Source organism: Microtus oregoni, unplaced genomic scaffold (assembly GCF_018167655.1).
Source record: "Microtus oregoni isolate MIOR12 unplaced genomic scaffold, Mior012 000067F_000, whole genome shotgun sequence".
Taxonomy (NCBI): Eukaryota; Metazoa; Chordata; class Mammalia; order Rodentia; family Cricetidae; genus Microtus; species Microtus oregoni.
Genome location: NW_024543953.1, coordinates 4,857,513 through 4,918,460, shown reverse-complemented (window position 1 = coordinate 4,918,460; position 60,948 = coordinate 4,857,513). Strand labels below are relative to the sequence as shown.

The following is a 60,948-nucleotide window of genomic DNA, read 5'->3' as shown; positions in this document are numbered from 1 at the left end:
TGGTAATACACAGATTAATAGAAATGGGTTAATTTGAGATATAAGAGCTAGCTAGGAATATGACTAAGCCATTAGCCAGGAAGTGTTGTAATTAATATAGTTTCTGTGTCTGGGCAGCCAGGAAAGGAATGCACAGTCTCTAGTTACAAGACTCTAGCAGGGCACAGTCCATAATTGGCTTTCTTTCTGGGGTCTATGACCTTAGGTACCTGTTGCTGTGTCCCTTACTGAGAGTCCAGGCAGACAGACCTGATGTAGGACATGTGCCTGTGTTTCCTGCCAACTGCTTCCACTGGGGCAGGCAGCACTCTGAACAGCTGGGGTATGGTCGACAGGAGGATACTGAGGCTCAGAGTAGTGAGAGCATACAGCCATACAGCTTTGAAGTGGCCGAGTCCAGATAGCAATCCAAGGCATTTGGAGCCCTTGAGAAAAGTGATTGTGCTGGGTTTAATAACTTGCCCCAAGGACACAATTCACTTTTGTAGCAACTGCTCCCGTACACTCAGGCTTCTCCATGCATTTGGGCAGTGTGGGTGAGTGATGCAGGGCTACAGTGTAACTACGGAGCCTCTTCTGCCTGGTATCTTAACTTTGGGCCCTGTGCATGAAACATGTCAAGGGGTAATAAGGCTATAACATCGTCAAAGCTTCTTGTCAAGTGTGTTTCCAAAAGTTTTATTGTTGACCGGCCAATTTTTGAACTGAATTCTATCCTGCCATGTATTAATGTGAGTTAACTAAGCAACTGTACCCTGGCATCAACACCAACTTACTTATGACACAAGACTATGCCCGTATACCTTCATTACTCAGGACTTTGCTGAGGTGGTGGAGTTTTGTTTTTGGTATCTATGTTTATGTTTTGGATTGTTATTTTCTTGTTTTCTGTACCTTTCAGGGAATGTTTCTTCTTTTCCTAGGTTTTGATAAGCGGTTGAGAGAAATCAATACCCAAATCACCTAAGCCTGAAGATTTTGTGAAGAGGCTGAGCTGGTGTCAGTTCCAGCAGGGAAGAACCAACAGCAGATCCATCCTAATAGATCTATTGACAGGAACTGGCTTGTGTGATGGCAGCAGCTACCCAGGGAGGTCTAAATTTCAGAGCACAGCCATCAGGAAGAGCAGGCTGCAAACCTGACCATGACCATTTTTTTCTTCCTCAGAAAAGCCTCCTTTCTGCTTTTAAACCTTTTAGCTGATATGTTGAGGCCAAGGGAGATGCTTGCTCTAGAATCATCTTCCTACTTAGAGCCAAATAATGGTGCATTTGAATCACTACTGCAGAATATTTCAAAGTAGCACCCAGATTAATGTTTGAATAACTGGGCTCTCAACCACTTTGACTCATTCTGACCCACCTAGCCCAAATGTGCAGGTGTTTTCCTCAGTCCAACAACTGATTCTCTGACTCTCCAGATACCAACCACATGTTCTGTAATGAGATTACCTCTGACATGAGCTACCTAGAGATAGCCCACCTAACACGTCAAATGCCAGTTCATGTCCTAGGTTGCCGCCTGCCCTTCCAGACAACTGGCTACAAAATTCAGAGCTCTTATCATCCCCTTCTGAAGTTTAACAGTTTACTTGAGTGACTCACAGAACTCTGGGAATCACTTTACTTGCTATCACTGTTTATTATAAAGAATGTAACTCAGGAACAGCCCAAAGAAAGAGCTGCATGGGAGAAAAAGTTGATGAATTTCCATGCTCTCTTGGGCAAACAACGGTTGGTTTTGATGCTGAGTGCTCCCCAGAGGCCCATGTGTTAAAGGCTTGCCCCCTGGGGTGGTACTGCTGGGAGGGAATGACAGTCTGGGTTCTCACGACAGGTTCTCTGTTATAGTGGGGAGGACCCCTGGCAAGGATGATTTATCAGCTTCTTTCCCTTTTTCTTTTGTATTCTAGTGATGAAATGAATGGTTTTGCTTTGCTTTATCACACACTCCCATCATGATGGCTGCTTCACCATAGACCCAAAGCAATAGAGTCAAACATTCATAGTCTGAAATCCCTGAAAATACAATGAAAAAGCAAAGCGTTTCCATGTCTGGGTGCTTTTCCATGGCCATGTTTGTGCGCACTCATCAAGATGAAAACTCATGCATTGCTGAGCTCTCCTTTCCTGTGCTGTGCTTTAATACAGAGCAAAAAACAAGAGAGTACACGGTTTTGAGGTTTGAGTTGTAAAAATTTTTCTTTCCCTTCATAATATGGAGGACTGGAAGAGAATCCAGCAAGGATGGACTTCCTTTTTTTTTTTGCTTATGAACAAAGATAGTCTTTGCATCATCACCAATGATGTTCAGGTCTATCTGTTGGGACACACAAGTGAAGCTTCAGTAGTTGGGGCCAAGAGTGATTCTGCCTGGTACAAAGTGATCCAGGTTGATGCATGGGGCATAAAGGGGAAATGGCCTGGAGTCTGGACATCCTGGGATTGGGCTGTTGCTGCCATCAGGTTAATTAGTGGCAGAGTTAAAGGCAGTACTCTAACCCCAGTTTTCTGTCCATGGCATGCCCACTGTCTGATCGCCAAGGATTATGGCACAGTGGGGAAAGCCCTAGCCCTGGCACACTCCTCAACAGGACCTGTGGGCTTTAATCTAAATATCCCCTAATTGTGAATTTTGGCCCAGACTGCCTCTGGCTTCCAGCAGACTCCTGCTTCCAGGCTTTGCAAGCAGCTACTTACCCACTTCAAGTAATTCTTGCCTGCTGGGATTCTGAACAGAAACACTAAGATTCTTCTCCTTTCGGTTCTATTAGGCAGGAGCCACACAGGTCCTTGGGGTCCCAGTGCTTGGGCTCACCGTATAGAATAAATTAAAGGACATGTGTTTTTGTAGATGTTTAAACCACTAGTAAAAGCATTTTGATGATGTATGGACAAGTGTAGTACATGTGGTTAACATCCCTGCACTCCCTCCCTATCATCCTCAGTCCTAGAAACCACTTGTGTGCCCATAGCTTGCCATTTTTAAGTCTGTGGAACTGAGCTGAGTGGAGGGCCCTCCCCAGCCATGTTTTGTGGGACAGCTGGGAAGGGCTCAACATGTTACCACAAGACAAGACTCAGAGCCTAGCAGTCACCAGGCTGTGCTTGTGGCTAGATCTGGGCACAGAATGAAGATGATGTCAGTAGAGCTTCACATTATTTCACCCAATTAACTGAGAGTTAATTAGTATTTCCAGGGTGCTGTTTCTTCACTGCCGGAGTGGCAACGAGAGGATCACTCACTTAGAAGATATGTAACACTTAGACCCCTTAAGACATGTGGGAAAGCTTAGTTTGCCAGGGCTGCTGGAACAAAAAAAAACATAGAACTGGGGGCTTAAAACAAGAGAAGTGGATTCTCTTTCAGTTCTGAAGGCCAGAAGTCTCAAATCAAAGCGTTGGGAGCGCTATCCTCCTTAGGGAACCTCTAAGGACTGTCCTTCTTTGTCTTCCAGCCTAAGTAGCCCTAGGTGTTGTTCCGTGGCTTCTGACTGCATGGCTCCCATCGGTTTCTTTCTCCAAATGGCCATCTTCAGTCCTGTATGTGTCTCTAGTCTCTTCTGAGGACACCATCATATTTGAATTCAGGCTCCTATAATCTTATCTTAGCTTGATTTTATCTACAAAGACTCTTTACTAAAACGGTAACAATGAAGGGGTTTGGACTTGGACAGGGAACTGAGGTCATAAAATCAGCTTGACAGTGTCTATCTGTCTATTTTCCTGCCTCACCTCCTTCCTTCATTTGAACATCCTCCGGTGACATTTGGCATCTTGGGCCCTTCTGCTATCACTGGTGCTGGGCCTAGCCTTTGTAGCCTTGCCCTTGTGGGTCACATCTATGTTGGAAGCCCCTTCAGTTAAAATATGCAGATGGCTGCCAGCTGAAATCCTTTTTAGCTCAGCCTCTCAGCTTCCTTTCCCTACATGCTAATCACAATCCCAAATAAGGTACAAAGGGGTATTCCCAAGTCTCCTGAGTCCCATCCTTGCTGGAGGAAGATCCAGACCTAGTAGCAGATGTTCCAGCTCAGAGCCTGAAGCAGTGCTGAACAAACACTTGCAGCCTGGGCCCCAGGATTCTCAGAGAGGAGGATCCACCCACATTTCTCAACACCATCTTCTTGGTGACCTCTATACAGGTTTCCACTAACCAGCTGGTGCCAAATGAACCCAGGGAATAATCTGAATAGTTCTGGTAGACAGGGCTGAACATATCTAACAGTTTCCTTAAGGTCCTAGGCCCTAGAGGAAGCCAAGCAGAGGCCCTTGTGGGGCAAAAAGAAGGTAGGCAGTCCTTAGCACTTTCCTCTCTGAGCCAACTTGCCTGGCTGCCCCACCCCAGATTTGGAGCAACTGAACCTGTTAGGACTTGCCTGCACTTTGACCTCTCTTCCAGGTAGAACTTAGCTTCAAAACTGAGCTCCACTGTATTTCATGCTTCAGCAGGTGGCTTTGTACCCTCTTCTGCTGCTGCTTCTCCATGGTTTTGGGGTTTTAGACTCAAGGCTGCCTGGCCCCACCCACTTGAGCTACTTGTCTCTACCTTTGGAGAATCAAATGCTTGCCTGGTTTTGTTATGCAATGTTTGGAGGACCAGAATACTTCTGCCCTGCAGTCCCACCAGCCAGAGGAACCCTTTCTAGGTCCCAGTCGTTTTGGTACCTTGAATAATATTCCCCGCAATGATGTCCATCTTCTAAGCCTCACAGCCTCCTGTTTCTGTTATTTTTTTTCTTTTTCTTTTTTTTTTTTTTGGTTTTTCGAGTCAGGGTTTCTCTGTGGTTTTGGAGCCTGTCCTGGAACTAGCTCTTGTAGACCAGGCTGGTCTCGAACTCACAGAGATCCGCCTGCCTCTGCCTCCCGAGTGCTGGGATTAAAGGCGTGCGCCACCACCGCCTGGCCTTCCTGTTTCTGTTATATGAGCAACAAAGACTGTATTTGTGATCAAGCATGATAATCCTGGACCACCATGCTGGGCTTAAGAAGGATCATTAAGTGTCTTCATGAGACTAAGTGAGAAAGGAATAGCATAGTATAAACAGATTGGAGTAATATGCTTTGAAGACAGAGGAAGGGGCCACGAGTCAACAAAACAGGTGATCACTAGATGCTGAAAACAAAATTGCAAAATGGATTGATACCCGAGTCTCCAGAAGTAACCAGCCCTGACAGCAACTTGACTTGAGCCCTCCGAAATAAAATGAGTATCTTACCTATATCCCCAGAACAAGAAAGTCTTTTTTTTTTCCTGAGACAGGGCTTCTCTGTAGCTTTGGAGCCTGTCCTGGAACTAGCTCTTGTAAACCAGGCTAGCCTCGAATTCACAGAGATCTGCCTGCCTCTGCCTCCCGAGTGCTGGGAATAAAGGCATGGGCCAATACTGTCCGGCTAAGAAAGTCTTTTTTTAAAAATATTGTTTTAAACCACTGAAATGGTGGTAATCTGGTAGAGCAACCACAGGAAATAAATTCAACCAGGGCTCTCATCCCATGCTGATGTGGGATTCCCCTCTGTATGCTGTGAATATGTTTTATTACCATTGATTAATAAAGAAGCTGCTTTGGCCAATGGCAGGGCAGAATAGAGCTAGGTGGGAAAACTAAACTGAATACTGGGAGAAAGAAGGCAGAATCAGGGTGATGCCATGTAGCTTCTGAAGGAGAAAGAACCTTACCAGTAAGTCACAACCTCGTGGTAATACATAGATTAATAGAAATGGGATAATTTAAGATGTAAGAGTTAGTTAATAAGAAGCCTGAACTAATAGGCCAGTGTTGCAATTAATATAGTTTCTGTGTGATTATTTGGGTCTGGGTGGCCAAGAAATGAAACGCCATCTCTGATTACACCATGTTGTGTGTCCCAGCATACAGACCCGAATATCAGTGGTGATTCAGAGACTGTCTTTGCTTCATTTGAGAGAACAGGAATTCACTGGGCAAGAGATTATGGTCATTTGCTCATATATATATATATATATATATATATATATATATATGACAAATCACTTATAACTTTACTTATATTATATTGTAACTCAGCAGTGTACAAAGATTCCACAAGCTCACTAACATCTTGTGCTTCTGCACATGTGTGTGTGCACATGTATGTGTGTGTACACACACATGCAAGTACACATGTATGTGGGAGTACACATGTATGACCTCTGGCTTGTACAAGCATGATATGATGTACATTGTATGATTACTCTATTGCTGTCCACCTGTTTTTTGAGAAGGGGGTCTCTTATTGGCCTGATAGTTAGGATCCTTCTGTCTTTACCTCACCAGATCTAGAATATTAAGAGTATGTATCCTGACATTCGAATTCACATCTTCATGCTTGTAACACTGTAGGTGGGTCTTCTATCTATCTGTTGCTTTCATTGGTTAATTAATAAAGAAAACTGCTTGGCCTGATAGAGTCAGAACATAGGTAGGTGGGAAAGAGAACAGAATTGTGGGAGAAAGAAAGCAGAGTCAGGCAGACGCCATGGCTCTCCTCTCCGAGATGGACACTGGTTAAACTCATGCTGGTAAGCCACAGTCAAGTGGCGATACAGATTATTAGAAATGGGTTAAAAGAATATGTAAGAGTTAGCCATTAAGAGGTTAGAACTAATGGGCCAGGCAGTGTTTAAATGAATACAGTGTCCGTTTAATTATTCTGGGGCTAAGCTAGCCGTAAGGAAGCCGGGCGGGACGAAAAGCAGGCCTGCTTACCTTATCACTACAGTAACACAAATGCTGAGCTATCACTCTTGTCCACTTAAAAAATACCAGCAGTCCTGATATGTGTAATCTGATGTTGATTAAAACAACGAAGTATTTTTTTTGGTTAAATTCTTTCATATAATATATTTTCATCATGTTTTCACCTTTCCCCCATTCCTCCCAGATTTTTCCAAAGTTCCCTCCCTCACTGACTATATTTTTGAGTGTCTTTTGTCCTATCAGTCTTAATTAAGCAGCAGTTCATACATCTTTATTGTGAAAGGCAGACCATAAATATTTTAGGTTTTGGGGGCCAGAATTAATTCTTTCATTGTAGCAAAAGATGCCTATATAAGTGAATAACTATGGCTGTGTACCAATAAAATGCTATAAAAGCAGTGTCAAGCAATATTTGAGCCCAGGTTCATAGTTGGCCTATCCTTGCCCTTAAGAGGAGGAATACTTAGGCTAACTTTGGCATTTCGTCTCTTTGATGGGAATGTAAATTCCTTGAGGGCAAGGGCTGTATTGTTACTTCCAGTTTCCTTTGACTATAGCTAATGATTTCTCTCCTCCTCTAATGAAGAACAAAGCTGGTGGTGTGTTTCTTAGTACCTGCTACAGAAAGCATCTCAACAGAGTCACTGACATACAGATTGCCTTCACCTTTTTCTTTCCTTTCTATCCCTACAGAAATTTTCAGAACCCAGTGAGCTGATGTGAACCATCTTTCTGAGCATGAGCACGTGAGAGGCAAACTTGGCAAAGAGAAATCTCTACTTTGGCCATTATCATGAGAAACCTTCCATAGTCAATGGCTAAAAAATGTTGAAGAGAGGAGCATACAGGAATGGAAGTCTAGTCTCCCATAGTGCTTTTCTTTCTCACAATTTCCATCTGTGCTAATGTGTGTTACAGACATGTGCATGCAGGTGCACACTCCTCTGAGTACATGTGTGGAGGCCATGAGGATATCAGGTATCTTCCTTTATTGTGTATCTTCCTCAATAGATTTCTACCTTATTCTCTTGAGAACCTGAAGCTCATTGTTTTTTGCCAGGCTAGCAGCCAGCAAGCGCCAGCAATCCTTCTACCTGTTCTCCACCCCAGGCACTAGGATAACAGGTATGTACAGCCCTGCTCAGCTTTGTATGTGGGTGCTGGAGATTTGAATACAGGTCCTGATGCTTGTACAAGCAATTACTTTTATTCACTGAGCCGTGTCCCCAGGCCCTATTTGTTCTTTTTGAACCCTTCAGGTTAGAACATTTCCAACTGAAGCCTGCTATCCTGTGGGTTTAGGAACTCTTAGCTAGATTAGACCGCCTAAATGCTAATGTGAAAGGTGGGGTTTACTGGCCTTGAGAGATCCAAAGCAAGGGTCTCCTCCTGGTTCTGAGAAGGATCTTTGGGGGCTCCCTCAGGTGGCTAATGCGGGAACTGCTGGCTTTCTTTTTGAAGGTCCTCAAGTCTTAGCACACTTTGTGGCTACTTTCCCTGGAATAAATAAGGAATAGAAAGCCCCTGGGCTCTGAGGAGTAAGGAAGTCTATATGGGATGGGGGGCAGTTGGGTCAATGGCTATTATACGATTGAGGACATAATTAGATGGACACGCAGGAAGAAATTATGTTGGAGATGGAGTTTGAAAGAATCGGCTGCTGCTTCTCCCACCCCACCGAGAGCAGTACGATGGGCGCAGGAGAATGCTGTTGAAGAACTGCATGCAAGTTGGCATAAGCTGCGCTCCTGGGGATGGAAGAGAGGAGTTGGGAGGGAAAGAGCATCAGTATATGCCATCACACAGCAAACCTGGAACCTCTGAAGGGCAGGAGGTCGCTGCTGTCCTTTGCATGGGTTCCGTGACTTCTGTTTTGGAGTCATGGATCCCATAGTGGAATAGTTAGTTCAGAGACTTGCAGATATGGGTGCCCACTGCTCCTTAGTTTCTGTCTACTGGATCCCTCTCCAAAGCAGGTTTCCCACAGCTGCTGAACCCCAGTTCCCTGGCCTGTAATTTATTTGGTCCCTGTCTTGTCTGACATGCTGCTGAAAGACACAGTTGAAGGGCTAAATATGGTGCTCTGAGGCTGTAGACCCCACGCACATACACTGGGACTGTGGCTCTGCATTGCCCTAGCCTGGCTGGCCATTCCCTTTTGTGGTTGCTGTTGTTCCTCTAGGACAGATGACCACCTGTGCTTACTGGACACCCACTCTGTGCTGGCAGGGAAAACTGGTTGGCTCTGCCCCTCAAAGAACTTCTGGCCTGGGGGAAGTAGGAAAAAGTAAAGGTAGGAAATACATGAAATGAGGTAAAGGTCAAGAGCCATGGGCTAGGGAAACAGAGAGGAGACAGAGAAAGCTAGGATTCTGGGAAGGAAAGAACTGGTCACTCTAGACCTGCACACAGGGCCTGCAAATACACCGAGAGCAAGAAGGACAAGCTGAGGAAGTGTGTGGATGGCAGACCGTGAGTCAGTCAAGGCGCAGCTCTGCTGGAATACAGCACATGCTAGCCTGGTGGGAGATGTGGGAAGAGAGGCTGTGAGAACACAGAACCCCGCTAAAGTACGGCTGGTAGTGAAGCGGAAGCTAGAACTGTTTTAGGTCTGACATAACAGGTGTAGAGAGTGGGCTGGGAGAGGGAGAGATCACTCTGCTGTCACAGCACACCTGACTTGGGTGTAGATGGTCCAGGAAGAACTAGGTCAACAACCACAGAGGGAAGAAGTTCTGAAATGGGAGCTCACCCCAACAGACATACCGGGAGCAAACTGCCTTCCTCTGGCCCCGTTTCTCCAGAGAGAAAGTATCACACAGACAGGCAAAGGCTAAGCTCCATGCTTTAGGCAGCCACTGGAGGCCATCAGTCATCAGGAGTGGAACAGGCGGGGTAGCCCCTAGGCCTTGGGCCTGTGATGAGAGCAAGTTGTGTCTTGTAGTGGCTGCGGAGAGGCTCTAGCTGCACTCAATGATCTGGGACAGGCTACTTTAGTGGTTGAAACCATCAGCAGGGCTTGTGGGGACAGTGCCAGGCCCACCCCCAGGCTCAGTTCAGCATGGTCGGGGTGTGGCCTCGGAATGAAATTTCTTGGCAGTCGTACTTCCTCCAATTGGAAAAGAGGTGAATGGGTCTGAGTGAGGAATGTAGGGAGAGTGGTCAGCTGGGAAGTTAGGGTCTGTCTGGAGGACATGCATGCAGATATGCTTGTGCATCAGATGCATACTTGGTACCTATGGAAGTCAGAGCAGGCACTGGACCCCAGGAACTAGAGCTACAGACAGCTTGTGAGTCTCCCTATGGGTACTGGAAACTCAACTGGGTCCTATATAAGAGCAACACGTGCTCTTTACCATTGGGCCATATTCTTACCCCAATTTTTCCTTCTTGGAATTTGCAAGTTTTCTGTTATATACTAGTTAGGTGGCCCTACTACAATATCCATGCCAGACAGGCAGATGTATGCCTGCTGTACTTACTGCAGGAACTCAGAGCAGCACCCAGTCAAAGTGTGTGGATGGCACAAGTGAACAAAAGCCACAGCTGAGTCTTGACTATCTCCTACAGGATGATGTGTTGAAGGCTTGGACTCCATCTTCTGCTGCAACTGGGAAGTGGTGGATCCATTAACAGGTGTGGCCTACTGGGAGGAAGTTAGGTTTTGAGGCATGAGCTTGAATGGGATAGGGCACTGCAGTCCCAAAAGCAACAGAGCCAACCAACCAGAGAGTAAGTTCTTTAAAACAGTTCCTGTTTTTCAAGTAGTTTTTGTCAGTATTTGGTCACAGGGACAGAAGGAAGAATGCACTGGACAACTGAGTTTGACAAGGGACATCTTTGGTCCAACAGCTGTTAACATTTTGAGGGAGTTTGAAGGCATTTGGTTTTGTCTGTTAGCTAGGCCTATTAGCTTCTCATCTAGCAGTTCTGATCAATTACTAAGCTTTGTTCCCATCTAAGGTGCATCTTTCCTTTCTGTGCTGAATTCTGATTTCTTTCAAAGTACATCCATTAAACGTTCAGTTCTAACTCATGTGGAGCAGTCAGGAGGATTTTCTTGATCCTTGCCCTCTACTGAGTAAATTGTATGAACCACTACAGGCTGTCCAGACCTACAGAATAAAGGTTATCCCCTGCCTTCCTCTTTAGCCTGACCAATGTCCTACTGCTTCCCAAAGTAGCCTTCCACTTGTGTCCTCTACCGAACTGAAGTTACACCAGTAAGTGCAACTTACACTATTATTTCATATATGGTTAAGAAACACAGCACTCTGCTCAAAGTGGTTGGCTATGAGACTGATCTCTTTAGTTTGAAATGCCAATTGGTGGGTCTGCATCAGCGATTATTTCTTCTTCATGTCCAAACTCAGTGCATCACCTGCTCTGCAGAAACCATGTCACTTCACGTTGTCTTACATAAGTACATAAAATGCATCAAATTTTATCATACTTCAGGGTATTATGAATGGAACTCCATTACTGTAAGCCTCATGAGCAAACCTGGCATCTTATTCACATTTATATCTGAATGCCTTGGCAGCTCAGCATGGTCTCTTCCCAGGCAGAGCTAATAAGCCAGCAACACAAACTGTATGGCCTTTATACCTTTATTATAGTTTCTCCCAATTGCCTTCCTACCCTTAGACAGTGATGAAGAAGAACGTAGAATTCTTCAAGAGCCAGGTGGTGGTAGCGCACGCCTTTAATTCCAGCACTCAGGAGGCAGAGGCAGGTGAGTTCGAGGCCAACCTCGTCTATAGAGTTGAGTTCTAGGACAGGCTCCAAAGCTACACAGAGAACCTGTCTTGAAAAAACAAAAACCAAACAAACAAAAGTTCTTCAGGAACACACTTTAATGAGTTCAGAGAACAAAACCACACTGTATTAGATGGGCTGTACTCTTTGGAAGATGAACGGCCTGGTATGTTCTGTGAGGTGAGCTACAACCGTGTCTGCAGGCCATTCTGCAAAATCTCATGAAGGAGTTTCTTGTAGTGATATTTCATTTGTATTTTAATAAATAAAGCTTGTCAAAGAAAGGCCAGAAAAACAAAACAGCCAGCTACTGGCTCTTACCTCTACCTCAGTCTGAAATGGCGATCCTGCCTCCAGGAATCTCAGAATGAGACTGTGTCTGAGAGCTGCCTCCTCCCCTCTTATAATCCTCTCTAGGGCTGGGATTAAGGGCATGCACCACTAGTGCCCGGTTTCTATGGCAAACTAGTGTGACTACTGGGATTAAAGGTGTGTGTCACCACTGCCTGGTCTGTAAGGCTGACCAGTGCGGCTGTTTCACTCTTCAGGCAAGCTTTATTTATTAAAATACAAATGAACTATCAGTACAGTTTCTACTCAAACATCCTGGAGATGAAGAAGGCCACTCTCTCCAGCTTATTACCAACCATGTTTTTAGGAGCTGACCAACTAACATAGCACACAATGTACACATCGCACTGACAACTAAAGACTGCCAACAGTTTCTGTGGATAGAGAGATGTTTTATGGTAAAACAAGGCAGGCAGACACTGCACTCATTTTTGAAAGAAACCCTGACATCATGCAAGACAGCAGGGAACCAGGAATGTATTTATTCTTAGGGATTGGTAGCTGGGGTTACAGTCATCAACACTTCTAACTATTCTACTAGGAACATATGAAATGTATGTCTAAGTCTTACTCTGTGTCAACAATTCTGGTTTTGCTTCAGTTTTTAAGACCTCGATCAAAGTCTTGTGGTTTTCACTTTATGTTGGTATACTCAGGGGGAGGGAGAGAGAAAGACCAAAACAGTAGATTATGCATCTGCCTGCTTTAGGAAGTCCAATGCTACCCTGGAAGAGACATCTGCTCTTGTCACCAGCAAGGGGCACATAGCTCAGAAGAAACTCAATTAAGGATATTGGCTCATCAGAACAGAGAGGAAAAAATTATTGGGGAGGGCTCTGGGGCACATCATTTGTTCTTCCGCAGGTGGTGGAAACTCTGCACAGTCCTTTCCACGGCGTCATCCATGGTGACCAGTGGCCGGTATCCAATGAGCTTTTTGGCTTTCTCACAACTGTAGTAGTGGAATGTGCCAGCCAATGCCACCCGCATTGGTGTAAAAGTCGGCTTGATTTGGATGAGAGGACTGACCACCAGCACCAGCAGAGATAGCAGGAAAGCAAGGTAGTAGGCCACCCAGTAGGGGATGTGGTACTTGGGGGCCTCATAATTGAGGCCTGTCAGAATGCGGGACAGGAACGTCCAGAAAGGAATTGGTTCATCGTTGGTAATGTGAAATGCCTGGTAAAGGAACACGAAATTAGAGAACCCTGCACAGCTGTTGGGGTGAGCAGGCCACACATGGGTCTCTAAGCTCAACTAGCTGCTGGCTCCACTTGCAACTGTTACTGTGGGAAAGCAGAGGCACACTGTCCTGCCTGTCCTGTCTCTCTGGCAAGGCACCATGTGCGTTATCAGGTCTTACATGCCTAGCTGCAATGTATCACAGTCTGTCTCAGACTCTCAGAATGGGCCGTGTAGAAGGGCAGAGATTGAAGGTGTTAACAAAATCCACAAAGTGGATCCTAAAAGTGAAGTTTAGCTTGCACTCAGGAAGTTACAATTGGTAATTATTGCCATGGTAAAACTCAGTTTTACATCTGCATGTAACAAATGGCCAATATTCAATCTTTCAGACATATTGTTTGTTCTAAACCATGTTATAAGTGGGAAAATAGAAAATGTTCACAGGGGAGAAAAGAGCACTCAGAGATAAGAGTGAAAAACAAGGAAGATAGTGAGCCTGAGAAATAACAGGCAAGGTGGGGTAACAGAGTAGGTCCTCTCAACTCTGATGACTTCTGAATGACTATATGCAGATCACTTGCTAGGAGTGCAGGAGTGTCAGGTCTGAACAAAATTAGTCATGTGTGGGTGGTGAGGGAGGATAGAAATCTGAAATCTGAAATCTGAGAAGAAAAGTGACAAGTATCTGCCTAACACAGATGTGACCAGGCTTCGAGTGAACATGGGACTCTAGAGAACAAAGCCTTTAAGTTCTGGATTTTGGCTGTCCAAAGTAATGATGCTTCACTGATGTAGAACTTCCCAGTGGGTCCTAAGGTGCTGGGAGAAGCAAGTCCTTACCTTCCCACCCAGAGCTACATCTTGGGAGAGGTGCTCGGCTGCCAAGATATGTCCATGAACCACATTCTCCACGAAGGTGAAGTCCACCAGGTTCTCCCCATTTCTGGAGGTAGATAAAAAATATTTCAGCTGTGCCCCACAAAGACATTTGAGAGACTAACCCACTTCTTTCTTATCAGTGCCTGTCTCTGGCACACTTGTGTGATTGCAACAGGTAATGAAATATGACTATGCAGAATGACCAGGACCTTTGGGGCAGTGAGATATTGAAGGATCAACCAATGAATGGGAGACTGTGGTGTCTTGCATGCCCCGGCATGACCAGTACTAGTGTGTCTTCTTGACCTTTGATTTGAGGTACAGACCTTGAATACTTTCCAAGGATACACCAGGCCAATGGTCTTCCAGTTTTCTCTCACTGCCTCTGTAATCCCTCAAAGCCTTAGATCAGAACATCAGTGAGATTTAATAAGTACAGGAAAACAACACACGGGGATAAAGAAGAAAAAAGAAATGTAAAAGGCACCAGGTGCAGTGAGGGGTTCATGCCTTGAATCCCAGTACTTTGGAGAAATCGCCCTTCACAATAGCCACAAATAACAAAATATCTTGGGGTAACACTAACCAAAGAAGTCAAAGACCTATTCAACAAGAACTTTAAGTCTTTGAAGAAAGAAATTGAAGAAGATACCAGAAAATGGAAAGATCTCCCATGTTCTTGGATAGGTAGGATCAACATAATAAAAATGGCAATCCTACCAAAAGCAATCCCCATCAAAATCCCAACACAATTCTTCACAGACCTTGAGAGGACAATAATCAACTTCATATGGAAAAACAAAAAACCCAGGCTATCCAAAACAATCCTGTAAATAAAGGAACTTCCAGAGTCATCACCATCCCTGACTTCAAACTCTACTACAGAGCTACAGTAAAGAAAACAGCTTGGTCTTGGAATAAAAACAGAGTGGTTGACCAATGGAATCTAATTGAAGACCCAGATATTAATCCACACACCTATGAACACCTGATTTTTGACAAAGGAGCTAAAATAATGGAAAAAAGAAAGCATCTTCAGCAAATGGTGCTGGCATAACTGGATGTCAACACGTGAATAAAATTAGATCCATATCTATCACCATGCACAAAACTATAGTCCAAATGGATTAAAGACCTCAATATGATTCCGACCACACTGAACCTGATAGAAGAGAAAGTGGGAAGTAGCCTTCAGTGCATGGGCACAGGAGACCACTTCCTAAATATAACCCCAGTAGCACAGACACTGAGAGCAAAAATAAATAAATGGAACCTCCTGAAACCGAGAAGCTTCTGTAAAGCAAAGACACATTCAATAAAACAAAAGGCAGCCTACTGAATGGGAAAAGATCTTCACCAACCCCACATCAGACAAAGGACTGATCTCCAAAATATATAAAGAACTTAAGAAATTAGATATCAAACTACCAAATAATCCAATTAAAAAATAGGGTATAGAACTAAACAGAGAATTATCAACAGAAGAATCTTAAATGGCTAAAAGATACTTCAGGAAATGTTCACCATCCTTAGGCATCAGGGAAATGCAAATCAAAACAATGCTGAGATTCCTTTTTGCACCTGTCAGAATGGCTAAGATCAAAACCACCAATGATAGCCTATACTGGAGAGGATGTGGAGCAAGGGGAACACTCCTCCACTGCTGGTGGGAATGCAAACTTGTATAACCACTTTGGAAATCAGTGTGGCGGTTTCTCAGGAAATTGGGAATCAACCTACCACTCTTGAGCATATACTCAGAAGATGTTCAATTATTCTACAAAGACATTTGTTTAACTATGTTCATAGCAGCATTATTTGTAATAGCCAGAACCTGGAAACAACCTAGATGCCCCTCAACCAAATAATAGATAAAGAAAATGTAGCACATTTACACATTAGAGTACTACTCAGCGGTAAAAAAAAATATAAAAAAAAAAAAACAAACCAATGACATCTTGAATTTTGCATGCAAATGGATTGAACTAGAAAACACTATCCTGAGTGAGGTAATCCAGACCCAAAAAGATGAATATGGTATGTACTCACTCATAAGTGGATACTAGCTATAAATAAAGGATATAGAGCCTATAGTTCATGATCCTAGTGAAGCTATGTAACAAGGTGAACCCCAAGAAAAACATATAGATCCACCTGCAAAGTCGAAATAGACAAGATCGCCTAACAAAATTGGGAGTATGGAAACAAGGGGAGAAGAGAGGAAGGAAGGGGAAGAGGAGGAGAGAAAGGAATGGAGGAGGAGAACTTGAGGGAACAGGATGGTTGAGATGGAGGAAGGACAGAGAAGAGAGCAAGGAAAGAGATAGCTTGATTTAGGCATCCAGTATGTGGTTAGCAAGACACTTGGTTCTAGAGAAATTCCCAGGAATCCACAAGGGTGACCCCAGCTAAGACCCTAAATAATAGAGGAAAGGGTGCCTGATCTTGACTTGTCCTGTAGTCAAACTGATGAATATCTTAAATATCACCATAGAATCTTCATCCAGCAACTGACGGAGACAGAGGCAGAGACCCACACTGGAGCACTAGACTGAGCTCCCAAAGTCCAGTTGAAGAGTGGAAGGAATGAGAATATGAGCAAGGAAGTCAAGACCATGATGGGTTCACCCACTGAAACAGTCTAGCTGAGCTAATGGGAGCTCATCAACTCCAGCTGGATTGGGAAGGAACCAGCATAGGACCAAACTCGTCCCTCTGAATGCGGTTGACAGTTGCATGGCTGCGGCAGACTGAGGGCCACTGGCAGTGGCACCAGGATTTGTCCTTACTGCTTGTACTGGCCTTTTGGGAACCCATTCTTTTTGGATGGATACCTTGCTCAGTCTAGATATAGTAGGGAGGGCCTTGGACCTTTCCCAAAGCAATATGCCTTACTCTCTCTGAGGAGTGGATGGGGGTGGCTTGGGAAGGAGGTAAGTGGAGGGAATGGGAGGAGGGAAGGGAGTGGGAACTTGGATTGGTATATAATGTAAAAAGTTTGTTTTCTTTTTATAAATAAATAAATAAATATTTCAATCTAGGAAAAAAAAGAACTGTTTCTGAATGTTTGTGTTCCTCAATATTCTTGTTAGAGCCCTGCTCTCATGAATGGAATCAATGCCCTTATAAAAGAGGCTTGAGAGAGCCTATTTGTCCCTTGGGTCACATAAAGATACACAGCAGGTAAGAGGATTAGATGCTTAGCAGACACCAATTTTGCTGATAGCTGATCTTGGACTCCTCTGTTGTGGAACATTTGTTTATGCTATGGAACATTTGTTTAATGATGCAAAGATGTGTTGCATTCTTTTATGCTGCATTTGTTTAACTCTGTGAAGCTATGATTATTTGCCTGTCTAAAACACAGGAACTGAACGGCCAAGAACAAGACAGCATGAAGGATAAGTGGGGCTGGTAGATAGAGAGAATAAACAGAAGGAGAAAAAGGGAGATCTAGGAGCCAGAGAAGGAGAGGAGGACACCACGGACCAACCATCCAGCTACACAGTCAGCCATGGAGTAAGAGTGAAAGTAGGATATTGAGAAGAAAAAGAAAAAGCCCACTGGGCGATGGTGGCGCACGCCTTTAATCCCAGCACTCGGGAGGCAGAGGCAGGTGGATCTCTGTGAGTTTGAGGCCAGCCTGGTCTACAGAGTGAGTTCTAGGACAGGCACCAAAAAAAGCTACAGAGAAATCCTGTCTCGGAAAAAAAAGAAAGAAAGAAAGAAAGAAAGAAAGAAAGAAAGAAAGAAAGAAAGAAAGAAAAAGAAAAAGCCCAGAGGCAAAGGTAGATGGGATACTTAGTTAAGAAAAGCTAGCTAGAAACAAGTTAAGCTAAGGCCGGGCATTCATAGTCTCTGGCGTGATTTTTTGGGAGATGGGTGATGGGCCCATCAAAGAACAAAGAACAAAGAGTAAAAATCAACCAACAATACTTTTCAGTCTCCAGATCTGTGAGCTGTGAGTTACTTGTTTGTGAAGTTATTTAAACTATAGCTTTTTGTTACTGAAGCCTGAACAGACTCCGACTATTACACGATGCTTCTTGGCACTCTCAATTATTATCTGCGTGTGCTGCACGTGTGCTCACAATCTGAAGGGAACAGAATGACCAATAGAAGCTGCCTTACCCAATCATGAACTTCATTTTGCCCTTTCTAGCCGCATCAATTAGGATGGGGACTAATTGGGGGTCCCTTGGGCCAAAAATGCCGTGAGGACGAATGGCTGTGGTTAAGAAATTCTTCTCAGGGTCGTTGGCATCCAGTACTGCCTGAAAGAAATCAAGAGAGAAAGGGGCACTGTAAGACTTCTCCTGGCTAAGATGGTACCTTACTGTATGTGGAGACAGATGAATGACATACTCAGTGTATGTGCAGGCCATTGGGTAGTTGTCTGTCTTGGCACAACATCTCACATTATAATTCTGAGAAATCAACAGTGAAGGAGAAAACTGGCTAATACCTGCTAGGATGAAATCAGAAAGCTCAGGTCAGGGTTCAATGGCCAAACACACATGTAGCCAGAAGGTGTATCTTGGCTTCAATTTATGGAAAAGGCCTGAGAGTTTTAGTTAATGAGGTAGACTTGAGCCTCCAGCAAGGCTACTACCAAACCAAAAGAGCTCCTGAATTCAGTGGCGTGTACAAGGCTTCAAACATACTCTTCACCATGCAATGAACAGTCCGCTCAACAACAGACAGATAGCTCGGGAGTTAGCTTGGCCAACAGAGCACAAGGACACATACATATAAAGATTATAGTCCTAGCCACTTTAAGCTAGTTTTCAATCGAGTATATGGCAATCACAGCTTCCTGACCCCACTCCCCTCAAATGCTGCTAAGTGTCTGTGATGCTGAGGGGAATGGCCAAGCCTTCAAACGGCCTCTGACATGGTTATCTCTATGTTTGAAAAGTTGCTAGACAAATCCCAAAGAAGACTTATTATGAAGAGTGTTTCGGGTGATGTTGATCTTGAAAACAAGGTAAGTTACTGCTGGAGTCTCCTTCAGTTTTTCTGACTTCTAGTTGAGTTCACGCCAGTGACATATTAATGGCTTGAGCCCAGGCTTCCATCTGGAGATCATGAGCCAACTGAGCTGTGGGCTGGAAGCCTAGCACCTTAGGTGACAGTGTACAGGGCCTCTGAGCTAACTAGTATTGTCTGGAAGCCCATGGTAGGCTTTGGTCTCCCGTAAGCCTAGCTCCATAGAACAGGAGGGCATAGCCTGGGCATAGGACTTCTTAACTAGGTGAGAACAGGCTCTGTTGTGGCCTCCATGTGACTGTGTCCTGTTCTGAGATGGAAGTGAGCTTCAGTTTCCAAGTACTGGCCTGGAGAGCAAGCTTCAGTGTGTAATGTGCTGGAAAGGCCTAGGAAACAAGTCCATAGCTGCCCAAGTAACTGTAAGGGCCCAGGGCTGTCCCAGCCTGTAGTACAGGGTTTCCAGTGTTCAGGTGACCTCAGTGCTCAGCCCACAATTACACCCTCTTTAATCAGTGTATTTTCCTGTCATCTGGTAAAAGTGCCTGTCGTATTAGATATTTTTGGAGGTTAAAGGAAGTAGTCCCCAGAAAATATTGAGAATAGTATTTGGCCACAGTATATCATTCTGTCCTTTTGAATTTAATTCTGCAAATGAATTTACATTTCATGTTGGGTACTTGGGTCTCAAAATACTAACTTTTCCATATTCACAGACATTTTTTTCTTATGAATGGAGACACTTGAGGTATCTGTTCATTTAATTGGCTTTGAAGTACATACTTTCTCCTGCAAGATCTTGGTCTCTGTGTAGTAGTCAATGGGCTTCATGGCATAAGGGAGGTCCTCAGTTCCATTTTTTATGTCCGTACCCTCAAAGACGACACTAGCACTGCTGGTTAAAATCAATTTCTGGCAGAGAAACATTTAAAGGAAAACAAAAGTCAGGAAGTTTTGCTATTCCAATTGCCTAAGTGTCATATATGAGCGAGCCCCATCCACAAGGCACTTCAAAGTTACTTGCTGGAGTATATTTTCTTTTTAAGTCTTCTAAGAAAACCTTTGTAGCCATAGGGACTTTAGACACATTATGGTATTACAATTTAAAATAATGGATCTCATTTTTTCCCATCCTATCATATCTAAGGGAGAAAACAAAACTAACACTATTCATGATAGATCTCTATGGGAGGGCGCCTCCATGGAGGGAAGGATGGACTACCAACCAGTAGGGAAATTTCTGCCTGCAAAATTCCACTGGATACTCTGATACCAATCTTGCCATATAAATAAAAGCATATGCATATGCACATAACTTAAGGCATGCTTTGCTAGTAGAGACAAGCACCTAGCATGTGTAAGGTTCAATTCACAGCAGCAGTATAAAAGGCAGGCAGGCAGGCAGGCAGGCAGGCAGGCTGGCTATATCTTTTGCAGGTCCCCAGATTGCATCATTCTGGTTAAGAGCAGTTCATCTGATACTGACATCATTGGTTCTGTTAGTTATATTTTTTACTGCTTTTATTCTATATCATTCTATAAATCCTAGCTACAGTGGTAAACAAACACCAATTTATGTTTTAAAAAAACAAGACAACAAACTAATCTCATTGGTCCAGTGTTTCTCAACCTTCCTAATGCTGTAACCCTTTAATATACAGTTCCTCATGTGGTGACCACAACCATAAAATTATTTCATTGCTACTTCATAACTTTAATTTTGCTACTATTACTAATTGTAACGTAAACATGATATACAGGATATCTAATATGTTATATATGTCCTATATTAGATATCCTGTATATCGCATTTCTACATCTTTCAGTTATTTGATTCCCAAAGGGGTTGTGGCTCACGTGTTGAGAACTACTGCCATAGTAGATGATAGAAATAAAAAGATATAATACATATCAAGTTGAGACAGGACCAAACCTCTCCCCGCTGTATTGAGGCTGAGCAAGGTATCCCTCCATAGTTGACTCCCTATGGGAAGCCTTACCCTTTCTGAGGAGTGGATGGGTGATTGGGTGGGGAGGGATGGTGAGGGAGGGAGAACTGTTGTTGGATGTAAAACGAAGAAAAAAACTTTTAAATAAAGAATATACAATGCCTACATGGAGTGGGTAAGCCTACAGAAAATATTAAGGGTTCAGCAAACTAGCTGAATTCAAAATCAATATAAGGAAATTAGAAGCTGGAGAGATGGCTTAGTGGTTAAGAGTGTTTAGTGCTCTTGAAGAAAACCCGAGGTGGGTTCTCAGCACCTATATTATATGACTCACAACCACCTGTAACTACAGTTCCAAGGGGATTTGATGCCTTTGGTGTGGCCTCTGAAAGTTCTGTACACACACACACACACACACACACTCACATTCTCTCTCTCTCTCTCTCTCACACACACACACACAAATAAATACCAAACAAAACCCCCTAAAACCACTATAAATCTATCTATTTCTATACCTATCTATGAAAATTTGCTGTATTCCTAAACATTAACAGTAACTGAAAATGTAGTATAAGTTGGTGATTAACAAATGATGGGGTTCACAGGAGTAAGTATAATAAAAGATATATAAAACCTCTGTGAAGTACAGTACAATTATCACTGAGTGGCATTACAGATGGGGGATGTTTCATCATAAATAGGAACAGTCAATGTTAGAAAGACATCAGATCTTTTTTAAATTACCCAGAACATAAATGCAACTGCAGTAACAATCCCAGGCAGCTTCATCAAGTAACTTGACAAGCTGATTCTACAGTGGAGGGGAAAACTTGAACAAAAGGCTCAGAGTAGCTAAGGGATCTTCGAAGAAGCTGGTCAGATACTGATATGTATGCTAAGGTAGAGCTTATACCCATGAGATCAGAGAGGTCAGTGCAGTAGACAGAAAACCTGGGAACAAATTCAGGCAAAACAGGATGCTCAAAGGATGATGCAGGCAGGATATATGTGCACAAAGTTTGGATTAAGCCATCAGCATGCTGAATTATTTGAAAAAAAAAATTGATCTTGATCCTGTTGCATATATCATAGATTCCTGGTTAATTAGATTTAAATATGCAAAGTAACACTTTAAATATTTGAGATAAAATGCATTAAAGACTTTGGTTTTGGTGTTGGAAAATCAGTTTCTCTTCGGCCTTACACACTAAGCTATCTACCCTCTTAGAGGACAAACAAGATATATATATATATTTCTCAAAATGCATAAAGTTTCAGAAAGACATGTTCAGCATGACATGATATTAGTGCTCCAAAGTTCTACAACATGCTGTTAGTGCATGGAACTAATAGGAATAACAAGTGCAGGTTTAGAACCACTGTCCCACATGGGTGAAGAAGGGGCAGTGGCAATGAGGAAGGGGCATAGGTGGCTTCAGTCATGCTAGTAGTAAGCACTACATCCACTGTATTGTTCTGTGCCTTCCATTTCACAGCAGCGGGGGCTTCACAGAACTCCAGCTACATACACATCCTGGAGTGGAGAGTCTGGAACGTGGCAGCAGAGGGCCTGCTTTGAATCCCACCTCTTTTATTTACTACCGGAGACTTTGCTTAGCCCCTGGCTACCTAAGGAAAAGAAAAGTAGGTGACAAACACAGTAGGGCAAAGTTCCTGTCAAGTACAAAGCATACCTGAGTATGACAGTTGGTTCTGATGGGTTTGGAATCACCCAGAAAGTACACAGCTGGGCATGCCTGAGGGGTTTAGCTTATGGAAGGAAATCCACCCTGAATGGGATCATGGGCTGAGGTCCTGAACAGGAAGTTAATTGAATACTGTCATTCATTTCTCTCTACTTCCTGCTTACAGATGTAATATGATTACCCAATGGGAATTTTAACTGATGGGAATACAGAAGAGCTCCCTCCTCACCTACTCATATTGGACCCATTGATTACTGGGAACTGGCCAAAGGTCCCGAGGAAGATAACTGGAAGAAGAGCCCCTACTCTCTGTACCCTTTTCTCAGTTTCACAGATCTCTAAGTGTTGTAAGCTGATACACGGCTAAAATTTGTATGCTTTTCGGCCTAAGTCAGCATAGGTTGCTATCATGTAAAAGCAGTAGTGCCCCCCCTTTTAAATGAAAGCAGTTTGATAAACAATGTGAGGAATTGTTTAAAGGATTCAGCACAAAATTAACTTCTGATCCAGGAATCCCACCTCTGGGTAGCTACCCAAAAGAATCAAAAGTGAGGACTGAGGCAGGCATTTGTAGTCTCTGTTCACGGAAGTATAATTCATAGCAGCCCAAAGGCAAAAGCAACACAAACGTCTACTGATGGCTATTTATTCTCTTTCATGTGCATGGAAGTGTGTGTATGTACGGAGGTCAGAGGTCTATGGTGGAGGTCTTCCTCAGTCTCTCCATCCATAAATGGGGAGTATTAGTCTTGAAAAATGAAGGAAATTCTGACGAACTACAATGTAGATAAACCTTATAGACATTGTGGTAAGTACAAGAAGCATACCACGAAAGGATAAAACCTGTTTGAATGCACTTGATAGTAAGAGACAGAAGTGGAGAATAGTGGCTGCCAGGAGCCAGGGAGGGGCAGAAGACTGCAGAACTTCTGTCTACTGCATGGATAGAGAAGACAGTGATAACAGATAATGAAGTGAATATAGCTAACATCACCGAATGCATACTTGCAAAAGGGTTACAGTGGTTACAAAGTATATTGAAAACATTATGTACACGTTGTTTCAACAGAGAAAACAAGCAACATCAAAATTTCATATCTCTTGAAGCAAAAATGAATAAGCCTTAGCCTATCTGAACACTCAGATGGTCTATCTGTATTGGAAGAGTATAACCTCAACTGGTTGGCCCTCTGTGACATCAACTGGTGCCCAGGGCTTAATTTTTAGTATCTTCTTAACATGAAAGAGGCAACCCTGGATAAGCCCAGGAAGAGGGTTAAAGGGAACAACTCCACCTCCCCTCCCTCTGAGAAAGCAAGCCCATGCTCCAGATACTAGTTACCGCAGCATTTCCCTTACCTGAACCCCAGCCTCTTTGCAGGTTTCAATGACATTCTTGGTGCCAATGAAATTCACTCTATAAAAGAGTTCCTTGTTGTTACCGGATGGTGGGGGTGACGCACAGTGGAAAACTGTGCTTACACCTTTCAGAGCTGGGTACAGGTCCTGGAAAAGCACACAAGACAAAAGAATCATTCCAGCTTAGGGCAGGTCAACAGCCTTCTCACGTTCTCGGTCATCTGTGGCCTGTAGGCCTTTTGGATTTTTATAATTCTGTAAGCAACACAGAAACATATGCTTTGTAAAAGACTCAAACTACACAGGAGTATGTGGGATAAAACCATGTTTTCTTTGAATTGCCCCTTTAATTACCTTGTCCAGAATAAAAAGGGAGTATGAGAAGTCAGACACCGCAGTGACTGGAAGAGGCATACAGTGACTCAGTTTCACTTACTAGAAGGAACCTTGTAAGACAAACAGGCGGCTGCAGATCTGGGCGTAAACACACTAAATAAACCAGGAAGGCCTTTTCATATTGTGAAGTAAAGAGGCTCTCCAAGCCTGCTGGAGGCTTCAAAGACTTAAGAACCAGCACACAGAGACTCCTACTGGCCAATGAGGAGGCTATTTGCTCAGCAGTTAGAATAAGAGTGGTTAGTGAAAGTGGAGAATAGAGAATAATTGATTAATTCGAGCAAAAAAGATCTGAGGGGCTAAATGAACAGAATGACAAAATGCCACCATTGTGCCAAATCTCCAAATTCATGGTTATCACCAGAAGAAAGAAAAATCACTAGATGCCATAAAATCCTTTGTCACTATACACAAACATAACAGTTCTGGGAAACCATTTGAGAGTAAGGAGTCACCTTCTAGGCCCAAATAACTATCAAATGATGAACAGTAGGCACACTCCAACACATAGGATATTCTTTTCAAAATTAAATTTTATATTGTTGTGTGTGTGCGCGCGCATACATGTGTGGATACCAGAAGACAATGTAGGATATCTCCCCCCTCCCTTTTTGAGACAGGGTCTCACTATGTAATCAGTCTGGCTGGCCTGGAACTTACTATGTAGATCAGGCTGCCCTCAAACTCACGAGATTCGTCTGTCTCCAGTTCTCACATTTTAAAAGACACCTTGTAGTTTCAGTAGGCTGACAAGCCAACAAGCTCCTGAAATTTACCCATCTCCACTTCTCTAATACTTGGCTCATAGGCTTGCATGACCATGCATAGCTTGGGATTGTTTGTGTGCTCGGGAGATTTGAACTCTTGCTTTAATAGCAAGTGCTTTTACTCACTAAGCTATCTCCTTATCTCCTAGCTACTCTTAAGTTTGTTACTCCATATTTAAGCCTTCCTAACCATTATGACAATATCCTTTATACGTGTTTTTATTTGGGGGTTTAGAGTCCAAATGTGGACCACTCATATGTGAACCTTGAGTTCTTTTCATTTCTGTTAATCTGGAGCAATCCCCTGAGTTTTGCTTTCCTGTAATATTTCACAGGACCAGGGAGGTTAATTTATTGACTTTTGCTCTATTTGCATTTGTTTGTTCATTCACGATTATATTCACTTAATAGTTTTGGCCATTTCCAGATTCCCTTTATGGTTTTGTCTAACTTGTGCAAGTGGCTAACAGAATTCAGGTAAGCACATTTACTGACTTGCTATACAGGAAGTACAAAGGGTACCGGTAAAGAGATGCACAGGATGAGGTGTAAATGAGTGGTATGGGGCTTCCCCACCCACCTGTGCACTAGCCTCCAGTCTCACGACATAAGCAAAACTGAAGCATAGAAATAAGGAAAGTGAAACGGAAGCCTGGCAAGGTCTGGCAGGTCAGATTCTTCTTGGCTGCTCTGTGTAGCATTCCTTCCTCCTAGATATGGAGATGGATCCCTTCTGACACTGGGTGGGGAAAAGCACATAAGACTCATCTTTAGGAAGATGAATTGTAGTTCCTATAGCCTGCATTAGAGAAGGAACTGTGAACTAGGAAATGTGGATGAATATTTATATCTCTGCTATATCTATTCTTTCTCTCTTCTCTCTCATGTGTGTGTATACATGCATAGGGGTTTGTAGCCATGATGCACCAGGATGGGGGGACCTGAACCACACCAAGTCTTTAGTTCTATAGAAATAAATGAAATTGGATGTGGTGCCTCATATGTGCAATCCCAGCATTTGGGAGCTGGAAGCAGAAGGATTGTTGTGAATAGGAAGCCAGTATGCTCAACATAGTAATAAGTTCCAAGCCAGCCTAAACTACAAAGCAAGACCCTGTCTCAAAATACACATCCTATCAAAGTCTAAATTTTATAGCAATAGACATAATCAATGTAAAACTATTAAGGTATTTATTGGTTTTGTACTCAGTCTTTGAAATTCAACTTGTATTTTAAAGTGTCTTTCAGTGCAGACTTGTCTTAACTGAAGTGCTAGATGGGCATATGTGCCCAGTGCCTGCCTCACTGGACAGTGTACCAGTTCACAGGAAACAGCAGGTGGCAGAGACATGCTGATGCCCTGAAGATGCAATTAGCAACATCCAGACTCTAGGAAATGCTGTTCGATGATGAACAAGCTAAGCACCACTAAGTCAACACACATACTACAGCATCTTGGGAACTTAGAAATCAAATAGTCTCAACTGTGTTTAACTCTCTATTTGAAAAAACAAATATGGATGCCTTATGAAGTAGTTAATGAATGACTGACATTAAGGAGCATTATTATTATTATTAATGGTGTCTCTGAGATTGACAATTATGTAATGCTTTCCATAAAAATGAGTTTTATGTTTTAGAGATAAAAACTGAAATGTTTACACATGGACTGATAGATATGTTGGAGATTGGCTTCAAAGTAACTGTGGATAGGGAGATGGACACACCGAGAAGATGGCAGCAAACTGCTTGATGTGCAAGTATAAGGGTCTGAGTTGGAGCCCTAGGATCCATGTTAAAAAAAAAACAATAACACAACAACAAACCAAACCAACTAAAACCAAAACCAAACATCTGGTTGCTTGGAAGGCAGAACCAGGACCTAAATAGAGTGCATTGAAAGGGGGTCCTGCGGCTGGCAGCACTGGGAGGCTGAGGCAAAAGGATTATTTTTAAATGTTCCCCTGTCATGTTCTTACCTGCATCATGTCCACCTTTCTTTCCTTAGCTCAGAATTCAGAACCCACTGTTGGAGCTTTGCCTTACTCCTCTGACCCTTTATCCCATTTGTCTGACAAATGCCTGCTCTGGTCCAGTGCACCTTGTCCCCAGTCCCTGCCTGCACCGGAGATGCTGAGTGTGACTAGAGAATCAGATACAGGTGTGGGCAGACTTTTAGAGTGCTGGGGCTACAACCTGAAGGAGAATTTGCTCAGACAAAAGGACAATATCCTTCAAACTCTTGGTGAAGAAACCCTAAGAACAAAGCAGGTTTCTCTAAGAGGCTGGGGTTCTAATCAGGACACTGTGTCCGTTCTCCCCAAGGTTCCTGCCTGTCCCACTAACTTCACACTTCCCCCCACAACCACATAAACTTCTTCTTTGAATTCAATCTCAGTTGTTTTCGCCTTCTTGCCCTGTGCACAGCCCCTCTCTCGCCCACTGGGGACTGTCTCTTTGGAGAACCCTGGATGACATGTGACTTGAAGAGAATGGTGCAGGACAACAAAGGGGCTATGGAGCCAAAGCTGGTGAGGAAACAGTAAAGACAGTGACAGTAGAAATGGCCACAGTTGCTCCTGCTGCAGTGGTAGAGAGCAGGACCAGGAAGAGGTAAAACAGTGCCCAACATGCCGTGTCTGCCATGGAGAGAATGTACTTATTGGGGAGGACAGGTCTGGGCTAGGGAATTACAATGGGAGTAGAGGAGTAGAGCATTAACTGCAAAGGAGAAGAGACAAAACCAGCAAGGCTATCTTCTTAAGCATCCAATTCAACAAGAGTACCAGAAATGCTGATGCGGCCATCATCAGCAAGGAGCTGAAACCATTGTGGAAGTCACTTGTGAAGGAGAAGAAATGATTATGGATGGTTGCCATAAACAGACCCAACAGCTTTGCTGAGCAACTTTGCTGATGTAGGAGGGTCATCTGTCTATATGTTACTTTCATTGGTTAATAAAGAGACTTGGCCTTTTAATAGGGCAGAAAATTAGGTGGGTGGAGTAGACAGAACAGAATGCTGGGAAGAAGGCAATGAGGCAGACGCCTCAGGCAGATGCTATAGCTCTCCTCTCTAAGATGGACACAGGTTAAGATCCTTCCCGGTAAGCCACCACCTCGTGGTACTACACAGATTATTAGAAATGGGTTAATCAAGATGTGAGAATTAGCCAGTAAGAGGTTAGAGCTAATGGGCCAAGCAGTGTTTAAAAGAATACAGTTTCCGTGTAATTATTTGGGTAAAGCTAGCCAGTGGCCAAGAACTGGGAGGCAGGAAGCAGCCTGCAGCTCTTACTACACTGCAAAACCTACAAATATTCAAAAAATCTTGCTACCTATGAACTTTGCAGAACAGAGAAAATGGAACAACTGAAGTGAATGAGCAGGGCTGGGATGAGAGTGGGAAGTGAACAGGTACAAGATTTCCTTTGGAAGTGAACATGTTCTGGAAGTCAATAATGGCGAATGACTGCTGAAAAAAAAATATATATATATATATATATATATGTGTGTGTGTGTGTGTGTGTGTGTGTGTGTGTGTGTGTGTGTGTGTGTATGTATGTATATATTCAAACTATAGTTTTCTTGGCCTTTGAGCACCTGGTTTTGCCTTTGGGGGGTCCTACAGGAGATTAGTGAAGCAGAGTAGGTCCCTTACCTGTTGGCTGCAGAGATCACCTATAAAGAACTGCACCTGGGGGTTATCAAACCCTTGGCGGATATCGAATACATTGACAGCATAGCCTCGTGCCAGCAACTGCTCCACCATGTGCTGCCCCAGGAACCCAGAGCCTCCAATCACCGTGCACTTCTTGGCCTGGGGAAAGAGGGAATGGCAAGAGGACCAGAAGTGTGAAGACTAACATGATAAAGGTCAGACTTACGTACCAGGAGCCATTGCAATGGCATATACATCTGTCTGTCTGAAACTGCCTGAGCTCAGGGAAAAGCTTAGTATAGCTGTGTTTGATCAACAGTGTCACCTGTTCTCTTGGGTTTAACAAGAAGGAGAGAGAAAACAAATGACTCTAGGCTAGACTGGTAGATTTGATGACATAATCCCCACCTTATATTTAGTGGAAGGGAATTAAAAGTCCTATGATCACACCAGACAATCTAAACAAGCAAAAAGCCAAAGGCTGTGCCTTCTTGTTCCTGATTGGTAATCCCTTGCCAGAAAAAAAAAAATCTAGCTATTTCAGAGTTTCTAATGAAAGCATCCGTTTCCAAACTCAAAGGACAGTGATTTTCTCTGCCTCCATGCCCATAAGGAGGGTGGATCTTGTGGCTCTGGGATGACCACTTAACCCCTTCTGGCCTCAGCCCATGTATTAAGTGCTACGCTACTAGGATCTCCATGTAGAACCAGGGAGCCATTTATCACTCAGACCCAGGGCTTTGCTGTGCCTTCTCGGAACTCAGAGGAATGGATGACTCAGCATTGGGATGTGGTATTTAGATTCCAGCTTCCCCAGTGCATCCAATTTCTTAGCTAAATTCAGACTCTGGGAAGTGGGGTAATGGAAGGATAGTATACTACCTGTAGGTGTATAAGTATTAGAACTTTAGGATGTCAATGCAAATGTTCGCTGGCATCTGCTCAATAATCTGGAGACCTTATCAGTAACCTTTTCTCACTGCTGTAAGAAAATATCTATCAGATGCAGCTTAAGGAAAGAAGGATTTATTTTGGCTCATGGTTTAAAGGATACAGGCCATCATGGTGATAAGACATGATAGCAGGAGAGGCAGGTGGCCATACTGCATTTCTGGTCAGAAGAGAGGAAGGTACAGACACACACACACACACACACACACACACACACACACACACACACACTGGCGCTTGGCTGACTTTTTCCTATCACCTTTTCACTGAGTCTGGGATTCTAGCACATGGGATGCTTCAGCAACATTTAGGGCAGGTCTTCCCTCATCAGTTACACATATCTGGAAACAACCTCACAGACATCCTCAGAGGCTTGTCTTCTAGGCATCTACAAATTTAGTTCTCTTAACAATGAAGATTACCCACCACACTACCACTGTCCCTAAGCTGTACCTGGGCTTCCCTAAGATGACAGACCCAATTTTCTTAGCTTGTATGGAATCAGTCAGTGTTGGCTATGTGAATAGTCAAGATCAAAAAGAACTCTGTTACTTATTATAAAATAAAGCAACCAACCTCCCCTCTTTTAAATAATCTTAAAATGATTTATCTTTATTTTACATGTATAGGTATGTATTTATCTTTATTTTACATGTATACTTGCATGTATGCTTGTGCATCGTATGCAAGCAGTGCCTGTGAAGGCCACAAGAGGGCGTCAAATCCTCTGAACTGGAGTTACAGGTGGTTGTCAGCCAATATATGGATGCTGGGAAATGAACCTGGATCTGGAAGAACATCAGTTGCTCTTAACCTTCCCTCTTGTACCTTAAACATTGACATAAAAAAGCTATGTGACATACTCAGGACTTGTCAGGGCCAGGTACCATCTGCAGATTTCTCTCTCTTACTGTGGATGTCCATTCTAACATGGCTCTCATATCTGTAGACATGCTCAGCCTCCTCACTGCCCATCAACTGCCTCTCTGGCAATCTTTCCCTTCCATCTCTTTCTACCTCAGTTTCACAGGCATATTATATGCACTTAGAACCACTCTGATTTTTATGGCCAGTCCTCAGAGCTCCTGCTGATGCTCTCTAGCACCTCTAGGTTCAGAGATCACATAAGGCTCAGAGTCCAACTGTTTTACAAAAAGTCAAGGGACTGGTGAGATGGCTTAGTGGTTAAGAGGGCTTGCTATGCAAAGATACGGTAAGTTCACATCCCCAGCACCAATGTGAAGTCAGGCATGGCTGTACATGCCTGCAACCCCAGATTTAAGGGACAGGTGGATTCGGAGAACTTGCTGACCAGTCATATTAGGCAAAACAACAACCTTCTAGTTTACAGAGTACAGTAGTTTGAGTAAGAATTAAGAATGTCCCGCATAATCTTGGCATTTGAATATCTTGTTCCCAGTTGGTGATGCTGTATGGATAGACTTATGAAATATGGCCTTTCTGAAAATATGTCATGAGGGGTGGGCTTTAAAGTTTCAGTCTCCTGTCATTCCCAGAACTCTCTCTTGGCTTCATGCTTACAGTTCAAAATGTGAGTGTTCAGTTTGCTGCTCCAGCCACCACGTCTGCCTACTGCCATGGTGGTGATAGACCCTTCTCTCTCTGGAATCATACACCCAAATAAACCCTTTATTCGATGAGTTGCCTATGTCATGGCATTTTATCTCAGCAATAGAAAAATAATTATTATGGCAATAGACTGTCTAAAAGAAATAGGCGGAGAGCAATAAAGATACCCCGTGTCAGCAGGGCAGTGGTGGTGCATGCCTTTAATCCCAGCACTAGGGAGGCAGAGGCAGGCGGATCTCTGTGTGATGTGTGATTCCCCTCTGTATGCTGTGAATACCATTGGTTAATAAAGAAACTGGCTTGGCCTGATAGGGTAGAACAGAGTTAGGCAGGGAAAATTAAACTGAGTGCTAGGAGAGGGAAGGCAGAGTCAAGGGAGAAGCCATGGAGCCGCCACTAGAGACAGACACTCTGGAACTTTGCTGGAAGGCCACGACCTTGTGTGATGCACAGATTAATGGAAATGAGTTAAATTAAGATGTAAAAGCTAGCCAATAAGAAGTTAAAGCTAGCTGGGCAGTGGTGGTGCACTTTAATCCTAGTACTCGGGAAGCAGAGGCAGGTGGATCTCTGTGAGTTCGAGGCCAACCTAGTCTACAGAGTGAGTTCCAGGACAGGCTCTAAAGCTAAAGAGAAACCCTGTCTCGGAAAAAAAAAAAAGAAGTTAAAGCTAATAGGCCAAGCAGTGATTTAATACAGTTTCTGTGTGATTTTTTTCAGGAGTCTGGGTGGCCAGGAAACAAACAAGCTACTTCCTTACAACATCTGTGCATGAACCACACAAGTATAGGCATATATATATATATATATATATATATATATATATAATATACACACACACACTCTCTCTTTTAACAAACCCTTATAATTTTGTATTTGTTTACATATTTAAGCATTTATTTATTTGTTGAAACAGGGTCTCTCTAAGTATCCCTGGCTGTCCTGGAATTCCTTATGTAGACCAGGCTGGCCTTGAACCTATAGAGATTTATCTGCTTCTGCCTCCCAATCCTGGGATTAAAGGTATATGTCATCATACCTAGCTCTCATTTCTGATTTTAAATGTGATTAATCAGTAAATCTATTCATGAACAGGATGACATGGATTCCCTCCTTATACTGATATATTACACTGATATTATTCCTGGGACAACTGAGCCAACAGCTAGTCAATAGATTTTTATAGTGATGGAAATCAAACTTGCCTCTGTTCAGAGATGTCAAACATGCAAAGGTAAATGTCTTTAATCCTATGTCTAAGGCTATGTGAGGAGGCCATGTGAAATAATCAATAACTTTTTGTGACCATAGCAGACGAAAAAAAGAGAATAAATACTGATAAAAATGAACTTTCAGATGGGATACAAGTACTGAGAATGGACCAAATGGATAAATAAGCCTCTTGGAGATGATAGTGTTAGGAATAGGAGAGGAATGGACTTGGGTGGGTGTATAGCTCAGTGATGGAGCATATCTGTTAGGCTATGTTTCATTTCTAGCACCACAAAATAATTTAATTCAACTGTAATATAATCTCAAGAGCATGGCTGGGACCCCTGGGTTTTCTCCAATATTTTTGGTTTTACTTTTTCTTCAACAGGATAATGTATGTTTTTTTCATAGCAGTCCTACCTAGAATAAACATATAAGACAAAAGTATTCTTCCTTAGTAGCTTATATTTAGACATTTATTTCTTTGAAAGTCACTCCATGGAAAAAAAGAGCTCATTCCAAAGCATTAAAGAAGGTTCAAGAACCAGGTGGTGGTTGCACACACCTTTAGTCCCAGCACTTGGGAGGCAGAGGCAGATGGATCTCTGGGAGTTCAAGGTCAGTCTGGTCTAAATGAAGGAAAGAAAAAAAAAGAAAAGAAAAGAAGGAAAGAAGTGTGATGTATCAGGAGTGAAGTACATCACTATAAGCTTGAAGACCTGGCCTATGTAAAGAATCACCACCACAGCCTGGCCTCCCCTACTTTTTTAAAGTACTTACTTTGGAAATGTCTTTTGTTGAATGTGTCTCTTTTGATTCACCAACTGCTTGTTCCATTATGGCTCAAACTATAGTCTTGTTTGCAAAAATCAACTCTTCTTCCTAAAGACATAATTAGAGAAAGACATTAATAGTAAGTGAAGCAAAGCATCTCCAGCTATTATCACGAGTGTTCATAAATAGCTGAGCCATAGCTATACCCACTGGCCAAAGTACCCTGTGCTAGAGTCTGCTCTCTCGGGGTATGGTAGGCCCTGAAATTTACAGAGCACTGAATTAAAGGCAGGACAGGAAAGCAGATAAATATGACTCCTTCACTACTCAAACCAAAAATCTTTGGGCTGTGGTTGGAGAATGGTGGTGACCAAGCATTTTACAATGGTAGACAAGAGTAACCAAATACGATCGATGCTACCAAACAGAAAAGTGCGGCCCAGGTGAAGGCCTCATCATATACTCCCCTCTTCTTTCACCCACAATATCAACTTGCAAACACAAGGTATTTGCTGATGCAATATGTGTAAATGGCAAAATGTACCAGAAATAATAGTCTATCTATGAAAGAAGATGCAGAGAATGCCAATGGGGAAAGAAATGTCAGGCAGTCAGCACTGACTGGGTCTTGAGATGGCTCCAATCCAATTTCCACACTTTCAAATGGTGGGTGCCATCATATTTCCCTAGAGGACTTGATTTTAGGACTGTACTGATTTTGTGGGCATATCAAAGACCCAAATATCCTTGAAATGGCTTATTACAACCCTCAATGTTTGATGGGTCATTTACAGAGAGGTTTTACAAACTCATAATGGAAGTTATTAGTTGTCATTATTAATTTTGTCAAACTGACAGGATTTAGAACCCTCTCTAGGAAGACTCTTGGCCTGCCTGTGAGGACATTTCCAGAGAAGCTGAGCTGAGGTGCAAAGACCTACACTTGAGTGTGGGTGGCACTATCCGTGGACTGGGATCCTGGACTAAATAAAAATGTGAAAGCAACGGAGATGTGGCTCAGTGGTCAAGAGTACCAGCTGCTCTTGTGGAAGAACTGTGCTTGGTACCCAGCAACCACATGGTGGCTTACAACTGTCCTAGAGCGTTGGGATCTGACACCCTATTCTGTCCTCTGTTAGCACTAGGTATACATGTGGTGCACACATACACACAGTGCTTATACACGTAAAATAAAATTTAAAAATCTTAATTCTTTTTAATTTAAAAAAGTAAGAAAGAGAGTTGAGCATCAGCATCTGTTCTCTGCTTCCTGACCGCAGATGCAACATGACCTGCTACCTTACACTCCTGACATCATGACTGCCTCACCATGAGGGACTGTATTCTCATACCATACTAAACCTCTGCCTTCCATAGGTTGCTTTTCCCCAGGTATTTCCTCACAGCAACAAGAAAAGTAACTAATGCATCAGTTCAGTATATTTCAGAACTTGCCTTCTCCTGGGTCTCTGTGCATACATCTAATGACGATGGATAGCCAACCTGTAGCTCTGTGCTTACCCCATCCCTCTCTTTATTGCACACTTATCGGGACCTGACATCTACGCACCTCAAACAGACATGGCTCACATGGCTCTACATAAGTAAGACAGAAGCTGCTTGAGTTGCAAGACCAGGGCACAAATCGATCAGTGGAGTTAGTGGGCACCCAAGCCTCATCATCACTCCCGTCAGGCTTAGCACCCTGTACAGGACCAGGTCTGATGATGCAATGGGAAGACAAGGACTCCCGCAATGCTAACACTTACTCACCCAATGGATACGTTATCTCGAGAAAATACTGCAAAGCAGAGGTCCTGTAAAAAAAAAAAATTAGAAGAAGAAGTAAGGCCTCTTCCTACAGAATTCAAAGACATGGCACAGGGTGAAAGTGCTTAGGAGGGCATTTGTTTCCAGAGGTCTCAGGTGAGCCATCCAGCTGGACTCTGTCTTTTCACAGGCCACATGTCCCTCACTTCCTCATGTTGCTTGATTACTTTTCGGTCACAGAAAGCACCCAGCTTTAAATTTGCAACAGGCCACCCAGCAGTCCCTCACCACATCCAAGCCGAGCTTCTATTGTTCCTTTCCTATCTCCTTTCTGGGTCAAGGTGAGTTCTCCCTTATTCTTCAAGGCCAGTCTCAACTGCTCCCTGTGAGCCCTGCTTCTACTTCCTCACCATCTGTTCTCAATGCTCTCCTCCTGGGTTCAAGCACCATCTGGTAAATTACCTGTTGCTGTTGTTTTCGGGGCTGCATCTGGGAAAGAGTCATCTTTCCTGCCTACCTCAGATTGCTATGGGGCTCAAAGGAGCCCATAAGACCGAGTGTCACAAATTTTCAAACACCAGCCACTGTTAGGTAGAAACCAGTGAAAACACAGTTCATGCCTTCAAAGAAATCATCAACTTGTGTGGAAAACAAAAAGCTTCAAAGAATGACAAAGCTGTGTTTGGGTCCTAAGGAGGACAAGCGGACAGAACCAACGTAGGCTGCTTGGTCACATGAAGTAACCTGACAGAAGAAACAAGAGACTGTTCACCTTTTAGCAGTCAGGAAGCAAGAGACTTCCAGGCCATGACCCTAATGCCCTAACAGTTTCCCAGCATATCCCATTTTGTATAGGTTCCACTACCTTCCAATAGCACCATGGGTGGGGACCAAGTCCTCAATACAGGGACTTCTAAGGAATATTTAAGAATCACTTTTTGCAAAGAGGGGCATGAAGTCAAGAAGGTCAGCAGGGGTAAAACTGCAGGAGGCTTCGGTGGGCTTTATTCTTTAAACTGAAGTTTATAAGCAGGGGACTGATCTGACCAGAGCTGGTCACAGCAAATTAACCTGGTGGAGCATGTGTGTATGTTGGTAGAGGGGTATATAGGTAAATTATGGGAAATTAAGAAACTACTTACCAACTTGCTGATAGACTAAGTTTCACTGAATACCTAACACATATTCCTCCCTGCTCCAGATACTAGAGTGTCAGCAGTGAACAAAAATGTTCAATTTACAGTGGCTTATGAGGTGACAAGTGCTACCATAAAAATAGAGCAAGATGGGGGGCTCGTATACAAAATGAGTAAGTCGCTTACTTTAATGAGAAGGCGATAAGGGCTGAAGAACTGGAGTGGGGAGGAGAGATGCAGGGCCAGGTGAAGCGAAAGTTCAGGGTGGGAGGTGCATGGCTCTGGAAGGAGTAGACAGTGATATGATCGAAATATATTGCCAAGCTGGGCACAAAGGAGCACACCTTTAATCCCAGCACTCAGGAGGCAGAGGCAGGTGGATCTCCGTGAGTTTGGCCAGCCTGGTCCACAGAGCGAGTTCCACGACAGCCTGAGCTACATATACACATATGTGACAAAAATTCTCAAAGAATTACTTAAATATCCTATGTTTTAAAAAGTTCATGACACTGCGTATGGTCAATGCAGGAGAGTGTATCGGCCACAAAACCAGCACTGGGTATGACGGGAGGAGTTGCATGCCAGGCTTCGCATGCTTTGGTGAGAACTCCAGTTCGTACTGCTCAGGAAGGGCTAAGGTTACGGGAAGGACAGACCTGAGAGAACCCAGGGGCTGGACATGGGGGATTGCTGCTGGAGGGAACAGAGGAGGCAAATATGACACGAAATTTCTGAATCTGGATCATGGCACCAAGGATACAGGGCAAAGGGCCTACATTACTACTACAGAGAAAGTCTCTGACCTTTCTCAGTTTGAGAGACCAATGTCATGTTCTCAATGTCCCTAAACATTCTATGCCTTGAGGGGAAGCAGCTGTGCCAGCTGAGGCACACTGCTGTAGCCAACACTGGATCTCCATTAGTCCTGGCATAGTTCCAGGGAACTCCACCCCCTTGCACACATTCCTCTTTATTCCCTACGCACGCCAACATTTCCAAAATTCCTGTAACTTTGCTTTCAAGAGAGTCGCATTCAGCAATGCTCCTTCCCATGTGGCTTGAATGTCTGCACAGCTATCGGGGCACATTTTGATAACTTTTCTAGAGCCACAAAGTCCCCAGATCATCATCCTGAGAGCTAAAGTGGTTTTTGTAGAGGTAAATTCACAGAGCCTCGCCCAGATTCAGTTTCTGAGCCCCAGCCCCGTGCACCGCTGACACAACGCTCGGCATGCCCACTCCCCTTTCTAGGCCTCAGCTGTCCCATTCAGTCACCCCTCCAACGCGTTATTCCAAATCTTTCCTGGCCCCTCTGATGCTGAATCCCCAACTCAGGTTTTAGAACGTCCCACCCATCCTCCCGCAGCACTCCCGCCCAGCTCTGTCGCCCACACGCAGTGGCCTCCAAGGACAAGGCCACAACTCTTACCCGGTTTAAACACTCTTGCGGTCGACTTCAGCTTGCTAGCAATCTGCAACCAGCGGACTTCAACCCAATACCAGTCACCCTTTTCTAGGGAGAGGTATGAGCCCAGGATCAGCCGAGCTTCCCTCACCATGTCGATTGGCTGCGTCCGGCTCTGGCGCAGCCAATTGACGCTCGCAGCGTGATTTTGCCCAATGAGACCAGTCCTTGTCGCCGCTGCACTGCCCTTTAACCTTGGGGCGGGCTTTGCCAGGTTAGCGCCACCCGCTTTGTCCGCAAACCAATGGACGTGGGGCCGCGCGCGCGCGCGCGGAGCAGTGGGAAAGGCGCGGAGGCCGCTAGTACGCCGTTGCCTTAACAACCGGTTGCGGAGGCGTCCATTCGGTGATGGTAAGTGCTGGACGTTCGATGGTCCCTGCGCGGCGCCCCCGAGCCCTTCCTAGGCCTCTTTGCGGCCCTGAGCCTTTCCTGCAGGGTTGACGCACTAGTCCTTTCTTGGAGCTCTGTGCCGGAAGGGTAGGAGAGAAAGTAAAGCCGCCTGCAGCTAGCCTGCCTGCGCTTAGCCATTGCTGCCTCCCCACCTCCAGTCACCTTCAGCTTTCCCTTACCTGCCTCCCGGCCTCCGCTGATTTTCCTGGAACCGCGGGTGACCATTCTGTTGCAAGGAACACTCAGGCTTCCCGCAGACTCTGGCCTCAGTCAGACTCAGGCCTCCTGGCCGCTGCTAACTGGCTAAAGTTTCTGCACGGTGGTAAGACGTTTACTATGTTCTGATGGTTGCAAACGTATTTGAGCTTCGCAGACAAAGCACGCAAGTGCCAAATGGATTGGTTCGTATCACTTTGTACTGGCATAATATTTATCTCAGTAACTTTACCTTTGGCCAGATTTAGGCATAATTAATCGGAGGAGCACTGTTCGTGGGAACTAGCCCCACAAGTAGATGTTTAACTACATTTCTAGAATTGAGATCCCCGGATTCAGGGATAGTTGATATCTGTTAGATATCCAAATTGGTTTCTCAGCTAGTTCTCTTTCACGAAGAAGAATAAGGGATTTCCTGGCTTCTAAAATCAATAGTTTAAAAAAGAGTCAGAGGTTCATGGAAAGATTAATTGTTCTTTCCTGCAAACTTTGTTCTCTCTCGATTTATTAGGCAGATCTTTAGAATAGGTTGGTACAAACTGTTTTTCCATTCATTACTGCTATCTGAGTTAGCAGTGGAATTAAAACATGGAGGGACCGTTTTCATCTTTGGTAATGAAAACTGAAGCCACACCGTGTTGTGACAGTGTATTCATAATAAAATGATACGCGTGTTCCTGACGAACAGGTATGGTCTCACGTTTGCTGTTTATTAGCTTTGGAAAAGAAGGAGAAAATTCAAGCATGTTAAACCTTTAGGTAAAACACTACATTCATTCAAAGAGTTTTTTAATGTTGCTTCTTTATATTTGAAAAATTTTGATTTAAGAAATGTTGTGGTAGAAGACAATCATATTTAATTAGAGTATTGCTGATTTTCTATTTTTACAATGTGGTGGCAAAAAATAAAATATATTTATTAAAACAATTTTAAATTGAGAGAGTTTTTTCACAGAGGATTATTTTTTTAGAGTTGGAGTTAATTTTAGTTTAGGTTTTACACTTGTTTGTGTGGGGGGAAAGGGGAGCATGGCTTAGCTTGAGCATGGATGGAGGCCAGAGAACAACTTGGAAGAGTTGTTTCCTTCCCACCATGTGGGTCCTGGGTTCCCACTTAGGTTGTCTAGCTTATGAAAGTTAGTATAATGTCATCCGAACATTACTCAGAATGTCTAGACCTGTCATAAATAAAATATGGACTTGTAATACAGTGCTTCTGTGTTTGTATAATGTTTGAAGGCCTCTAATTTTAAGAAGACAAACATGGCATCCAGTAGTCAGAGAAAAAGAATGAGCCCTAAGCCTGAACTGACTGAAGAACAGAAACAGGAAATCCGGGAAGCTTTTGATCTCTTTGATGCTGATGGAACTGGGACTATAGACGTCAAGGAACTAAAGGCAAGCTGCACAGACACTTGCTTTGCCACCTTCTCTTTCCCTGTTGCTTGTCTTTATTTGTCACCTTCTCCCTTCTCCTTATAAAAAGTAATGGAAAAAGGTACCCTATGTATATTTTACCTGAAACAATGATTTAATTGATAAAGTTGATTGCAAATATAAATAAAATCAGCATTACAGTGTTACCTAATGATTTTTCATCATTTTATCAGGTGCAAGGTTAGTATCCTCAACAGTCAGTTTTTCTTCTACATCATTTGTTTAGATTGTACTCTTTTCATTGTAGGTTGCAATGAGGGCCCTGGGCTTTGAACCCAAGAAAGAAGAAATCAAGAAGATGATAAGTGAAATTGATAAGGAAGGGACAGGAAAAATGAACTTTAGTGACTTTTTGACAGTGATGACTCAGAAAATGGTAAGTTAGTTGAGATAATGCACATATTTTCCATCCATAATAGTAGATATATAGGATTCTAGGTATAAATAGAATATTCAATAAAATCTATACCATTCACATGGTTGAGGATTGTGTTTTTAATTAATTAACTAATTTTACATATCAACCATAGTTTCTCCTCCCTCTTCTCTTTCTGTTCCCTCCCATACCTCCCCCATCCTCTCCTCTGTGTCCATTCAGAAGTGGGAGGATTGTATTTTTAATTAGAGGATCCCTAAGTTTCATTTGGCTTTCTTTATGGTCACAGCATTACAGAAATCATTTTACCCTGTCTCATATGATAATCACAAGCAGTAAAATCTGTTAACAGAGATTTTCAAATGTTTCTCATTTCTATTTTTTATTTTAATGGTATTAAAAATTAAATTAGCATACAATAAATCAGGTATTATGGCATTTTCAGACAAGTGCTTCTCAGTTTGACAATTCAGTATATACAATTAGAGGCACAAGAATTTTGAGCTTTAGAAATGATAGGCTGTTTTGGTACTTCTAAGGTTACTTTAATCCATCCCTAGTTTCTCAGATCCTTTAGCAGTCCAAAGACTTGAGAGCACATGAACACGTCACCGGAACCGACCAGCTTACTCTTTCAATGGCCTCCTGGCTTGTTGGTGTGTCATGATCACCTTCTCTTAGTATACCCGGAGAAAGGTAACCCCTTTCAGGTTCCTCAAAGTGTTTCCCAGGGCACAGGCCATACCTCTTTAATTAATCTAAGAGTTGTGTTGCTTTGAAATCACCATACCTACATCGTGTGTGTGTGTGTGTGTGTGTGTGTGTGTGTGTATGTGTACTGATTTAAGAATTCAGGAAGCTTGGTATTCTGCAACCATCTGGCAAGTCGAATTCATATTCAAGATTAGCTCCTAGATTGCTCTTCCTAGGGATTTTCTCCAGTTGTAACTCCTGGCCAGAACCTTCCTGAAATATTCGAGGTTTGAATGCTTTTGGAAATTTTACTCTCTTTCTGTTGGAGCACTCGGGGCCTCAGTAATTCTTTAAAGTCCATTGTGCAAAATGCCTCTCTCTTCCTCTGCCTTTTCAGTGTATCTCTGTCTTCTGTTAGTATAAGCAGTGTATTTTTTTTAAATTATAACCCTACTCACTGCTTCTGGATTTTACAAATGAATCTAGAATATCCTTGGTTTGTACAGTGTTTTAGATACAATTACATTTCCTTTGTAACACTTGAGTTTGTGTTAAGTTTACTGATTTTCTCTTCCTTTTCTACAATGGGTCATCCTTGTTTTTCTGTGACTGAGGACATGTATTACAGTGACTATTTCCAAGCCCATGTGATGATGTGGAATAGGGCCAGGGAATTAATCTATAACTCCCCCCCCTTGGCTTTAGAACTGGGGAAAGTTGTGAACAAGACAAAGCACAAGAGGGGCAATCAGTATCAATCCCTAGTAATACCCAGCACTGGGTATTGGAAAGATGAGCCCCAGCTTACTTCAGAAGCCCTAGTCTTCTACCTGTGAAAACTGTCCAGCTGCACCATGAGTCTGTCCTCTCTAAATGATTCATTGACCCCTCAAACCAGTCTTTATGCACATTTAGCAGGACTTCTTGGATTTTCAACCGAGCTGGCATCTTTTCCTACTGGATTCCGAGCTGATTATGAAATAGATGATGGGCTAGAAAGTAGGCAGGGAGTACATTCTACCGTGACCAGAGAGCTTGGCTTCCTGGCTCCTAACATGACTCAAGTCAGGTTATTGGAGACAAAAGGATGACCAAGAAGTGGCAGGGCTGCAGGATATGAGTAACTATGTGTTTTATGTTCTACTAAAGTCCGAGAAAGACACCAAAGAAGAAATCCTGAAAGCTTTCAAACTCTTCGATGATGATGAGACTGGGAAAATATCATTCAAAAATCTGAAACGTGTGGCTAAGGAGTTAGGTGAGAATTTGACTGATGAGGAGCTGCAGGTGAGTAATGTCTTGGTCTCTCTGGAGCCCGCTGGCTTTCCCAGGTTCTATTTTCTCTACTAGGACAACTTAGAAGGGAAGCTAGTATCCTAGCTGATAATTTAATACCCATGGACCCTGCTTCTGGAATACACATGTGCAGTTGAATGTACTCTTTTGGGTTTCAGACTAGGGTAAATTTCTAGCTCCTTTTTAAGAGATGCATTTGACAGTGTGTGTGTGTGGCATGCTCCCATTAGATGGACCATAGTCATCTTTCCTCACAGCATTATTTGAAATTTCTTATCTAATCACTTTTCAGTTTAGTTTGTGACTTGTTCTAAGAGGAGCCCTTACTGCCATACAGGAAATGATTGATGAAGCTGATCGAGATGGAGATGGCGAGGTCAATGAGCAAGAGTTCCTGCGCATCATGAAGAAGACCAGTCTCTATTAAGATCAGTGCTTCTTTTTCTACTGCAAGCACATGTGACTAGATTTAGTGCCTGCCATTTTGTGAAATATGGCTTTTGAGAACCCCCCTCCCCCAACCTCTGGGGTAACTAGCCGTGACCTTGAATCTATTTTTGACTTTTGGAAGTTTCTTTGATATTAAGTTCTTTGTACCTTTACCTGCTGATTGATTCAACAGGGCAACACAAGAGCACACAGTGGGGAAAAGGGACTGAGAGTGAGTGTAGCCACCCCGCCTTCTATTACTTCACGCTGCTCATGCATTCCACACAGCTGCAAACATACAGTGGCTGCTTAGATGTCCATGTACCCATGTCACCGGAAGCAGTGGTTGTTCTAAAACTGTTTTAGTTTTTAGTAGACACCAGAGTGTAGTTTTTCCTCTCATAAAACCTAATGAATGCTTGCTGTGGCATTTGGATGTATGTCAATGTATTTGTTTTGTTTTAAAAATAAAACCTTTCTTAATTTAAGCTCTCATTCTTTAAAGGATGAATATTTTTATCTTTAACTGTAAGTTCATCTCGTAAACAGTTGTGTTGAGGGCAGCCTGGTAGATATATAAAATTTGCCATCAGCCCATGTACAAAAAAGGAAATAATTCTTTGCTACTTTTCTGCCATGAATGGTTTCTTGCTTTCAAAAATTGTGAGTTTTTATAACTGGTAGAATTTCCAGTTGACCTAAGCTTAAACGATGCTCTACAAGTGGTTCTGGCAAACTCTAAAGCTTATAGAGTCTTCGGGTAATTTGTGCTTGGACAAAATAGAGATAGACAGTAGGTAAGGTTCAGGCAATCTTGTGAGTTTGTTTGCTTATAGCATCTCACAGAATCTTGGGGTTGGGTTGAGAAGGAAAGGAGTATTATCCAGGTACCCTCCTAGCCCTACATAGAATTGCCTATGAGGTGAAGCTCAAGTATATGGCATTAAAATCAACTCATGTTCCCCATGAGAGTGGGGAACAAGACGGGTTAAAAGGAAATGGAAAATGAACAATGACTGAATTATTGATCCTCACATGAGAAGAGAATGGGTTTTTAAACTTGTGTGGGCATTCTAGTCCTCTGAGAAATATGTGTGTGTTTTCTAAATATCCATATATATGTATTCCACATATATTCATTATATATATACACTTATATACATATATACATACATATACAAAACTAAAAATAACAAGAGTCAGGCAGGTAATCATGCTTGTAATCCCAGTACATAGATGGTTTCCATGAGTTCAAGGCATGCTGGGGCTACACAATGAATTTGAGGTCTTTCTGGGTCACAAAGTCTGACCCTGTCTCAAAGAAGCAAAACAAAACAACAGCAGCAAAGCCCCACAAAACTAGATCAGTTTGAATCAGATCATCAATGGATATATATATGCATTCAAAAAATCTTTAGATTTATTTATGTGTTTGAGTATTTTGCCAGCATGTATGTCTGCATGCTATGTGTATGCCTGGTGCCTGCAACATCAGAAGAGGGCATAAGATCCTCTGTAACTGGAGTTAGGGACAGTTGTGAGCCACCATATAGGTTCTGGGTACTAGAAATAGAACCCAGGTCTTATGCAAGAGTAGCAAAGTTCTCTTAATCACTAAGGAATCTCTCTGTCACCTCTCTCTGCTCTCTCTCTCTCTGTCTCTGTCTCTCTCTGTCTCTGTCTCTGTCTCTCTCTCTCTCTCTCTCTCTCTCTCTCTCTCTTTTTCTCTTTGTGTGTGTGTGTGTGTTTAATAATAAAAGGAAGGAGACAAAGAACCAAGAGTAACCTCAGACTTAGGTAATAACATGGGTTCTCTTACTGGATGAACAATTGAGACAAGCTGCCTCTCTTGGTGCCTCAGATTCCTTTTTGTACAATGGAGAGAATGATTGAACTGAGAATTTCTGGGGGTCAACTAAAAAATTCTCAACAGGACCTACTTTCTGGTGTTCGAGAATAATCTCATCCCTTTGTGGTGGTATGTCCTTTGGAGCAGCTCCATGAAACTTATGATCATTGTCCCCAAAGTCAGTTGACAACATTTTTTAGGAGGATGTGGCTTTTATCTTTTGATTATTGTTTTCTAATAAGAGGTCTATGACCTGATAAAAGACAAAGGGTTGCCTGGATAGAGGTGGGCGGTCCTTGGGCTTCCCACAGGTCAGGGAACCCTGATTGCTCTTCGAGCAGATGAGGGAGGGGGACTTGATCGGGGGAGGGGGAGGGAAATGGGAAGCAGTTGCGGGGAGGAGGCAGAAATCCTTAATAAATAAATAAATTAAAAAAAACATAGACAAAAGAAAAAAAGAAGAAAAAAAAGCTGGAGGAATGAAAAAATAAATAAAAAAAAAGACAGGGTTGGAAAGACTGGCCCTTCCTCCCATTTTACTATGAAGTATAGCCATACAAAATCAATTTATGTTTAATGAGCAAGTAAAAGTTCTTAATATTTAGTGGAAGCACAGTTATATTTTAAAATAGATCTACTTTGTGAAATAGTGGAATCAAGCTAATTACCCTGAAAACATTTCTTCCTGCTTAATGTTCCCAACTATGAAATCAAATCTCTTTAGAATCTCTTGATGAAGGTGTTAGGGCGGCTAGTTGCATATCATCTCCAGTTACATAAGCAAATAGAAGGAAGTCACCATGTCCTGCAGTGCAGCCATTATGTGATTCTTGGTGCAGGAAACAGGGTGAGTCATCCAAAGAGGGAGGTGGGGCTGAGCCAAGCAGCTGTGTGAAGGACAGGAGCCACGCGAGTTCAGTTCATGTGGAGCCAGGCAAGGGACGCTGTAGGAATTGGGTATGTATGGTAAGCAGGGAACTAAGTGTGGCAAAAAGATAGATGGAATGGGCCCTAGAGACAACTGAGGGTGGTTCTTGCATGATTGTACACTCAGCAGGCGAGGGAAAGGCGCAGTCATTCATGTTGGTAGATGTGTAGCTTGCCTGTTCATAGACGCAGTGGAAGAAAGGGGAAGAATGGATCAGAGATATATTAGAAAATAGGAAGGGGTCAGATAGTGGAGGAACCAAGGTGAGTTCAGTTCATGAGGACTGAAAACATGATGTATGGAGATGGTAGGAAGAGAGGGAAAATGGAGCAGAGAAATTTGGGCTGAATGGTATTGAAGACAGTAGTAATGAATTGGTGTGAGCTTTGTTCAGTGCTGTATTGGGTGTAGTGGGAATTGGGAATTGGGAAGGAGCAGAGATGAGCTTTGGAAAGAGGAGCGGAGAAGAGTTCCATTCATATTGGGTTAGTGGGCCTCCTGAATTATGTAAGGCATAGTAAGTGCTCATGAAAGAACAGTTCAGTGGATGAATCTTTTTTCCTCTTTCTAACTTGTTAGAAAAGCTGGATTCTGAAGACGCACTGGCACTGAGTTCAGAATCTATCTGAGAAAGCTGTTAAAGACGAGAGGTAGTTGAATTGCAGTCCTTGCAAGACATGGAAACCACATGGGCAGGACCCTGGAGGAGGAGGGCTCCATGTAGACTGGCTTCTCTAGGTGTCATGAAGCGCCTTTACCCTCTACTGGATCCTACATTGTTTGGGGACTATTGTGCTTCAGTCCCATATGGACACTTTCTGCCTTTTCTCCTTCCTCCTGCTACAGTTTCTTTGCTGCCTCGAATAATGAGAGATAACATGTTATTTACCGTGTTCCTTGGTAAACTTCCTCTTTGGGAAGTCTAGTAGTTAGACCATGTGTTTAGAACCAGGCCATATAACTACCAGCTCCTGGGCATCTCCACTACTGTGTGGTGATTTACTCCTTTGGCTTTTTGAGGGGCCCACCACCCAGCTCGCAAATAAATCATACACAGAGGCTTATTCTTAGTTATGTATGCCTGACCTTAACTTGTTTCTTGACAGCTTTTCTTAACTTAAATTTTCCAGACTACCTTTTGCCTCTGGGCTTTTATCTTTCTCTATTGCTGTACACCTTTCTTTACTTCTTTCTCCGTGGCTTGCTGTGTAGCTAGGTGGCTGACCCCTGGAGTCCTCTTCTTCCTGTTCTCTTATTCCTTCTCTTCCTCATTTCGCCTTCTATTTATACTGTGCTTGCTAGCACCGCCTATCCTTGCTCCTGCCTCGCTATTGGCTGTTCAGCGCTTTATTAAACCATCAGGTGTTTTAGACAGGCAAAGAATCACAGCTTCACGGAGTTAAACAAATGCAGGATAAACAAAAGCAAAACACCTTAAATAATATTCGCCAGCACTCCACCATCTACTTGGAAGAACTTCTCTGAGGTTTAACGGCTTCTGGGAGTGCTGACCTTGCAGACACTGGTAAGTGCAAGAATCTCTGGCTCTCCTTCAGTTCTTCTCTTGAGCCTGCTCCTGTTTTAACCACACTGCAGACCGGGACTGCTCAGCTTGGTTTCATTTTTGTTAGGCTTTCAGATAGTAAAATTTTGGCAGCAGGATCAAAGGAAGTAATAGGATCAAAACCACAGCTGAATAGCAGTTGCGCCTTAGTTACTAGCTCACAGAGAACATGCAGTTTTCAGCCCACTAGAAACAGAGGCATCCATCAGTTTGAATTGCTTGCTGCTCTGATGGCATTTGCTCTTGCACTTACCAGTCTAGGACATGCCCTTTCTGAGCCTTCCACTGTGATTGGCAGCTTACAATAAGTTGCTGCCTCTTCCACATTGATTCTCATCACCTGTTTTGTTTGCTGTTCGATTCCTATGCTGGACTTTGCTTGAGTATTTTGCACCTTCCACTATAGCCAAAGTAATCTGCCTGCATTGATTGTGGTTAGAAAGCTGTGCCGCCAATCTAGTGTGCCATCCAATCTAGTGTGCCATTCTGGAATATATTCTCTCAATCTCTCTCTCTCTCTCTCTCTCTCTCTCTCTCTCTCTCTCTCTCTCTCTCTCTCTCTCTCTCTGTGTGTGTGTGTGTGTGTGTGTCTGTGTGTGTGTATAGTGTATACACCCCCACCTGAAGGTGTCTGTGCTTACAGAGGCCAGTAAAGGGCTTCAGATCTCCTGGAAGTGAAGTTATAAAGCCATTGTGAACCATCCAACATGAGTGCAGGGATTCGAACTTGTGACCTCCACAAGGATTCATACTCAGGATTCTCCTCAAGAGAAGCAAATGCTCTTAATTATTGAGCCATCTCTCCAGCCCTGCCTAAACTCTTAGGAGAGCTCTGGCCTCATGGCTAAGAATATTCCTGTCAGCCTTTGAGGAATCTAGAAGGAAGCCTCCTCTTATGTTTTGCCACTGAGGGGTCTTCTGTCCTCCCCTTAACCACTGTTTTCTTTGCTCTGACCATCTAGGCTGTCACCAAGGCTTACTCTATAGAAGTCATTTTGAGCTACCCCTCCATTTTGATTTCTTTTCTTAAAAATATTTAATGTGTGTATATACTTTGCCTCCATGCATGTATGTACACCATGTGAATACTTGGAACCTTCAGAAGATGTAGAAGCTCCTGATACTGGAGTTAAGGAATGTTGTGAGCTGCCATGTGGGTTATGGGGACCAAACCTGGGTCCTCTGCAAAACAAAACAAAACAAAACAAAACAAAAACTGTAAGTGCTTTTAACTGTTGAGCCATTTCTCCAGCCTCCATCTTTTAATTTTCTTTTAAAAATTTTAAATTACATTTATTTATGTGGGTGTATATTCCTCCACTGGCCTGTTTTCCTGTTTCTCTAAATTCAGAACTCAGTCCTTAATGAAGTGTGTTCAGAGAACAGTCAGCACGAGTGCTTATCTCCTACCGTGTGGACCCCAGGGATTGAATTCAGTTCATCAGGCTTGGTGACAAGCATCTATTCCACTGAGCCACCTCTTCTTCCTCCCTCCCCTTTTAATTTCTGAAGCCACCTCTCAATCCAAATAGAGATTGTTATGCCGTTCAGCTTCCTGGTCTCTTGATTTTGTCTTTCAGAGAGAGACCTTGTTCTTGTGTTATCTTGTTCTGCAAAGGAGTGTAGCCTTTAGTTTTGGTCCCATTTGCTTCAAATTGCAACTTTTCTACTCAGCAGCTGTGGTCTTAGAGGGCTAGGCTACGATATCTTTAGTCTTGCTTTGCATGTCTAGAAAATGGGCGTGCTGTGGGAACAACGGGAGATGCCAAAGCCAGGCTCCCACACAGCATATTTTGCCAAAAAACTGGTGGCAGCAGTGTGTGTAGGCCTCATATACAGCCTTCCACAGATCAGTGCGGTCCTTTCTGCCATCGAGGGACTCTCCACTGGCCTGTTTTCCCATTTCCCTGAATTCTGATTCCCAGTCCTTAATAAGCGTCTATGCCAGCTCGTTTCTGTATACATACTCATGTCTCTGCCATTGCCCTGGTTAAAATATTATCCCCATCTTTCTTCCAAACATATATCTTTCATTTCATTTTGTGAAGGTCTCCTCTCCTTCCAGAAAAGCTTTTTTGGGGAGTGGGGGTGGGGGATTTTCCAGCTGGAATTAATGCAAGACAGCAGTCTTGCAATTAAGTTCTTGCCACTAGATAGAGTATCAGGACAGAGGTCCTGAGGCAGTGGCATTTGGAGTTCAGCATTGGTTTTAGCTGGAGCTCCTTGATGCCCAACCACCGTGGAACATGATGGAGAGGATGCCAGGAGAGAGACGAGGTGGAATCCTGGTGGGGCTGGGGACACCGCATGGGTTTTGTTGAAGTGGTAGTTTCTTTGAGCGGGTACCCTAGAAAGTCTAATTAAAAGAATACAATGACAGGTTTGCAATCAGAATTGTTTACCTGCTACATGGCTTATTGAGAGTCCCCAGCTACACTGAACACCCCTCCAGGGAGGGCACAGATGTGTCTTTGAGTTCTTCACAGTCATTCTCTGTGTCTGTTGCAATGTTCCAGCTGTAGTCAGACTTATTTACTGCTTGCGGGTCATAAAGCAAAGAATTACTAAGTCATTAAAACAAAAAAAAAATTCTAGCCTTCCATGACTGTTTTTTCTCCAATTATTCAGTATTACAGGCTGAGTTGTGCTTCCCTCAGTGTTAATGTTGTAACTCCTGGTACCTCGGAATGCAACCTCACTGAGATCTTTTATGTTGGTAGTCAAGATGAAGTCTTGAGGGTGGGCCCATATCCAGCGTTACTAATTCACTTATAGAATGGGGACATTGGGACACGCAGGGAAATGAAAGTGTAGAATAGGATCCTCTGAATAAGATAGCTGCCACCTTCATCTGATCCCCTGTACTTAACTTGCAAGAACCCATCATGATCAGGCTTATGGACTATCGATGTCCCCTTATTGAAGGGGTGGGCATCTTCGAGCTATTGGACCCACACTTGAGACTCCAGCATCTCTCTTTGGTTCTATGTGTATGATTCTGCCCTAATTCCATGCAGCTTCAGTATCTGGGAAGGTGCTAGAGTATAATAGGCTGTGGAGGGTCTATTTATACAGCTATAAAGAAGCCATCATCCATGCTGGGTGAAGACTTTCCAGAGCCTCTGCATTGGGGCCACCCACAGTCCTGCCAATAGCACTTCACCCAGTGCTTTTTTGTTCTCCGCATTGAACTTTGGTGGAATTGTATTTTGATTTGTCTTTGGGACCTCATAAGGAGGGGTAGATATTGTTTATGCCTTCCTAGGGAAAAAATTTTGTAACGTGTAAGAGACCCAGAGGGAAGAAGGATGGTTGGAATGCCCATGGAGAGAGACTAGATCCCTTAGAAGAAACCAGCCCTATTAACAATTCAAATTTTGAGTTCCTGTAAAAACAAAAACAAAACTTATTTCTTTTGCTGAAACCTCTGAATTGATGGTATTTTGTTGCGAGACTGCTAGCAAAACACATTATCTTTCTCTTACTGAAGTGCTTGCCCTCCTTCTGGAACTGCTCTGCCAGAAGTGTATATAATACCTGCCACCAAGGAAACAAAACTTGAACCTGGAAACTTTTCTCAAGAACTCTTTGCCCTATGGATGCTGCCACTCGCCTCTTCTGGAGAGATCCATGAGTCTTGCCTTTTACTCAGTGTGTAGTCTGAGCGTATATATAGGCAATTGGGTAGGTCATGTCCTTTTGAGATGAGATAGTTGATGTGGGGAACTACTGATCAACCCTCATACAAATAAATTCGAAAGGTAGATCAGCAATCACAAAAAGCCTGGGAAAGATGAAAGCCAGGGCAGCTTAGCAGAGCTTCAGCGAGGCCTTGCTATTGGGCTTGCTGTTTTGAACTGCAATAAGCAGTTAAAGAGAAATGCTTTCTGAAGGAACCTAGCTAAGCTGGCTGTGGCGATGCTGTAACACCAGCACTAGAGAGGCTGAGGCAGGAGGATCAGAGGTCCAAGCTAGCTTTGGCTGCAGAGCACTTTGAGGCCATCCTGAGCTATATGAAACCCTTTCTCATTAAACAAAACCCCCAATCAGTCCTCCTACAAGAAAGAATGCAGATACCTGTTAGAGCAGATAAACAGTCTTGTGAGAGACATTGTTAGGGGTATCAGTGAAATGTTGAGCTTTTGTGCCTAGTTCCACTGCTGTTGCTTTGACCTGCAGCAAGTTACCCAAGGACTCAGGACCTCATTCGTTTCATCTGTCTACAAGGAGTATGTTAATATAACCCACTGCAGTATCAGCTGTAAGGACAGGAGAGATGGCTCAGAGGTTAAGAGCACTGGCTGCTCATCCAGAGGTCCTGAGTTCAATTCCCAGCAACCACATGGTGGCTCACAACCATCTATAATAGGATCTGATGCCCTCTTCTGGCCTGCAGGTGTACATGCAGAGCATGTATACATAAAATATAAACAGATAAAAAATAATCTTTAAAAAAGAGAAGAGCAGTTGTGAGAATTATAATTAAGACAGTACACTTAAAGGGCTTAGAAATGCCTTGCACATGACAGTAATTTAATAAATATTGTCCAATTAACACAACAAAAGTTTGCAGTTTTCACTACGGAATTCAGGAATTGCATCGTGGACCCCATTGTTGCAATTAAGAGGTTAACCTGGCTAGTTTTATGTCAACTTGACACAGGCTAAAGTCCTCTGAGAGAAGGGAATCTTAACTGAGAGAATGCCTCCATGAAATCTGGCTGTAGGGTGTTGCCTTAATTAGTGATCAGTGTGGGAGGACCCAGCCAATGGTGGGTGGTGCCATCCCTGGGCTGGTGGTCCTGGGTTCTATAAGAAAGCAGGTTGAGCAAGCCAAGAGAAGCAAGCCAGTAAGCAGCACCCTCCATGGCCTCTGCATCAGCTCCTGCCTTCAGGATCCTGCCCTGTGTGCATTCCTGTCCTGACTTCCTTCAGTGATGGACAGCAATGTGAAAGTGTAAGCTGAAGAAACCCTTTCCTCCCCCACTTTTCTTGGTCATGGTGTCTCATCACAGCAGTAGTAACCCTAACTAAGAGGGTTATACCTTTAGAATGGGCTTCTAATCCAGGTTACATATATGTTGGGATTCCATGAATTATTCTGAGGAAGTTCCTAATCTTCTAACATTACATGCTCAGTTTGTGGGCACACACAGGTGCACTGTTTGTGTCAGATTTGTTCAAAGACTTCCAGTAGTCCAAAATCAGAATTAGAATTAGGCACAGCATGAAATATGTAAACCCACAGCACTGTGCTACAGTGGCATGTGTCCACTTGTATCTGTGTATGTTTGTATATATGTATGTATATGTGTACATGTTCCTGAGTGTGTATACATGTATGTGTAGGAGTGTGCAGAAGACATCAGGTTTTGATATTCTTCACCCACAAAGGAATTTTGAGTCTCACAGGTTTCCTAGCCTGCCTTTGCTTTCCCACAATGCAATCTAGCCCCGATTCCATGTCATGTCTGAGGACCCAGGATGATTGTTTTCTGACTGCTCTGGACCCTGGGACCACCATGCCTTTGTCTTTGTCCTGGTCTACTTAGAGCCTTTGTGACCCAACAGCCTCACTGTTTGCATGACTTTTCTGCTATTTTTCTTCCCTCCTCTCTAACATCTTTGGCCTGAAGATTAATCTCGTTGAAGGAAAATCGCCAACCAGAGGATTTCTTTTCCTCTGAGAAATTGCTGTTTCCTTCCCTCACACTGACTAAAAGGTATTTTACTGATCTATCTTCAGCATTTTTGAAAGCTTCAATTCATTCTCAGCTTTAGTCTTCCCCGAATTAATTATTGATTAGGATCCATATCATTGCATGCACAAGTGTGTATTTCCTTCTTTTACAATTTGATTAATTCATCTTTTCATTCACTCAGCAGACTCCATACTTTTTAACCCAGGCCTGCAGTGAAAAAAACAAAATTCATGGTATTTGTATTCTAGTGAAGGAGACAGAAAACCAGCTCAAGAAAAATAAAAGAAGAAACAAAGATAAAAATGAATGAAGAAAGGATGACCAGGAAAGGAAGACCTAGCCAAGGAGATGACATTTGAGCAAAAGCCTAAAATCTTACATAGACTTGTGGAAAAGGTGTCCAATCTGAGAGGACAGCAAGTACAAAGGTCCTGAGACAGCAGTAGTTTTGGCACAGAGGGGAACTCTGAATAATCCCATGTGGTTGCATCTGAAGACAGTAGGGGATGGGGTCAGAGCTAGTAGGCTCTGTAGGTAGAGGTGATGCTCTTTGGGTGATGGAGGGTAGTCTTGTGGCTCTAAGCAGTATAGTCAGATGCTAGACATTGGTAATTTATCCTTTTTCTTTCTAGTTTGACTTACATATTTTGTTCATTTAATGTTTCTCATTTGGAATTATTGATTTGTGTGCATGTGTAGTATATGCCTGTGTGCACATGTGTTTGTGTGGATGTGCTTGCCAACGTGGGTGTGTATGGAAGCTAGAGATTGTTGTTGGAATGTCTTTGTTAACTGCTTTCCAACTTAACTAAATTTTTTTCTCACTGAATCTGGAGCTCACAATTTTGAATAGAAAAGCTAGCCAGAGAGTTCCAGGGTTTTGACTGCCTCTGCCCCCCAATACTAGGGTTATAGGTAGTATCACTATGCTTGCTTTTTTTTTTTGAGAAGACAGGGTTCCTCTGCCTCCTGAGTACTGGGGTTAAAGGTATGTACTACCATACCTGGGGATTGAACTCAGGTTCTCATGGTCTCTCAGCAAGCACTTTATCCAGTGAACCGTCTCCAAAGTCCCTTATTTAGAACTTTTTTATTGCTTACAACAGGAACATTCACTTTTTCTTGCATTTAGATTTGAACTGTGACATAGGCTGTTCTTGGATTTTGAGTCTCAAACTACATATCAGCTCTCCTGGGCCTTCAGCTGATTCAACGGGTAGGATTTGAGACTTTCCAGTTTCCAGAGGACTAATACATATGCATATTTTATAATACATAATGTGCATACATATATATGTAGCATAAAATATATGCTATGTAAATACATTTGTAAATTATTCCTGTTTACCCTAAGATGCTTTTCTGGAGAACCTTGACTAACATAGCCAGCAGAGGGCGATCTTTTATCAAGCTAGGCTTGCTTTTTATGTTTATATGGTTGGAGAGTTTTCTTTAAAATGGAAAATAATTTTTTAATTATTTTTTTTTACATATAATATATTTTGATCATTCTTTTTTCCCCTCACACAACTCCTTCTAGATACTGCTTACCTAGCCACTCAGCATCATGTTCTCTCTTTCTTAAAAAAACAATATAAAACAAATAATACAAAAAATTACCTAATTATAGCAAAACATAAAATACATGAAAGACACGGAGTCCATTTTGTGTTGGCCAAGTACTCCTGGATATGGAGCATGCCCTGGAGTGTGATTGGTATACTCAAGTGTAGTGATAGTTCATTTGTATTTTAATAAATAAAGCTTGGCTGAAAAATCAAAGAGTAAAGCAGCCACACTGATCAGTTTTACAGCCTAGGCAGTGGTGAAACACACCTGTAATCCCAGTAGTCACACCAGTTGCCCCAGAAACCAGGTGGTAGTGCTGCACGCCTTTAATCCCAGAACTAGGGAAGATTATAAGACGGGAAGAGACAGCTCTCAGACACAGTCTCATTCTGAGATTCCTGGAGGCAGGATCTGTTGAAAGGAGCAGCGGGCTGCTTCCCGTCACCTCGGCTCCCGGCTAGCTTTACCTGAGATGATTACACAGAAACTGTATTCTTTTAAACACTGCTTGGCCCATTAGCTCTAGCCTCTTACTGGCTAACTCTCACATCTTGATTAACCTATTTCTAATAATCTGTGTAGCACCACGAGGTGGTAGCTTACCAGGAAAGATCTTAACCTGCGTCCATCTCGGAGAGGAAAGCTATGGCAACTGCTTCACTTCCCTTCTTCCCAGCATTCTGTTCTGTCTACTCCGCCTACCTAATTTTCTGTCCTATCAAAGGGCCAAGGCAGTTTCTTTATTAATCAACGAAATCAACACAAAACAGAAGACTCTCCCATATCAAGGAACACCATTTCAGACTGAGATAGAGGTAAGAGCCCGTAGCTGGCTGCTTTGCTTTTCTGACCTTTAGGTTGAACCCCAATATCTATCTCTGGATTTTTATTAATTGTGCTACACTCAAGTGTCAGTCCATTGAATAAAACTGATTTTTCCTCTCTCTGCTTGGTCAGGGGTAGAAATTTGTGCCTACTTCTCCTTTTCCATGCTGGGATTCTGTCTGGCTTGAATTGGTGCAGGCCATGTGCATGTCAAGTCTCTGTGAGTTCGTATGTGCACCAGCCCTAGCTGTGTCAGGACAATGCTGTTTCCTTGGAGTCATCCACCACCTCAGGCTCTTACAATCTTCTGTCTCCTCTTCCTCAGAGATCCCTGAGCCTTGAGTGGAGAGGGGTGTGAGACACCTCATTTAGAGCTGAGTGCTCCAAAGTCGCCCATGCTCTGCGTAATGTCTAGCTGTAAATCTCGGTGTTAAATAGCATCTATGGAAGGGTGAAGTTTCTTAGATGAGGGTTGAGCAATTATCTTTTGGTATAGCAATATGTCATTATCAATTAGTTTGCTAATTGCTATGTTGCTTTAGCACAATATTAGCATTGGGTTTTCCCTTAGGCCCATGACCGATGTAGTCTCAGGAGAACAATCTTTTTAATTCTTGTTTTTTTATTTGATGATGAAGGCAACACCCAAGAAAGAGAGTAACATTGACATAATGTGAGACCGACATGAGGTCAGTCTAGAGCTGCAGTGAGTGAGGCATTCATTGTGTGCTGCCTGAGACATAGCAAACTGCAGCTTCTAAAACAACACTCTCCAACACAGCTTCCCTTCCCGAGATTCAAAGGCCATCTTACAACTAATGGGATAAGTTTTAGATCAAAACTTCAGAAGTCCAATGTCTTTAATACCAATAAAATGGTTGAAATACAGACAGAAACCAACAAGACTGACAATGGACAAGTGTGTATAATGCATGATCTGGCTTTTATATACGTAGACCAAGGTCTAAAAGGACCCCTGCTTTTAACCATTGTTTTCCTTTGCATGGCAGGGGGTGAAGCTTAGGGGTAGCCATAGTTGATTTTTTACTTTCTCTTTTTGTTTTCTTTGTTTTCTTTCTGACATTAAATTTCTTTCTTTCTCTTTTTGGTGGATGCTTTTTCTTTCCAGTTTCCATAAGTCTAACAAACTGGTTCTGATATAACTACAGACTAATGATTAAATATGCAGACTTGTGAGCAGCTTCTTAATTCCACTCCATTTTTATTGAGGGAACATTCTGTTCCTCACACTTTTCATTCTTAGAGGGGCAACACAAATCTATTTCGTATAATTGTTAAGATAGGGCAAAGAGCAAATATATGTAAACCTTTCCATCAAAGACTGTAACACAGCAAGCACTTAACTAGTCATACCTAAGACATAAATATATTCATACACACATATAATATATATGAACATGTGAATGCCCACAGAGACCAGGGGAGGTGTCAAATCCCCTGCCTGGAGCTGAAGTTATTGGTGGTTGCGAACTATTAGATGTGAGTGCTTGGAACCAAACTCAGATTGCCTACAAGAACAGCAAGTGCTTTTAAACACTGAGCCATCATCTCTCTAGTCCCAGATGGATATAATTTTTAAAATGGAAATAGCTGTTGTTATTGTGAAATAGTTGAAACTGTAATTCATTGCTTGTGGAAATGTAAAATGACATGGTGGTGCCTCTCTTGACAGGTATACTTCCAAGTGTATAGCCAAAATAAGAGCAGGTTTTCAAAGAGATTGGACATACATGTTCCTAGCACATTACTCACACTAAAGTTTCAAGTACTTCAAGCATCTGTTGATGGATGAGTAAATAGCATATAGTCTTATCTATCCATACAATGGAGTATTACTCATCTATAGAAGGCTATGTAGCCACTGAAGGAGACAGACTTCCGGGAACCTTATCGGCAAACCACAAACCTCATGGTAAAATATAAAATAATAGAAATGGGCTAATTTAAAATGTAAGAGTTAATTAATGAGAATCTTGAGCTAATAGGCTGAGCAGTGTTTTAATTAATATAGTTTCTGTGTTATTTTGGGTCTGGGCAGCCGGAAAACAAGTGAACAGCCTCCCACTACAGAGTGGTACTCCATGTTGGACACCAGATATAGATGGATGCTATAAAGTAGTCCCACATTAGTTCAGAATTGAGTATGATAAATGGTTCTTTATTTAGAATAGACTCACAGATCACAGTTCTCTGTATGAGTGGGGAACAGGAATTACATCCAGCAGCTGAGAGAGAGGGCCTACAAGCTTTACAGCTGCATTTATAGTATAAGAGACCATGCCCAGGTAGGCTGGTATCTTAAAGGCTATCTTAAGTGGCTAAAGGAGTTCCCACTTCAGAAAGTAATGAGAGATTACCAGTGACTATGGGAAAGGGAAGTGAATTACTATTTAATGGGTATTAAGTTTTTGTTGGAAATGACAATATTTTGGGTAAATATGCTGGTGATGATTACATGATATTGTGAATATATTTAGTGTCAATGAATTTTATACTCAATAATTAAAATGATAGACATTCCAGAATATCATTCCAGAATACAAATAAAAAATATTCTTAGCATAAGTGGTATTAGGCTATTAGATCTAGTTGTAGCCCTTGACAAAGTGGGGAGAAGTGGGCTCTGAGAGCTAAGGAGAGGCAACACCCAATTTTGTGGATGGTATGCTTAGGTGAAAGAACAAACACTGTGGAAGTTCTAGTAGCTTTGATATGCTACAAAAACATGTGGATCCTCTATCGTTCAGTTATAGAAAACAGCACAAGAACTGGATTTATCTTGCTTTTTTTCTGAAACTTTGGTGCTAACACAGTATCTGGTATGCTGTGAGTACTATATACATATTTGTTGAATGATTAAATGAATAAATAAATTAATATCTGTAACTTCCTAATCTACTTAAATAATTCTGTAGCCTATCATTTTGGGCACTTTTGTCAATTACTTGATGTACATTTAGAAGCATGAGCCTGGATTTTAAATATTTGCTTGTAATTAGCATGACGACAGTATATTAGTTGGGCTAGGCTAATTTCTGTATCTCAGGGAGCTGATTCATTAAAGGATTATTTTGTAGCTGTGCTGTGTCCCAAAGCTAATGGAGGAGGGTTGGGATGCAGGTTGAGATTTTTTTCCATGGAAACTATCAGGGACCCAACTTTCTCCTGTCTGGTAGTTCCAATGGCTCATAGGTATCCAGAGATCTTCCTTTTTGTACCTGGCAGGCAAGTGAGAGGAGCCAGACCCAAAAGTGTCATACAGCCTCTTCTTGTCTGTATCACATTGGATGGTATATGGCCACATGATTACCCAAGGGAATCTTAATGAGATTCCGGGAAATGTGGTGTGGCTACACTGTATGTGTGTATGTAATGTGTAATGAGGGAAACTGTAGATGTTATGAAGTACTCCTAGGGAAGCTGTGTGGTGGGAATGCTAAGAGAAATATCATGGGTCAAATGTCCCACAGCCTCAGTGTTTAAGAAATAGGAAAAGAAACAGCAGAGACAGGAGGTTAAAGATAGACAAAGTGACCGAAGGAAAGCCAAGTGGAAGGCCACAAGGCTGAGAGGACACAGTGTGAAGGCTGGGATTTTCTCTTTGGATTTAGTAGCATAGAACATATATATCTATATATCTCTGTATGTCTGTATATAAGAGAATATTTTTGAGAATTTGACTGTAAAATGAAGGAAGGACATAGTGGCCAGGCAAGGTGATACTCAGGATGGGAGTAGAAAAAAATGGGAAAGAATAGTGAATGTTTGAATATTACAGGGAAAGAAGCATTGTACATAATGACTGATATAGGCCCAGGGACAAGTAAACAGACTGTTTGCCAAACAATCCCTAATTTTCTTCTGTGGGCATCCCAGGAGGATCTTCTCACATTGATACCTCATTGGAGTAATCTCTCTGGCTACTGATGCCTGAAGCTAGTGAAAGACAATCCATTGGCCCTGCAAGTGTGCTGATACAGGAACTTAGGCTCATCAAACCTGCCCTCTGTACTTCAGTTTTCTCCTTTCTAAAATGGCACTTTTACAAGTTATACGTATTTTTAAAATTGATCTACTTATTTTATATTCTGGTCGCAGCCTCTCCCCTCATCATCCTCCCCTCCAAGTCTCTCTCCTCCATTCCCCCTTCCACCCCCAACCCCCTCCTCTTCTGTCCCTCCTCTTCCATTTCCATCCCAGAAAGGGCGGGTCTCTTATGAGTATCAGCAAGATGTGGCATATCAAGTTATAGTAAGACCAAGCACCTCCCCATGTGTTAAGGCTGGGCACATGTGTTAAGTATGAGGAGTAGGGTCACAAAAGCCAGTAAAAGAGTCAGAGATGGCCCCTGTTCCTACTGTGGGAGTCCCATAAGAGGGCCAAGCTACACAGCTGTCACATATATGCAGAGGGCCTAGGTCAGTTCCATGCAGCCTCCCTGGTTGTCCCTTGAGTCTTGGCAAGCCCTTATGAGCCCAGGTTAGTTGACTGTGTGAGCCTTCCCATGGTGTCCTTGACCCCTTTGGCTCCTACATTCCTTTCTCCTCCTCTTCTGCAGGGCTACTGAACTTCACCTAATATTTGGCTATGGATCTCTGCATATGCCTCCATCAGTTTCTGGATGATGCATTTCTGATGACAACTGGGCCAGGTATCAATCTGGTCACAGGAGAGGACCAGTTCAGGCCACTTATCCACTATTGCTAGGAATCTAAGCTGGGGTCCTTTCTATAGACCCCCTGGGAGATTCCTCTATGCCAGGCTTCCACCCAACCCTAAAATGCCCCCCAGCACTCTTCCCTTAGTCCACTCATGACATTTCTTCTATTTCCCCTTCCCAGGGAGTTATGGGTGTCCCCCATGAACTCCCTTTGTTACTTAGTCTCTCTGGGTCTGTGGATTGCAACGCAGTTACCCTTTATTCTACAGCTAATATCCACTTAGGAGTAAGTGCATACCATGTGTGTCTATCAGTCTAAGTTACCTGACTAAGGATTTTCAATAGTTCCATCCATTTGCTTTCAATTTTCCTGGTGTCCTTGTTTTTAATGAGTAATGGAGTTATATGTAATTTGTGAGACTGACTGCAAATCAAAAATATCAATCCCCCATTTTTAGGAAGTTCCTACTATAGTAGATTTTCATATGGCTTTTAAAAATGTGTTTAAGTGTTACTTATCCCTCTTCTTAAAAAAATTAGATGTTGGGAAGATGGTTCAGTGGGTGAAGTGCTTGCTGTACAAGCATGAGGTTCTGAGTTTGGGTCCTCGGAACTCACATAAAAATCTGGGTATGGCAGTGTGTACCTACAACTCCAGAACTGGATGGGGGAAGTAGAGACAGTTGGATTTCTCAGAGCTCGTTGGCCAGCTAACAATGATATTTGGTGGGCTCCAGGTTCAATATGAGATCCTGACTCAAAATATAATGTGGGAAGTAATAAGAAATGTAGTAGGAGCTGTAGGCTGCGTTCCTGCCGCCCAGCTTCTGGCCGCCTGGCTAGCTTATGCCCCGAAATAACAACACACAAACTGTATTCATATAAACACTGCTTGGCCCATTTCTATTAATGTGTGTAGCACCACGAGGTGCGCTTACCAGGAAGATTCTAGCCTACGTCCATCCTAGGTCGGAACTTCATCGTATCTGCCTTGGAGAGCAGAGGCATGGCATCTCTCTGAGGCATCTTACCTCACTTCCTCTTCCTCCCAGCATTCTGTTCTGTTTACTCTGCCTACCTAATTTTCTGTTCTATCAAGGGCCAAGGCAGTTTCTTTATTTAACCAATGACCTTCCACCATCAAAGAAAGACACTTGATTTTGATCTCTGGTCTCTATACACTTGCATACACATGAACATGTATTTTTTGTCGCAAGAACACAGACACAAAAACAACCAAAACAAAATTATTAAGTATTTCAAGTCTGTTGTGGCATTTTTATCTATTTTTCCAATGCCTTTTGGAACAGGAAGCCCTAGGACATGGTCTTGCCTGCATATGTGACCCTTTCAAAGAGGGGTAGCACACTCTCTTGCT

At 42.8% G+C, this 60,948-nt stretch overlaps 2 protein-coding genes across 3 annotated transcripts; one reads left to right on the top strand and one right to left on the bottom strand.

Annotated features, from left to right (window-relative positions):
* Positions 1–11,939: 11,939 nt before the first annotated feature.
* LOC121440229 (sterol-4-alpha-carboxylate 3-dehydrogenase, decarboxylating) lies at positions 11,940–37,719 on the bottom strand. Its single transcript, XM_041640967.1, has 9 exons — positions 37,580–37,719; positions 35,018–35,061; positions 33,251–33,352; positions 28,718–28,876; positions 23,895–24,041; positions 19,661–19,789; positions 18,023–18,165; positions 13,853–13,955; positions 11,940–13,006 (listed from the first exon to the last, which is right to left on the bottom strand). Exons 3-9 carry the CDS (start codon positions 33,305–33,307, stop codon positions 12,674–12,676), a joined length of 1,071 nt encoding a protein of 356 aa, XP_041496901.1. The 5' UTR covers positions 33,308–33,352; positions 35,018–35,061; positions 37,580–37,719; the 3' UTR covers positions 11,940–12,673.
* Positions 37,720–37,842: 123 nt separating this feature from the next.
* LOC121440234 (centrin-2) lies at positions 37,843–42,934 on the top strand. 2 transcript variants are annotated; one of them, XM_041640976.1, is made up of 5 exons: positions 37,843–37,966; positions 39,461–39,619; positions 39,906–40,034; positions 41,877–42,014; positions 42,361–42,934. In XM_041640976.1, the coding sequence occupies exons 1-5, from the start codon at positions 37,964–37,966 to the stop codon at positions 42,448–42,450; spliced, it is 519 nt and encodes a 172-aa protein (XP_041496910.1). In that variant the 5' UTR covers positions 37,843–37,963; the 3' UTR covers positions 42,451–42,934. The 2 variants fall into 2 exon arrangements, with proteins under 2 accessions (XP_041496910.1, XP_041496911.1); XM_041640977.1 differs by lacking the exon at positions 37,843–37,966 and adding an exon at positions 37,973–38,327.
* The last annotated feature ends 18,014 nt before the right edge of the window (positions 42,935–60,948 follow it).

What these genes read in the sequence shown, in the direction of transcription:
- LOC121440229 (XM_041640967.1), bottom strand. Translation starts at nt 33,307, where the DNA reads ATGGAACAAGCAGTTGGTGAATCAAAAGAGACACATTCAACAAAAGAC. An exon ending in CAACAAAAGACATTTCCAAA is followed by an intron (nt 28,877 to 33,250) that starts GTAAGTACTTTA and finishes CTCTTTCCCCAG; the next exon opens with GCCAAGAAGTGCACGGTGAT. An exon ending in GTGATCTCTGCAGCCAACAG is followed by an intron (nt 24,042 to 28,717) that starts GTAAGGGACCTA and finishes GTGCTTTTCCAG; the next exon opens with GACCTGTACCCAGCTCTGAA.
- LOC121440234 (XM_041640976.1), top strand. An exon ending in CAGTGATGACTCAGAAAATG is followed by an intron (nt 40,035 to 41,876) that starts GTAAGTTAGTTG and finishes GTTCTACTAAAG; the next exon opens with TCCGAGAAAGACACCAAAGA. An exon ending in TGACTGATGAGGAGCTGCAG is followed by an intron (nt 42,015 to 42,360) that starts GTGAGTAATGTC and finishes ACTGCCATACAG; the next exon opens with GAAATGATTGATGAAGCTGA.